The following is a 72,089-nucleotide window of genomic DNA, read 5'->3' on the forward strand; positions in this document are numbered from 1 at the left end:
TGTGTGTGTGTGTGTGTGTGTGTGTGTGTGTGTGTGTGTGTGTGTGTGTGTGTGTGTGTGTGTGTGTGTGTGTGTGTGTATTGGACTAGGAGGGGGGTCTTAAGGATGGTGGCTTGATTGACAAGTCTCATCAGGGGCAGCTTCATGCCCCCCCCACCACTAATTAGAGCTCATCAAGGTCCCCAATTGAATGTCGTTAATAAATAATGGATCCCCGCCGTAATTCCACATAATCTTGATATTAGAAAGTCAAAGGTGTATGCATTATTAATGGGGCCAAATTTGAATTTAATAACTGTTCAGGCGAATCCTACACCGAGGAGGAATTCATTTATGTTAATATGGCTTTATTATTAATGGAGCAGCCGTTTTCTAAAATGTTAACTGACTGGGGCACTCTAGAGGCAGTTGGCAAGATTGACGACCCTTCCATCGGGGGGTTGCTTATTTATTTATTCTACCTGTAGAACCTCGGCACAGATCATTGTGTCAATCATTTCCTCGTAAAGTCATTAGCCGCAATCTGAGTGGCACAATTAAGTCTGCCATGTGTGCGATGACAATCGTACATCGTTAGCCCTGTAATGGCATGCGTTACTCAGCCTACTTGTAAACAAACAGAGATGATTACAGGGAAATGCCATCTTCCAGTGTGTGCTAATCAATATATAATATCTGAGGTTTAAGAGGGATTTAAGTTTATAGTTGGGTATGCATTAAGACATTCACAATGTTATGAGTTAATAAAATGTATCTCCATGCATTTGGTAAAGCATCTCTCCACATGTCGCTGTTGTATAGCAGACCTGTTATCTCTCATATGTCAGAGGCTTGGTGTGGCTCCCTGATTTAAATTTGCCCTCTTTCCAGCTCAGTGGGAGCCTGGTCTTGACTTCTGAGACAATTTGGGGTAGGCATCTGAGAACCAAAAGTGACAGACTAGTTAATATGTTCTCTTATACTATTTGCATAATGTCCATGGTGCATCGCCAGAGCTGTTCTGCTCCACTTCCTGCTGGTAAATATATCTGGCAGCAGTTCTGAAACACACTTGTCGCTGGAACTGCCTTACAGATTCTACGCTGCCTGAGACACATCCAGCAATATCATGGAAAACACAGCTTCAAAATATTTGTTTACAATTTGATTTTGGAAACAGGTTCCACACTAATCAAGGGTGGAGGCTGTTCTGTTCTCATTCCTATAACATGTTTTTATGGTCCTGTCCAAAATATAAGAACAGGAAGGAGCAAGGAAGACAATGCTATATATGACAGCAGGGGTCCACAACCCTTTTTTTGGCACATTCCCTCAGGGCCTGAAACACCTCTCCTGAAACACTTCTCCCTGCCTTTATCATACTATTTCTACTGCATTTGGTGGCAGAAGAGGGATGCAATTTATTTTCTTTCCCCATATATTGTTTTAATGAGACTGAACTGTGCGCATCACAGGCACATGATATAACCATTTAACATATTTTTGGTCAAATTTAGCCCGGGATCACACCAAACAAGGTTTTCAAAAAGCCAGCTTCTTTATTTCCATTATTCAATGGTGTAAATATGTGACTTCGGTCTTGAGCCCACATTATGTCTTGGGACCACTTTATCCTTCTAAAAGCAATCTCATGCTGTAGTTGCAACCCAGGCTGTTGGACTAATCAACTGCCATACGAGGGCTTCTCACACTGTTAACTATTTGACTGTTGCTGAACAACGGTTGTTTTTTGTGTTAATTAACACTTGCTATCGGAGCAATAATTGACATACACCCCCCCCTCAATTTCTCTCATCCGTCTCCTCTTCTTTCATTCCCTCCTGATTACTCTTTGTGTGCCCCGTTGGTTTCTCTCTTCCTCTCAGCGGAAGTACCTCATCATTTACCAGGCTTTCCGGGAGGGTGGAAGGTATAGTGTTTGTGTGTGTGGTGGGGTTGGTGAGGGTCTGACAGGCATGCCCTGGCTGTGTGAAAAGCCTTTAACCAACTTCCTGACATCCCAGTTGATATATTGACAGCAATTGTCACTTGCCGCAGCTTTGCTTGGTAGTACTGAGCAGCACCAAGCCAAGGAGGCTGCCTGTCACGCTTCGATTCCCTGTAGCAGGACCTCAGTAGCCGGGGAAAATCACACAACATCCTGGCCAGGTGGCTTTGACAGCGTGGAGGATTCCTCACCCTGCACTGACAAGGGTTGCATCCCAACTGCATCCCTATTTCACATATAGTGCACTACGTTTGACCAGAGCCCTATGGGCCCTGAGCAAAAGTAGTGCAATATAAAGGGAAAAGGGTGCCATTTGGAACGCTGACAAGGACTTCTCCGGGCATTACACCCACCCACCTCTGAAGACAGACAGAAGCAACAACCAACCAACTAGGTGTGACATTGGATCAAATCTGTACTGCAGAAGATATGGACTATATACCTAAAGACCAACTTTAGCTCCCTGAATCAATTCATAGGCTTTAGCTCAGCAGGCTAACATTCTTGTGGCGGTGAGGAGACCTGGGGGGGAGGGTATGTGAATTTCACTCGCAAAATGTTTCTCCACAGGAAATTGCTTCCTTTGGTGTTCACATTTCCTCATGGCACCCTTTCAATTCATGACCAAAGCCCCCCACAAGAAGAACATGCAAGAGGTTGAAAATGTCAAATGTCCCCCTGTCTTGTCTCCCCTTCCAATTACATTGGCTTCTCACATCTCCTTTTCTCCTCGCAACCTCTGCTCTTTCGTCCTCTCCTCAAAGAGGGGTGGGGAGCTGTGCCAGCAATGTCACGGTTGGAGAAAGCTTATCCAGGACAGAGTAGTCTGTGGATAGAGTCAGTCACAGTCGACAGACCCTTCATTGCTATTGCCATTTACCGGGGCCTATTTCCAATTCATCATCAAGGGGCTTCAACTCTTCAAGCTTGATGACTCAAAAAAATGTGTGGGGACAAAGTGGCTAATTTTGTAATTGACTGTGTGTCTGAAGGGAGAAGAGCTTTTAACATTGGGTGATTGAGACATGGAAGTGAGTGATGAGGGATGGAAAAAATCTGGTTGGAATCTGTCACTCCTGATCCACACATATAGTTCTATTGCTTTGTGTTTTGACGTACATACATACTGTATGTTCGGTCATTGAAAATGTACTTTTATCCAAAGTGACTTATTAACGTAGGTTTGTAGTACATGAGCTTTATGCTGATAACTAAAGAAAAACAAATCCAAGACATGCTTTGGGAGGAGAAGTTGGAATTCAAAGAGATACTTTTCTCAGCTGTTCCCCACTCAGGGAGAAAAGAGATGGAGAAAATGTGTGAAAATTAGATAGAAAAAGACGAGAGAGCAAGGGTTTTTCTCTCCTCATTAAATGAGAGGCGTACTGCAAGATTGTAGTAAGTTGTCTGCATCATATTAGGCTTGGCAACATGCGTTGTGCGTATGGCAATGTATTGTTGTGAAATGGCATTCTGTGGGTTGGTGTATTGGATATTGTGAGTGGATTGATCTCTGTTGACAGTACATGGATACATACATACACATGATGTGGGCCAGCATGCTGTGAAACACTTATTCAGATTCAAAAGCCACACATGTGTGCGTACAGAGAATCTCTCTCTCTCTCTCTCTCTCTCTCTCTCTCTCTCTCTCTCTCTCTCTCCCTCTCTCAGTTATGGAATTCCCAGCCTGCCCCTCTGCCTAGCCCTGCACCGCCCTGATAACGCTGTTCGCCTCTTGTCTCTCCTCTCTCCTCTCTTCTTCTTTCCATGCCCTCAGGCTGGTGCCCCAGTTGCCGGCCGGCCCCCACAGCCAACCCACCCAGGATTCTTATCTCCCGTCCAGCCACGGCCCTATCTCTGCCTTGGTGCTGGACAAGGAGCTCTGGTCACTCCATATGCTCCACACACATGCTAATGAGCGTGCTACCAGAGACAGACCCCTAGGCAGCTATGGAGGCGGCTAGCACTGCATACACAACAATTAAGTTTGGCTGGTAGGGAGTCAGGGAGAGGGACTGTCCACCCACAGCTTGTGCCTATTATGACTCCCAATACCTATTTGTATTTTCACTGTGTTTCTATTACCCTACCTGTTCATGTCTGCTACATAGGGCCGTTCCTTATGTGGCAGATCATTTCAACTCTCCTCGTAACTGAGATGTATTTTCTTTTGATGCTATTATGATGTGGTTGTTTCTTATGGTGTGTGTGTGTGTGTGTGTGTGTGTGTGTGTGTGTGTGTGTGTGTGTGTGTGTGTGTGTGTGTGTGTGTGTGTGTGTGTGTGTGTGTGTGTGTGTGTGTGTGTGTGTGTGTGTGTGTGTGTGTGTGTGTGTGTGTGTGTGTGTGCACGCGTGCGCGCGTTTGTGCATATGTGCACAGGGTTCTTCCCTTCTTTCTTCTAAAATACATGGCCTCGCAAATCCCTGCAGGATCTCCTCTAAACAACTAAACAAGCTGGACTTGGAGGCTGTTTTATTACGAAGGCAAGAGGAGAGGATAGATGGCTCCACCATTGGCCCCTAACAGACAAATAAATACACAAAAAAAGAAATGAGCAGCCTTTCAAAGAAACCATTCATTCTTTCTCCAACTGCCTCGTCTCAGGCCGAGAGAGGCAGATTAATGTTATCACTTTAATAAAATAATAAAATGTGAATGAACATAATATCTAGGCCTCCCTCTGTGAAATGGCCTCCTAGAGTACAGAAACAGATGGCGGGTGCTTTAGCAAACGAATCCCCACCTCCTGTTAGAAAGCCATTCAAATCACAACCCCCACTATGTCCACAGCCATTTTCCACAGAGGAATAATAGGTATAGGGATATCACCTGGTTTTTCATCCACCCTTAACTTTCAATCACGTCAAAATAATTTCACAAATGCAAAATACACAAAATACCACTGTTTTAACCTGTTTTAATACAGTGGTCTCTCAGAGGAAAATCTTGTTTTCAACCAAAATCTGTTTAAAGATGTCTGGGGAAGGGGGGAATGGCCTTTACACTGGATTTTACTCACACACTTTCTGCTCAGGAAATTGCTTCCTTTGGTGTTCGCATTTCCGCACAGCACCCTTTTAAGTCATAACCAAAGACCCCCGCAAGAAGAACACACCAGAGGTCGAAAATGTCAAATGAAACCCTGTCTTGTTTCCCCATCCAATTCCATGGAGATGTCTTCAGATGTTTCCAGGGTAACATTCCTTGTGTAGTTCAAAGACAGTGTTGGGTGAGTGGAACAAAAACCAAGAAATGGATGTTGCCGTTTATTCAAACATTTTGCATAGTCCCTGAAATAAACCATGAACGATTGGCCTAGCTGTTTCATTGTAATGGTACTGTTGTTTACCAAGGCAGCCAAACAGCATGCTATCTACAATTACTGACGGTAAGTACACTGAGGGAACCGTAACAACCACATCATATCAACATTGTAAGGGAATACATCTCATGATGGATGCTCAACCAACCAACAACGTGATTCAGGAAAAGATCTGAAAGTGGAGGACAACAAAGCTTTGTGCCAAAAGTGAATCAAACTCAAGGTGATATCTACGTGAAAGCCATTGCTACAATTTACTCAGTATATAGGCCTATAGCTCTCCAGCTTATGAACATTGCTTTTTGACAGCGATGATTCAGTCAACCTGTATGCACATCACAGTCCTTGAAATGTGCCTGAACAGAAAGTTATATGTCTGAATATACAATACAGGGATTATAAATCAGTTCATGCCAGTCTATTACAAAGACAACGGGTCAATGTCATGACAAACTGTCACCTTCTACATGTAGCCATTTAAAAAGGTTTGAAATGGACTTTAGTTAGCAGGAACACACTCTACATGGTAGTTATGGCTGCTACAGCTTTGTAGGAGGATTGTTGAGAGCTGCTTTACAATCTCTCCTCTTTTCGCCTTTCATTATGCTGTCTGTTTTGTCGCTACTTTGGACTTTCTTGTGACCCTCTTTCTCTCTTTTGATTGAATAAGCAGAATGAAGTGTCTAGTGCAATCGACCAGGGCCCATCTCCTGTACTTAACTTATTGACAATGTTAGGACAATGTACAGCTTTCTAACGTATGGACTCAGACAGTAGCGTTGTCTCGCTCTCTCTCTCTCTGTGTGTGTGTGTGTGTGTGTGTGTGTGTGGTGTGTGTGTCTGTGTGTGTGTGTGTGTGTGTGTGTGTGTGTGTGTGTGTGTGTGTGTGTGTGTGTGTGTGTGTGTGTGTGTGTGTGTGTGTGTGTGTGTGTGTGTGTGTGTGTGTGTGTGTGTGTGTGTGCGCGCGCACGTTTGTGCATATGTGCAACAGCCCTACAGCCCTATACTTCAGAGGGGAAAGCAGAAATAATACACATCACCACCTGAATTAGATGTTTATGACAAAGCGCAGCCACAGCAACAGAGTGAGAAACCTGAATCCCCCCATGCCACTCAGACATACAGCCGTCAGATTATATTCCACTTGGCTCATAGTTCTTTCCCTCCCCCCGCACACACACACTTCCTCTCTGCTCCGCAGTGAGATGGCGGAAGCCATAGCTCAACGTTCTCCTAACAAAAGAGGTGACAGTGTGCGGGAACTGAAAAGGGTATTAGAAATGGTAAAAAAGGAGAGGAAGAGACTGTGTGCACGGTAACCTTTTTCAAATGCTGATTCAGTGTTCATTATTAATGCTTTCATACATGTGCAGAGCCAGGTTGTCAGAGTCGCGATCCAATATATATTAATAGTAAATGTACCAAATATATGACAATAGAACAACACTCCCACCTTTTTCATTGTTAATAATATACATTTTCCCATATTATTGATAAATAATGTCAAGCTGACTGGTTTGAGACCACAAATTCAACCAACTCCGCTAAATAGCGCTGATAATAATTCTATATTGAAAATACGGAGACTGAAGAAAAATTGTTATATATATATATATATCATTTTTATTTCAATTTGATTTGAACTCAGATACATTCAAAATCGCATCGGGGTGCTGTGTTGAAGCCACCGTGCCTTCATCTTAGCACTCCTACACCATTGTAAAAAATATAGAAATAGAGTTATATAAACATTAAGAACACCTTAATATTGACTCTATCAATTTGTCAGGTCATGGACTCTACAGGGTGTCGAAAGCATTCCACAGGGATGCTGGTCCATGTTGACTCCAATGCTTCCCACAGTTGTGTCAAATTGGTTGGGTGTCATTTGGGTGGTTCTTGATACACACGGCAAACTGTTGAATATGAAAAACCCAGCAGCCTTACTCTCTTAACACAAACTGGTGCAAATGGTACCTACTACCATACCGTGCTCAAAGGCACTTAAAGCTTTGGTCTTGCCCAATCACCCTCTGAATGACACACATACACAATCCATGTCTCAATTGTCTCAAGGCTTAAAACTCCTTCTTTACACTGATTAAAGTGGATCTGACAAGTGACATCAATAAGGGATCATAGCTTTTACCTGGACTCACCTGGACAGTCTATGTCATTGAAAGAGCAGGTTTTCCTAATGTTTTGTACACACAGTGTATGTCTCCATATCTATGTGGTACCCTAAATTATATTATATGAGCTAAACATATGAATGCAAATATATTCCTTAAAGTATATATTTTTGAAATGACTAATATTGCTGTCCACGGCACAACAAACAAATATTTAAATACATGCAATGTTGTCCTTGAAACATTTAATTGAAGTACAGTAGAATTCCATTAATTCCTGTGGAGGACTGCTCCTACTGGGGAGTGCCAAAATGTCCGACCGGGGGCTTCAAAGCCTCTCAATGGCCAATACATAGCATACGCAATCCAGGGTTTATATACATCATTGATTGAATCCCTAAACTGAGCTAGGCTTGTGTGGTACAGACAAAGACTGCTTCTCAAATGGCACCCTATTTCCATAGGACTCTGGCCAAAAGTAGTGCACTATATAGGGATTAAGGTACCATTTGGGATGTATTCTGACAGACAGACAGGCAATATGAGAAAGACTGGTCTTCCAGCCACCTGGCATTTAGTGCAAGCTATCTCATCACAGCCCATTCTAATGCTAATGAACTTAAAGATCAACCAAGTGGATGGAAGAGAGAGAGAGAGAGTGTGTGTGTGTGTGTGTGTGTGTGTGTGTGTGTGTGTGTGTGTGTGTGTGTGTGTGTGTGTGTGTGTGTGTGTGTGTGTGTGTGTGTGTGTGTGTGTGTGTGTGTGTGTGTGTGTGTGTGTGTGTGTGTGTGTGTGCGTGTGTGTGTGTGTGTGTGTGCGCGCCCATACATCCAGTACACGTGCACTTGCTAAAACTCTCCTATTCAGATGCACCAATAATACTGTACAATGCAGTTCATTCACTCTGAAAGGCACACGCAAATGCTAACATCTGAATATTCTAATCTGTCTCTGTTTGTCCATTTATCTACGGATGTGTTTCTGTCTGTCTGTCTGTCTGTCTGTCTGTCTGTCTGTCTGTCTGTCTGTCTGTCTGTCTGTCTGTCTGTCTGTCTGTCTGTCTGTCTGTCTGTCTGTCTGTCTGTCTGTCTGTCTGTCTGTCTATCAATATACCCATCTACTATCAGTTCTTGTTTTACATTTTTTCTTTCTAGTCATGCTGTACTCTGTGACCAGGGCTTGTTTCTTTCTAATCATGCTGTACTCTGTGTCCACCGTGGCCCCAGGGGTTGAGTTACACAGTAGTACAACACTTGCCTCTAGGATTCCCTCAAGGATGCATGCTTTGGAAAGCCACACTAAAGCCTCTAGAATTAGCTATTCAGGTAGAGAGAATAGGGAGGGACAGTCAGAGGAGCTGATAGCATTTCAATGCGGTGGAGACAAACACTGTAAATACTGGTACTACACAATGATGGATGATATTTAATCATTTTCTGTTGGGGGACTGCATGTGAAGAAGCCTCCACCTCTGCTGTCCTCTAGGCCCTATAACCCACCTGCACATAAACCTGTCTTGTTTGTCTTTATGTTAATATGGGGGTTTCTCTTGTAACACATGGCATTTGTCAGTCATGGGATTCCACTATTGTTTGAGTGACGATGTGCCGATTCTTGGAGTTGCTCACACACACCTCATACACGGAGTGTGTGCGTATGTGTGTCTTGAAGCAACTCCCCCCATAGATTGCAAGTGTGCTGCGGGTGAGCTGCTCTGCTACACAATAACCAATACCTTTCCCACTCATCCTCTACCCTTGGACCAACAATCAAGAAGAGAATCAGGTGGCGGTGCATCCTCACACTCTCTCCAAACCACCGTCTTCTCCCTCCTAAAGCAATTAGAGGCAGTGTGGGGTCAGGGACCCTCAGACACCAACATGGCTGCCATCAAGCCTGGTGGGGCACAGCCGCCTGACAGCCAGGTCACGCCCTCTCAGTGTCACAGCCACTCTACGACAGTTGCAGGGTTAAAGCCCCTGACCTCGTGATAGCCCCTGACCTCTCCCTGGAATTGATCTGTTGTGGTGAAATGGGATTTGGAATGGCATGAGCCGGACACCCAGATAGAGACTGCATCCCAAATGGCACCCTATTTCCCACATAGTGCACTGACCAGAGCCCTATGGGCCCCCTATGGGCCCTGGTCAAACGTAGCGCACTTTATAGGAAAGAGGGTGATATTTGGAACACACACTCAGATAGCTCTTCCTCCCACTTTAATTTTAAGAAGATGTCTGTTGTGACTGACGAGGAGCCCCTCTAGGAGTTGTTTTAAACCTTGTTGTAAGACCGGTGAAACGCAAATCAAAACAGAGCCATAATACCAGAAATAAGGCTGTTTTTCCCACTTGCGAGGACTAAGAGATAAATAAATCGGATTAATTTGGGGATTTGTTAATCGCCTCAAAAAGATAGTTAGTCTGGGTCTGGTCTGCCTCCTCCTCTGTGTATTTTAGTTTCCTGCTGCACTTGGGTGCGCGTGGGTCTGTGTGGGTGCATCTGTGTACACTGAGTGTACACAACATTATGAACAACTCCTAATATTGAGTTGCCGGAACTTCAACGTTCCGGTTACTAGTCCAATGCTCTAACCACTAGGCTACCCTGCCGCCCCATAAACATAAACCAGTGTGCATGGCACCTACTACCATATCCCGTTCAAAGGCATTTAAATATTTTTTCTTGCTCATTCACCCTCTGAATGGTACACATACACAATCCATGTCTCAATTGTCTCAAGGTTTAAAAATCATTATTTAACCCCTTTGTTGCAATCTTCTCCCCTTCATCTACACTGATTGAAGTGGATGTAATAAAAGATCATAAGGGATAATAACTTTCACCTGGTCAGTCTATGTCACGGAAAGAGAAGGTGTTCCTAATGTCTTGTACACTCAGTGTTTGTCTCCATATCTATGTGTGTCTCTGTGTGTGCGTGTGCATGCCTCCACGTGCATGTGTGTGTGTGTGTGTGTGTGTGTGTGTGTCTGTGTTCATTTGTGGGAAGGCTGTGTTTTCAGGCTAGCTCGTCTGTCATGGAGAGATGGTGCTCTGGTGGGACTCGGCATGAAAAGAGACACCCACCCGTGTCAAGTGTCAGAGCACTGATTTCTCCCTAGTGCAGCCCAAGTAACCTCCATATATCTCCAGGAAACAAAAGCAATGATAAACTGATGGCACAAATAAATGGTTCAATCAAACAAGCAGTGCAGTAGTAACTGTACATATCATAAGGATATACTTGTATTCTACATTATGATGGGTAATGAAAGGACTAAAGCTTGGTGTATGTTTTGCACTGAGGATGAATATGTACTGTTGGTTCAGCATTGTCTCTACAACCCTCTGCCATTAGCTGTGTTTGTTTTTCACTCTACTCCCCAAAAACAAGTCAAAGACCCTGGGAAACAAAGACCTCCAATTATTTAATAAATATTTTCTTATTTGTAGAAGGATCTTTGTTTCCTTATGCTTGCTGTGTCATTGTTTTCCCACACATGCAGGGATAACAGCGTATTCCCCCCTCTTACCCCACAAATATTTAGCATTAGCCTAAAAGTTAAAGAGGACATTCCTACGTCGGCCCTCCAAACTTTCCGAGCATTTAGTCATGCCTGTGCCCTTTCATCTTTTGTCTCCGCTCTTCCCCCTAAATTTCGGGGAAGTGATATATAGCCTCAGTGACTCAAGGCTCTGGAAGATGTAGAACATTGTCCCAGATGAGGGAGAGGTGAGAAAATGTATTACTATGCAGAATAGGTCGTATCGGAACGCCACTCCTCTTTATGACCAGCCCATGCAGATTATGAATCTATTGTTTTTGCCCTGCAAGGATTTTATTCACCTTTAGTTTATTTTCCTTTCCTCAACCCGTTACAGGGCTGAGCCGGAATTGGAATCGCCATGCAGGCAGGAAGCAATCTTTCAAGGGTAAAAAGGTAATACACAGAGATACTGTATCTTGAAAAAGGATAAATACTCTTGTCAATAAATGGTTCGTATCTTGACTACAAATGGTGGACATAATTGTCGATTGAGTTCAATATATATTGCAGCTAACTGACGATTCGTCCCATTATGACTCTGTATACTAGTCTTTTTGATAGCTAACCAAGGACCGCTACTCATACAATGGGCACAGTGGTCATTACAGTCGTTCAGTGCCATGGACAGCGACACTTCACTGCACATATTGGCCATAGCGGAGTCTGCCTTCAGCACCATGGACAGCAGCTGCAATGTTCTAGCTTGCAATACAGTCAGTTGAACCACACAGTCCTGTGTAAATAATAGAAAGGAGAGGATGTGGTACTTGGAATTTAAAAAATGTTGTGTGAATTCCCCACAGCTGCCAGACAAATTGGTTCATATCAAAATCCTCAGGTTAATTTACTATTTGACTATAACCTACAGTAGGCTAAATCCACTTCATGCAGTCATGTAGGCTTATACAATATACTTACTACAGGTAGCCTAATTTACGCACGTAGGAAGGTCTGCTTTGTGTTGTTCGTTCGTTTCAAGGCCTGTATGGGAGCTATGGGGAATGAGACTATCTAAAACCTCCTGTGGTGGTTGAGATTTTCTCAGCAAGTCGTTTGCATTTTAAATTGCCCCTCAGTGGAATTGCCAGGGCCCTATTGTCATATTTGACTGTCCCTACCGGTATGAAATAACTACAATCATGTGGAGGCAAAGACACATTGTTCAGTAAATTGCCTGTTAATTGCGGGTTATTATTATCAGTCCGATGGGTTCACTCAGTGGAAGCGTTTCACTCAGGGCGACACGCGGTGCATTGAAAACATTTCAGAGCAGCCGTGCAAGTAGGTGAGGAGAGAGAGACAGTCGAGGGACAATACTGGCAACATACCTTCCATAATCATCGCGATACTACCCCACTCAACATAATGACAATGATTTGTGCTCTCCCATTTCGCCCTTGTATTAAAAAAATATTGCTGAAGGCAAGTCAGGCATGTATGAGCGTGAGGCAGGGAGGGCCGCTGCTTGGCGAGCAGACAGCGGTGTCATGCCAAAAAAAGCCAACTACCTCCCTCGCTCCCTCCGCCGAGTCCAGGCTATGCCTGCGGTGAGTGTGGGATGACGCTGGGCCGAGAGCGCGGGAGGTGAAAGAGTCACGGAGTGTTTCGCCTTTGTTTTTATTGGTTGGCAAATGTTTAGGCGGAGCGTCCATGTATGATAGCCAGATATTGAAAACAAATCGGGCGTCATACTCATTGGACTGTGTGTATAGATGGGCCTATTAGGCCATCTCATTGAACTCCGTTGGTTTTAATTGGAGGATATTGAAATACAAAGAGAAGTAACACTCACATTTTATCAAATTAACTTTAGCCTACTGTATTGCACATCCATTTATTTCGGCCTGAAAGACCAGCTGACAATATTTGCACCATGGACATGCAGTGACTCATACAATGGACACAATGGGCATTGTAACCTGTTGGTACCAATGGACAGTAACAGTTCAATGCACGTATAGGTCTAGCGGAGTCTGCTTTCAGCACCATGGACAGCAGCTGTACTACTCTACCTTGCAGTGAGAAGAGAGGGCACAATATTTTGTCAACGAAAGAAAAGTGGAGGTAAGAACTTGAAATCTAAAGAACGTTGTGAATCTCTCACAGACAGCTGTACATTAGCAAATCTAAAAATCTCTTATCAAATTCCTCTGATCAAGTGTGAATAATTAAAGCAACAGCCACATGCAGATCAGTCAATAGGCTACATCAATGTTTTTCAACTTCAGCCCTCCAGTACCCCCAACAGCACACCTTTCTGTTTTAGCCAGGGACAAACTCACCTGATTCAAACTGTCAAGGGCTTGATGACTGGTTGACTAGTTGAATCAGGTGTGGTTGACTGGAGTTACAACAAGCATGTCTACTGTTGGGGGTACTGGATGACTGCAGTTGGGAACCAATGGGCTACATGAAGGTGGGAAGAAAGGATGTGTTTAAAAGTACATTATTTGAAGAGTGCCAGATTATCTTCCTCTAATAGTCTGCTTCCCAAATTGCACTTTATTCCCTATATAGTGCACTACTTTTGACCAGGGCCCATAAGGGCAGACATAGAAACAGACAGCATGCCTCCATCCATCCACCTATTGGTTTTCCGTTTGTTGCTGTTTACGGCTGTACTTGTGCATGTGTTGCAATTGAACTAGTGACAGTCTCTTTTCCTCTCACCTCACTGATCAAACACACAACATAGACCTGTGGGAGCAGCCTACCTGTTTGCAGTTGACAGCTGTGTGTCACGTGGAAATAGAGTTGCCATGTGTGCCATGGTTTGTTAGCGTGTGGGCTGTCAGTGTGAAATGCACATGGGGTTGGGCAACAGCGTATTTTTACGTCACATCCTAGCATTCTAGTTTATCTATACCAGAGGTATTCAATTCTTACTCTACGGGGTGTGGAGCCTGCTAGTTTTATGTTCTACCTGATAATTAATTAACCCATCTGGTGTTCAAGGTCTAAATCAGTCCCTGGTTAGAGGGGAACAATGAACAAGCAATAGTACTGGCTTCTATGTCCAGAGTTGAATTTGAGGGGTTTATACCATCAGATTTGCACCTGTGAATGGATCCCAGTGCTGTTTCGTATATTGTAGTCTACCCTTACACTCTCTCTACCCTCTCTCTTCCCTCTCTAGTTGCTGCTCCCTCCGACGTGCCCGTCTACGCCGCTCGGCGGTGCTCACAGACTTCCTTCTCTTCGAATGACATCTACATCAGAATCTGAACGGAATAGATGCCTGCTTGAACTATAGGCTACACGATACTGTGCGACACTGCTTTGTGTGACACATCCTAACGTTCCCTGAAATATATTTTAGCTGCGGATGTTGCTTTTTAACTAGGCTCGACGATTTCAGCACCAGGCGCTGTCCACCTACCGGCTATTCAAGCAGTTCAAGCTCCTTCAAAAGTTCAATACTCTCCGAATTGTTCTACTACACTTTAATGGCCTTTTCACACCAAATGAAAATAGTTTTCAATTAAAATCCCTGGCCTTTTGGAGTGGGCCTATATTTTGAAGGGGAAATATGGTAGACATATATTTTATAGCATATTATTATTATTATTATTATTAGGCCTATTATTTCGCTGCGGACGTGGCGTGATTTGCACATGATAGACTATTGCACAAAGAGCCATACAGATTACTGTCACTATTTTCTTTTTTTATAGACCCCGTTCCCCTTGGATCGTACCATTCGGCTTTCTAAACGGGAAGGGGGGGATAAAACGCTGTTTAACACAAACATCGAATCCTAGTGGTTCCCCTCGTTCTATACCTCCCCGCATTCATTGTAGCCCTTGAGCTGGCCCCGTCCGTTTAAACCGAGAACACCCATACCAACTTCTCAATGCAAAAATTAAAAGGGAACCTAGAAGCAGGGACTAGGGGAACGAAAGGAGGTGTAAATAGAATACGAAAGCTCTTGGTCTCTCTCTCTCCCCACTCTCTCCTCTCTTTTAGTAAATGAATGGATTAATGATTAATTAGCACATAAATAGGCTACACGGAATCACGCCTCCACCGGGACAAGAAAGCCTGCTCCAAGCTTTTGATATTCGTTTTAGCCCAATGAAACATATGTATATTTATTCATGTACATATTTGCATTGGTAGGACTACAAGCAGGACCAGCAAGGCTTTTTAGACTTTTTTTTTAAATCAATAGGCTACTTCGTTCGGAAGCTTCTATACAACGGCCACCAAGATTGCGCTGCTGCTACCGCCGCTGTTATCACAACTCATTGCCGGTCCGAAGATGGCAACTTTAACAAATGGACAGGTGGACGGCACAAACGGGCTAGTGAACGGATTAAGCCACAGCCACAGTTCAGCGGGCTGCGGGGGCACCATCCCCATGAAGGACCACGACGCCATTAAACTGTTCATCGGGCAAATACCGCGCAACCTGGACGAGAAGGACCTCAGGCCGCTCTTCGAGGAGTTCGGCAAGATCTACGAGCTCACGGTGCTCAAGGACCGCTTTACGGGCATGCACAAAGGTGGGTTGCGCCTACCAGTCCCCGAGAGAGCGGAATCCCCATCTTCACGCTCTTTTCTCTGCGGCTCCCGTCGCGGCTGCCTGTCACTAATGTCTTTCCATTTCCAAAGCGTTTTGGATTTGATGGTCGGTGGTTGCGTAATATTACTTGCGTTTACAGTAGTTTTTAGTGTGACATTTACTATTGTAGCTTACTCTCGACAGGTCCATTTCTATAGTCTTGATTCCTTGGTCAATATTTAGCCATTTCAACTAACATATCCTCAAATCTCTAGTTCTGAGATATCCAGGCACATCGTGCTGTCAAGCATCACGACCTAATAGGCTATTGTGTAACAATATTGAGAGCAAGTCACAGTTTATCTTTTAACTTTGGAAGTTTAGGCTATGGTGTTAAGAGTAAGTCACATATTTAGTTATTGTGCATTCATTCACAAGTGTATAATCTCTACGCTTGAAAGTTCACCGGAGGAGTCCGGAGGAGCCCATGGCTTCCTGCCCACGGCACCATCTTGCACTCTGTTGCGCGTTATGCCAAGTTGCTTGTAACAGGAGGAGAGGGAGGGAGGAAAAATGTGTTAGTGTGTGTGCTTGCGCGTGCGCGCGATCGTGCGTGATTGGGTACATGCTTTTTACTGTATTATTCTCTGAGAAAATGTAACCAATACTTTCTTAGATTTTACATAATGCATTCTACAGTATACATTACACATTACCTGTGGTCCACCCACCTTACCTACAATATGTAATTGAGGTTATTCGCTAGTCTTGTGCATACGTTTTGTGGTTTTAGAAAGTAAAAAGGATGTCAGGGAACTCTTTGAATATGGCGTAAAGACAGGTGTTTGAACAACCAGCTGATTTATAGAGTGATAACTGTGTGTATCTATGTGTGTGTGTGTGTGTGTGTGTGTGTGTGTGTGTGTGTGTGTGTGTGTGTGTCTGTGTGTGTGTGTCTGTTTGCGTGTGTGCCTTAATCTCTCAGCTGTTTAATATTTACATATACCTGTAGCCTTGATGATGGTGTATCAAGAGTCTAGTGTTTTGCATTACACAGTGAGACCTAGTCAACCCTTTGGTGTTACGGTAATTTTACACAATGCTGAATACCTGTTGTGTGATGCAATGAACTGTCACATCTTCAATGTAATGCTAACGATCGGTCACATGCCTTGGTGTAAGGGTAATGGCCAGCCATATACCTTGGTGTAAGGGTAATGACCAATGTTATGGACGTTGATTTCAGACTCTTTAGAGGGGTAGCCAGTGGTTAGCTATTCCCTATTTGCTCAGGGCATCAGAATCTTAATGAAGTCACTAATTGATCTGCTACACCTGGAGGGCATTTTCAGGCTCCATGGGTCACTACATATGTGGACGTTAAAGTACAGACAGAACGTTTCAGTTTTCCTATCCTCAACCTCTCCCATCCCGTTACCAACATGACGTTTTGCATGTGTCGATAAATAATGATGATATAGAAATAAAGCAGGAGGAAGGGAGGAGGAGATTGCCAGGGATGGGGGAACCAAAGAGATGAGAGGGAAGTGGGAGGAGGAGGGGGAAGAGGAAGGAGGGGTATCTTTTATTAATAGCCCAGCTGTAGTAACGACTCCCTGTCCGACGGTTAATCACGTACGGCCCGTGAACTATGGGAGGCCATGCCGGCTGATTCTAGGAACTGTCTCCTTAGGGCGATATATTGCCTGGCATCACAGGCCAGGCCCCCACTTTTATTAGTGCACCCCCCTTCGTAGCACCGCTCTCATATTATAACTAGCTGGATGCAGTAGCTCTCTCGCTGGCTAGCTGGTTGGCTATAGACAGTGTGTGTGTGTATACACCTCTTCTCCCAGCCAGCCCAATATCCCCACACCTTCCCACAAGCAGAGGATTTTTGTTGAATGTTGAGTTTAAAAAAAAGTTATTGTAAAGTTATGTCTGAATGTTTTAATGTAAGTAAATAATATTTTTGGTAACTTGTTACTTACAGCCAACAGGTATAGTGCTTTGTTACTTGTTATAAGCATGTATAATGTGTTATTAGAAACCTTAAAATGTATATATATATTTTTATTATTTTTACCCCCAATTTCGTGGTATCCAATTATTAGTAGTTACTGTGTTGTCTCATCGCTATGACCCCAGGGCTCAGGCTTGAAACCAGAATCTTTGGTGGCACTGTGATGCAGTGCCTTAGACCACTGCGCCACCTGGGAATAGATATAGATATGAAGGTGTTATGCCATAAGGGGTCATGTCCAATCATAACCTCTCATGCCAAATAACCACTGTCATGACAGAGGCAGCGGTTTGTGTTATGACTGTAGTGGTCTACACCATGGACAGCATTCTCGTTATGTTGGTGTCATAGCATGGTTGACTAAATGTCATTGTGAAACAACACTATCATATACATGCCAAAATGGCACTGTCAAATAAAGTGTTACGATTGTGGAATTTGATGCTACGATTTTGAGACCGACTGAAAAGCCTAGTCAGGATCATTATGAGATGATAGTAAGACATTATAACTGGTTCATACCTGCTTACAACAAGTCTGGCATGCATTATAACTGCATCATAATGCTTTATACCTGTCGGCCTACAGTAAAGTGTTGCCAGTATTTTGAATATATCTATAAGCTGGCAAAATGTGTACGGCATCATTTTTTGACTATTGTACAAAATATAGTCCCAAAGCTCAAAGTCAAACAAGGGCAATGTTGCCCTATAAACAACTTTAGGGTTGAAGAAAGTTATTGCCTTTTCATTGGAATTAATACTGCAATAAAAGTGCACAACACTAGGGTCTTAGAACATTTGCAGCCTTTTGACACTTATTGGAATGCTCTGAGCTGATTGATGGCTTGGCTCCTAAGGTTATTTGCCTAAATCTCAGACTCCAGCCCTCCAGCCACAGCAAAACGTGTTCACTCCATTTTATTTTTATTTTCTCTCCATCTTCTGTTTCCTCCTTTTCTTCTTTCAGTTATATGTAACTTCTCATCGAAATACTCCTCCACCTCTCTCTTTCCTCCACATACTTTATTGACACCTTTACGCCGTTCCCTGATTCTCCCTCTTCTCCTCCTCCTTTCCTCCAAACCCCATTTCCCTCTTTATTTCCCTGGTTCACAACAACCCTCAATTCATTTAGTGTGAATATATAGATGCACCTATAGATGCTATTAATATTCTACAATGTTATAGCAACATGTGACGCCACAATAATTGTTAGACAAACTCCTAGCTAGTATTTTCATTGTTGCAAACGCCTCGGATACTACTAACTATACTATTGCAATTACCATCCAAATAATGACCCCTTGTATCACTAGTAATCTAGTCTTTAGGTTGCCATCCCCTTGAAAGGGAGGGAGCTTGTAGAGGAGGCTGGGGTGGGAAGGGAACGGGCACAGGCACAGAGGCGACAGCACTAGCCCTACATTCTCCCAATGATTTTATTTCACTCCCTTCTGCGACTGGGCTGTGCTAATAGAGGCCATTTATAACCATCACCGGCTGCCGTCGTGCATGCTGAGACGGACGTCGGCACAAAGAGGGGCCGTTTCGCAATTTTTTTGCAATGCAGTATGGGAGGGAGGGTGGGGAGAGATATGGCAGCACACTATGAACCAGGTGACCTAACTAGAATACACCCATGTACAGTAATACACCTTAGGTCAGTGGGTCAATCCTAACATGTATGACTGTCAAGTGTCAACAATGTATGTATCGTGTATCAGTTGCTTTCAAATCAAATCAAACTGTATTTGTCACATGCGCCGAATACAGCAAGTGTAGACTTTACCGTGAAATGCTTACTTACAAGCCCTTAACCAACAGTGCAGTTTGGTGTAATAACAATGTAATATGCATGTAGTAACGGAGTAATTACATGTATTGTTACATTCACTGAAAATGTTCTCCCTTAGAGTTAGAGTTGCTTTGAGTTCCTCTGCTTCGGGTTTTCCTAGGAGTCCTTTGAAAGTGAGAGAAACCCTAGTATACTGATATCTTGGGGTGTTTTTTGAGGAATTCAAGTGAAAGATCGAAAGAGGCTCCCGTTGGGCTCTCTGCCCTCACCTTATTTTGTCCTAGATAATCAAATCAAAATTCATTTGTCACATGCGCCGAATACAACAGGTGTAGACCTTACCGTGAAATGCTTACTTACAAGCCTTTAATCAACAATGTAGTTCAAGAAAGAGTTAAGAAAAAAATGACCAAATAAGCTAAGGAAAAAAATAATAAAAAGTAACACAAGAAAAGAACAATAACGAGGCTATATACAGGGGGTACCGGTACCGAGTCAATGTGCAGGGGTACAGGTTAGTCGAGGTCATTTGTACATGTAGGTAGGGGTAAAGTGACTATGCATAGATATTAAACAGCGAATAGCTGGATGGCAAGTGGTGTAGATACATTGTCAAGATCCCCTAAATTAGGGTGACTAGACATCCCCAATTTCTTGGGTCAGTCCCAGATTTTGGTGACCTGTACCCGGCTAGAGCTGTCCCTGAAAATGTCCCTGATTAGCCCTCAGAAATAAAAAGCAACACTGATGTTAAATTGAGGATAATATTTCAATAATCAAATGTTGTATCCAATCAGATTTGCATGTAAAAAATTATCTTTATCCCTGTACCAAACTCATTTGCTGCAGTGGTTTTGCCGCCGACCTTTTATGAGAAGATTTGATCAGTGTTATATTGTAACCACCGCATGAACAACCATGCCCATGGGCAAAAAGTGCTGGCAACAGCATAGTCTACCAAACTTGGGTGATTCTAAAATTACTAGATAGGCTAAGATTACGAAAACTGTGGAGGGGTCATCTATTTCTGTGTTATAATTAATACAAGTATTTGAAAGGACTTTATATAGCAAAGGTAGTTATTTAAATGTATTCACAGTTAGTAAGCTACCATTCCTACACTCTTTTGCTTAAGAGAGGACAGTTAAACATCTGTAACTATACTGCCCTAAAAAGCAAAAAGGCAGTAACTGCTCAAAGTGTGGAACTGAGAAAAATGGCTTTTATTTACCTTGGTTTCACAGTAACTTTATGCAGTTACTGCTAACATGACCCCCATTTTCTCCAAAACACAATACAATAGAGGCAGGATACTTGTCCACATGATTAAGCATGTATTTAATGTAGCAAAAATAACATTAACTCATTTTTGACCAAATGAGCAGTTACTGCCTTTTTGCTTGGTAGGGCAGTATAGTGGATCGAGAGGGTGATATACTGTACAGGGTGTTGATGAGCAGTTTAATCTGGGTCTGGGTAACTGGCCTTTACAGTTCTAGACCTGTGGCTTACTTTATTGGATTACAGGTATCCACCTAGTGACCCTTCTTCTTAGAGAAGCAATGGAAATCTTCATTAACTATTTCTACATTTCTTCTATCATTCAAAATCCATAAAACCTGGACCCTGACTGCTTTGAAAACTAGCTGAAACTGGGAACATTGTCAATGGACAGAATGTCTGAATGTACTGCAGTATCGTAAAGGTAATATCCTGTGGGACTCAGTGAAGGTGTTTTTCTGCCGGGCTGTGTTAATGCACCACGCGTTCCGGACGCAGGATTTCACTCACGTTGCATCATCCCCTTTGTGGGCTCATTTTTCTCCTCACGTCGTTGATTTGGGATGTGTGTGTGTACCCCTCCTTCCCTCTCATCCTCTGCCCAGAATTCTCTACTCAGCTCCAATCGGAATGCATACTTAGACATCACATCGTGCCCTGTTTCTATGACGACGTGCCGTGATCAATATTGAGCGTTTTGTTGAGGAAAAGAGGCAACATATGTCACCGATAAGGTCATGTCTCGCAAAAGTCCTCCCCCCAGGTCACCCACCCTACATCTAAAAACATCTGAGACGCAAGACAATAAATATAGGGAGGAGAACGAGAGACGTGTACGTAGATACGTCAACTCTCATTTGTCAGCGTGGACAGTTGTCAAGGCACCTCGGCTGCTATTGATGATTATGATTGGCCGGGATAGTCAGAAGGGGCCGGCCATTAGCCCAGAGGGCCAGTTACTCACAGTGGGCGATGGCCATGTAGGAAGGAGGGGGATGGATGGAGGGAGGGAGGAGGGAAACAGTGAGGGGGTGGAAGACTAAGGGATCAGCATTCTAACTGCTGGTAGAGTCATGACGGTTGTCAGGGGGGGAAGAGAACTCTCCTGAACTAAGATGTGACTCCACCCTTCATATTATGGAAGTAATTGGAAAAGTATTTGCCAGCACTTTGCAACTTGTATATGCACGCACGCACAACAAACAAATACACACACACACACACACGTTTGTTTTCTATCCTTTTGGGGACCAAACAATTGATTCCCATTCAAAATCCTATTTTCCCTAACCCCTAACCCCTAACTCCTAACGCTTAATCTTAACCCTAACCTTAACCCTAGCTGAATGCACTGTATAACTAATTGTATACATAACTACATAATAGACCTCTGTGTTACTTGCTATTGTTGAATAATCTCAGGTCTAATCAAGTAAAGGATGTATCCATATAAGAATAGTGTGTTAATAGTCCTGATGCTTACTGGTGGTGCGATGCAAGCAAGCTTGTAGGCTAGGCCTTGTACAGCCTAGCTTGACACCAAGCACTTTTTTTCTGAACTATACTTTTTTTCTTGAACTATTTACTACTCTTTTTAGAAAACAAACAACTACTTCTTATTAGTAACAAATAATGCTCGGCTCTTTTCAAACAATGGGCCTTCAGCCTAATTCAAGATGGTAAATGCTAAGTGGGATGATTGGGATGACCCAACTCTGACATCACCCCATTGAGTCTGCCAATTCAAGATGGCACCTGTGGGTTGGACACGCCTCTAACCACACCCATACCTGTAGCCTTAAAGGCATAATGCTTGATAAGTAATTATACTGCATATACAAAATTCAAAATCTGAAGCACACTTGGTCAGCCTTAAAACTCTACTCAGCTTAGCCTTTTGTATTCCCTAAAAGAGGCTAAAGAAATTGCCCAAAGTCCAACCTCCTTTCTCATATTAAAATTATATTTTTAGTTTTTTGCTATTGCCATGTCATTGCTATGGCGATTTTGAGTGGCTGAAAGCTTCTTGTAGCGCTGTTTTGGAGGGTTAAATAGATTCTATTTTCAAGGCTGTTGCATCATCTACAGTTGAAGTCGGATGTTCACATACACAGCCAAATACATTTTAACTCAGTTTTTCACAATTCCTGACATTTAATCCTAGTAAAAATTCAGTGTCTTAAGTCAGTTAGGATCTCCACTTTATTTTAAGAATGCGAAATGTCAGAATAATAGTAGAGAATGATTTATTTCAGTTTTTATTTCTTTCATCACATTCCCAGTGGGTCAAAAGGTTACATACACTCAATTAGTATTTGGTAGCATTGCCTTTAAATTGTTTAACTTGGTTCAAATATTTCGGGTAGCCTTCCAAGAGCTTCCCACAATAAGTTGGGTGAATTTTGGCCAATTCCTCCTGATAGAGCTGGTGTAACTGAGTCAGGTTTGTAGGACTCCTTGCTCGCACACGCTTTTTCAGTTCTGCCCACAAATTTTCTATGGGATTGAGGTCAGTGCGTTGCGATGGCCACTCCAATACCTTGAATTCGTTGTCCTTAAAACTTCTTAGGGCTAGTCGTCCCGCCAGCGGGGACACCTGTCGACAACTTCCGGTGAAATTGGAGGGCGCGCAATTAAAATAAAAAATCATAAAGATTATGGATATTAAACATTTAGGTACATACAAGTGTCTTATATCAGTTAAAAACTTACATTCTTGTTAACACCCTCTTAGAACCACCCATCCCGGATCCGGTATATTTGTCATCAGCAACGCTGAATAGCATAGCGCAACAGTCAAGTAACATTACTAGAAAATATTCATATTCATCAAATCACAAGTGAAATATAGCGAAACACAGCTTAGCCTTTTGTTAATCACCCTGTCGTCTCAGATTCTGAAATTATGCTTTACAGCGAAAGCAACACAAGTGTTTGTGTAAGTTTATCGATAGCAAAACAAAACAATAAGTACACCTAGTATCAGGTCACGAAAATCAGAAAAGCAATCAAATTAATCTTTTACCTTTGATGATCTTCGGATGTTTTCACTCACGAGACTCCAAGTTAGACAACAAATGTTCCTTTTGTTCCATAAAGATATTTTTTATATCCAAATACCTCCGTTAGTTTGGTGCGTTATGCCCAGGAATCCACCGGAAAGAGCAGTCAAGACAACGCAGACAAAAATTCCAAATTATATCCATAATGTACACAGAACCATGTCAAACGTTTTTTATAATCAATCCTCAAGGTGTTTTTCAAATATCTATTCGATAATATATCAACCGGGACAGTTGGCTTTTCACTAGGACCGGGAGTAACAATGGCCGCGCACAACTCACTCTGAGAGCCTCCACCTGTCCACATACGCAATGTGGTCGTTCACGCTCATTCTTCAAAATAAAAGCCTGAAACTATGTCTAAAGGCTGTTGACACCTTAGGGAAGCCATAGAAAAGGAATCTGGTTGATATCCCTTTCAATGGGCAATAGGGATGCATAGGAACACAGGGGTTTCAAAATAAGAGTCACTTCCTGATTGGATTTTTCTCAGGCTTTCGCCTGCAATATCAGTTCTGTTATACTCACAGACAATATTTTTACAGTTTTGGAAACTTTAGAGTGTTCTCTATCCTAAGCTGTCAATTATATGCATATTCTAGCATCTGCTCCTGGGAAATAGGCCATTTACTTTGGGAATGTTATTTTTCCAAACATAAAAATAGTGCCCCCTAACTTCAAGAGGTTAATCTAACTGTGCTGTCCGATTTACAATAGGCTTCACAGCGAAAGCATGCCATGCGATTGTTTGAGGACGGCGCCCCACATCAACATATTTTTCCACCGGCACAGGCTTCATAAAATCACAAATACCTATTAAATATTATATATAATCTTCCTAGCTGGGTCCCAGCTACAACATGTAGTGTTGTTTTGTTATATAAAATCCTTCTTTATATCCCAAAAAGTCTGTTTAGTTGGCGCCATCGATTTCAGTAATCCACTTGTTCAACATGTAGAGAAAGGAATCCAAAAAGCTACCGCTAAACTTTATTAAAGCAAGTCAAAATACACTTCTGTTTAATCCTCAGATACACTAAAATGTAATTAAACTGTAATATTTCATGTGGAAAGAAGTATGTTCAATAGAATTAGAATATTAGCAGGTGCGCGTCCTCTTCGTTGCGCTCGCACAGACTGATTTCCAACTCTGAGTCCCAGTACTAAAACTCATAATTATTCCTCGTTTTGGAAGAAACAAGCCTGAAACCTTGAACAACGACTGTTGACATCTAGTGGAAGCCATAGGAATTGCAATCTGGGAGCTGGATTCTCATATGCCCCTATACTTTCTATTGTAAGAGCATGGGCTCTCAAACTTTTTTTATCCTACCATATCTATTGTGTTATAGTCTCATACATTATTTTTAACATTTCTACAAACTTCAAAGTGTTTTCTATCCAATACTACCAATTATATGCATATCCTGGATTCTGGGCCTGAGTAACAGGCAGTTTACTATGGGCACATCAGTCAGGCGGAAATTGAGAAAAAAGGCTGAAGCCTGAAGAAGTTTTAAGCCATTTTGCCACAACTTTGGAAGTATGCTTGGGGTCATTGTGCATTTGGAAGACTGATGTCTTGAGATGTTGCTTCAATATATCCACAGAATTTTCCTCCCTCATGATTCCATCTATTTTGTGAAGTGACCAGTCCCTCCTGCAGTGAAGCACCCCCAGAACATGTTGCTGCCACCCCCGTGCTTCACGGTTGGGATAGTGTTCTTCGGCTTGCAAGTCCCCCCCTTTTTCCTCCAAACAAAACGATGGTCACCATGGCCAAACAGTTCTATTTTTGTTTCATCAGACCAGATGAAACTAGGACATTTCTCCAAAAAGTACAATCTTTGTCCCCATGTGCAGTTGCAAACCGTAGTCGGGCTTTTCTATGGCAGTGGCTTCTTCCTTGCTGAGCAGCCTTTTAGGTTATGTCGATATAGGACTTGTTTTACTATGGATATAGATAATTTTGTACCTGTTTCCTCCAACATCTTCACAAGGTCCTTTGCTGTTGTCTGGGTTTGATACGGGTCTCCTTCCTGAGCGGTATGATGGCTCCGTGGTTGTTGGCTCTATTGTTTGTACAGATGAATGTGGTACCTTCAGGCAATTGGAAATTGCTCCCAAGGATGAACCAGACTTGTGGAGGTCTACAGTTTTCTTCTGAGGTCTTGGATGATTTCTTTAAATTTTCCCATGATGTCAAGCAAAGAGGCACTGAGTTTGAAGGTAGGCCTTGAAATACATCCACAGGTACACCTCCAATTGACTCAAATGATGTCAATTAGCCTATCAGAAGCTTCTAAAGCCATGACATCCTATTCTGGACAAATTACTTGTGTCATGCAGAAAGTAGATGTCCTCACCGACTTGCCAAAACTATAGTTTGTTAATTAGAAATTTGTGGAGTGGTTGGAAAACTAGTTTTAATGACTCCATCCTAAGTATATGTAAACTTCCGACTTCAACTGTACGTGTTATTGTGGTCCATGTTTCACGAGGCTGACGCTTGGGGTCTGTTCGATCCTTCTACTTGTTTCCCTGCTGTTTCAGATATAACCTCTGTTCCAGAGTGAGAGAATGCAATGCTTTCAAAATGTGGAAACCTTCTGTTGTTCACACAGTTTTTATTACCCCTCTTTATTTGATTTGACAGAGATATCTTCCTCTTAAAATGCTAGTTCTCAAATATCCTGCTATCGCTATCGCTCCATCTGAACAGTATGGTGTGTGTGTGTGTGTGTGTGTGTGTGTGTGTGTGTGTGTGTGTGTGTGTGTGTGTGTGTGTGTGTGTGTGTGTGCGTGTGCGTGCATGCGTGCGTGCGTATGTGCATGTGTTTATGTGTGTGGTGCCCCATGCAGAAATCAAACCAAACCAAGCCAATGGAACAACCACAATTCTTCCCCATCCCCAACTTTCTCTCTCCTACAGGACCAGTTAAATGTTTAGTATGGCTAAAGCCTTGGAACATTCTGACTTGGTTATATTCCACTGTAGGTTTGATGCACACGTCCACTGACATTTAGAAGTTTGACTTCTTAGAGATCAATGGAACATATAGGTCAGGCTGGGAACAGCAGCAAATTCAACCCAGGACTCAAAAGGTCTCCTGAATGAGATTTGTATCGATATTGTTGTGCTGCATACTTTGTACCATAATGATAGTGAATTACTACAACCCTCTCTACTGTTTGTTAGGTTATAGTGCAGGCAATCTCTCTGACATGACATGCATTGCTATAGCACATATCTGCACTGTGTACGTGTAATTATAAGCTTTGGCAATATGTACACTGTTACGTCATAGAGAACACAAGCTATATAATTATAGAGTAAGTTCCTTTGTCTATAGGTCAGCTGTTTGTATGCGGTGCATTCGGGAAGTATTCAGACCCCTTTACTTTTTCCACATTTTGTTATGTTACAGCCTTAGTCTAAAATCGATTCAACTGTTTCTTTTTTCCTCATCAATCTTCAAACAATACCCCATAATGACAAAGCAAAAACAAGTCTTTAGAAATGTTCACAAATGTATTACAAATAAAAAACAAAAACAGGCTGCCACAACCCAGTCTGAGGTCTTGAGCACTCTGGAGCAGGTTTTCATCAAACATCCCCACAGCATAATGCTGTCACCACAATTTTTCCCCGTAGGGATGGTGCCAAGTTTCCTTCAGACGTGACGCTTGGCATTCATACCAAAGAGTTGTTTCTCATGGTCTGAGAGTCTTTAGGTGCCTTTTGGCAAACTCCAAGCGGGCTGTCATGTGCCTTTTACTGAGGAGTGGCTTCTATGTGGCCACTCTACCATAAAGGCCTGATTGGTGGAGTGCTGCAGAGATGGTTGTCCTTCTGGAAGTTTCTCCCATTTCCACAGATGAACTCTGGAGCTTTGTCAGAGTGACCATCAGGTTCTTGGTCACCTCCCTGACCAAGGCCCTTCTCCCCCGATTTCTCAGTTTGGTCAGGTCGTCCAGCTCTAGGAACAGTGTTGGTGGTTCCAAACTTCTTCCATTTAAGAATGATGGAGGCCGCTGTGTTGTTAGGGACCTTCAATGCTGCAGACCGTTTTTGGTACCCTTCCTCTATGCCTATGCCTCAACACAATCCTGTCTTTGAGCATTACAGACAATTCCTTCAACCTCATGGCTTGGTTTTTGCTCTGACATGCACTGTCAACTCTGGGACCTTATATAGACAGGTGTGTGCCTTTCCAAATCTTGTCCAATCAATTTAATTTACCACATGTGAACTCCAATCAAGTTGTAGAAACATCTCAACGACGATCAATGGAAACAGGATGCAGTTCAGCTCAATTTAAAGTCTCATAGCAAAGGGTCAGAATATTTACAGTTGAAGTCGGAAGTTTACATAGACTTAGGTTGGAGTCATTGCAACTCGTTTTTCAACCACTCCACACATTTCTTGTTAACAAACTACAATTTTGGCAAGTCGGTTAGGACATCTACTTTGTGCATGACACAAGTCATTTTTTGTTTACAGACAGATTATTTCACTTATAATTCACTGTGTCACAATTCCAGTGGGTCAGAAGTTTACATATGCTAAGTTGACTGTGCCTTTAAACAGCTTGGAAAATTCCAGAAAATTATATCACGGCTTTAGAAGCTTCTGATAGGCTAATTGACATCATTTGAGTCAATTGGAGGTGTACCTGTGGATGTATTTCAATGCCTACCTTCAAACTTAGCCTATTTTCTTGACATCATGGGAAAATCAAAAGAAATCATCCAAGACCTCAGAAAAAAACTGTAGACCTCCACAAGTCTGGTTCGTCCTTGGGAGCAATTTCCAAATGCCTGAAGGTACCAGGTTCATCTGTACAAACAATAGTATGCAAGTATAAACCCAATGGGACCACGGAGATGTCATACCGCTGAGGAAGGAGATGCGTTCTGTCTCCTAGAGATGTACGTACTTTGGTGCGAAAAGCACAAATCAATCTCAGAACAACAGCAAAGGACCTTGTGAAGATGCTGGAGGAAACAGGTACAAAAGTATATATGTCCACAGTAAAACGAGTCCTATATCGACATAACCTGAAAGGCCGCTCAGCAAGGAAGAAGCAACTGCTCCAAAACCGCCATAAAAACCCCAGACTACGGTTTGCATCTGCACATAGGAACAAATATCGTACTTTTTGGAGAAATGTCCCCTGGTCTGATGAAACAAAAATAGAACTGTGTGGCCTTATTGACTATCATTATGTTTGGAGGGAAAAGGGGGAGGCTTGCAAGCCGAAGAACACCATCCGAACCGTGACGCACGGGGGGGGGGCAGCATCATGTTGTGGGGGTTCTTTGCTGCAGGAGACACTGATGCACTTCACAAAATAGATGGCATTATGAGGAAACAAATGTATGTGGATATATTGAAGCAAGACATCATTCAGGAAGTTAAAGCTTGGTCGCAAATGGGTCTTACAAATGGACAATGACTGCAAGTATACTTCCAAAGTTGTGGCAAAATGGCTTAAGGACAACAAAGTCAAGGTATTGGAATTGCCATCACAAAGCCCTGACCTCAATCCTATCTAAACATTTGTGGGCAGAACTGAAAAAGCATGTGTGTACAAGGAGGCCTACAAACCTGACTCAGTTACGCCAGCTCTGTCAGGAGGAATGGGCCAACATTCAACCAACATATTGTGGGAAGCTTGTGGAAGGCTACCCAAAACGTTTGACCCAAGTTAAACAATTTAAAGGCAGTGCTACCAAATACTAATTGAGTGTATGTTAACTTCTGACCCACTGGGAATGTGATGAAAGAAAGAAAAGCTGACATAAATAATTATCTCTACTATTATTCTGACATTTCACATTCTTAAAGTAAAGTGGTTATTCTAACTGACCTAAGACAGGGACTTTTTACTCGGATTAAATGTCAAGAATTGTGGAAACACTGAGTTTAAATGTATTTGTCTAAGGTGTATTTAAACTCCCGACTTCAACTGTATGTAAATAAAGTATTTCTGTTTTTTATTTTTAATACATTTGCAGAAATTTCTATAAACCTGTTTTCGCTTTGTCATTATGAGGTATTGTGTGTAGATTTAGGAAAAACATTCATAATATCAATTTCAGAATAAAGCTGTAACGTAACATAATGTGGAAAAAGTCAAGGACTCTGAATACTTTCTGAATGCACTGTGCTGTGTCTCTATACTATAGCTATATTACTAATACATGTAAACATTGACAGATTGTTATTAGTAAGATTGTGGTGCAAGCAGAGAGTGTGTGTGTGTGTGAGTGTGTGTGTGTGTGTGTGTGTGTGTGTGTGTGTGTGTGTGTGTGTGTGTGTGTGTGTGTGTGTGTGTGTGTGTGTGTGTGTGTGCGTGCCTCTCCATGCTGTCTTGAGGTTTAGGTGGCTGAATGTTATCAAATGGCAGGAATAGGAGTAGTAAGGAAGTTTACTCACATCCAGAAGAGAGCCAAGAAGGCCTGAAATGTGTACTCGAATCAGACAAAGACTTGATATGATGGCATTAGGCACAATATCATGATTGTTCACTGTTTAATATACATGTCGGTGTGTGTCTTTTGGATCATATATACTTTTTTTGTAATAGCATATTCTGTATCTTGAAACTTTAAAGATCAATGTGGGAACATGAAATAGATTAAATAAAAATAAAAAATCAGGATACACTTCAAGATGTTTTCAAGGAAACCTGTGGGATGCATTACTTCATATCCAATAGAAGCAATATTAGGGCAAGAACAGAAGATAAATCAAGCTAAAGTAAATCAAAGCATCCATTAAATTAGCATACATTTGTTCAATATCATGAATAATGAGCTAAATAAAGGTCTTATAAGCATGTGTGACAAGAAACAGGTACACAAGTATAAATCAAAATAGATAAAAGCTTTTAGTGGATACAAAATATCTAGTTAAGATCAACATTGTAACAAGGAACATAGGCCTAGCTAGTGTACCCATTGGTTTCTGATCCTAGAACTAGAGAGAGTGTTGATCTCCTGTTGATCCAGAACTAGTGACAGTGTACCTCTCTGCTGTTGATGCTAGAACTAGCAACAGTGTACCTCTTTGCTGTTGATCCTAGAACTTGCTACAGTGTACCTGCTGTTGATCCTAGAACTAGCTACAGGGTACCTGCTGTTGATCCTAGAACTAGTTACAGTGTACCTGCTGTTGATCCTAGAACTTGCTACAGTGTACCTGCTGTTGATCCTAGAACTAGCTACAGGGTACCTGCTGTTGATCCTTGAACTAGCTACAGGGTACCTGCGGTTGATTCTATAACTAGCTGTAATGTAGTTGTCTGCTGTTGATCCTATGAAGCAGAAGCCAAAGACTGTTGATCCTAGAACTAGCTACCTCTCTGCTGTTGATCCTATGGAGCAGAAGCCAAAGACTAAAGAGGCAAAGCTTGTGTCATTATGTGAGGAAAGATATGCATTTATCCCTCTCGGAATTAACGTGTTATACCCATAACCGAGACTGGGGGAGTCTTTGCTTCAACTAGACTTCCTCTCCATCTCATTTCATTTCTATTTCATGCACCCAATAAAAAATGTACCAAGTTGACTTGTAAAAGGGAGGTCGGGAAGGGGTTAAGGCTTTTGGAATGATCTCCTTAATTATTCAAGGCAAAGTTTGATTCAGAAAATGGAGGATGATGAATAAGTCATGGGGAAGTTTTCGAGGTTTCGGTGGCAGTTTGGGGGTAAGGGTAAGAGTTGGTACGACTAATGTCAAGTCTCAATCAAATTTATGATAGATGGAATACTAACTTCAGATATGCTTTTGGAAGGGGCAGGGTGGAGACTGAAAGAAATGAAGAGTGCATTAAGAGAGAGGTAAAGAGAGTGAAGCAGAGTGATAGAGGCAGAGAGAGAGAAAGAGAGAAACAGAGAGAGAGGCAGAGGGACTCCCAAAGACAGATGTCCCCCTCCCTGCAAGTAGATGACTCCTGGCTCCGTTCCACGGCAGGCTCTGACCCCTCTGTCCTTTGCTGTAATTTATAGGTTGCGTTTTGCAAGATTTAAGCACTAATCTGTGGCAATCACTGCCCTGGAAGGAAAATGACCTTCCTGCAATGGGAGCAGAATTCAGCCTCGCTGCTTGAAGCCGCCCCCAGGGGTGAATAAACAAGCGCTCACCGATGTAGGCAGCCATTTTTTACAACGTGTTAATGTTGTTGTTGTGCCTATAATAGTACCTGCTGTTTTTCTCTGCTACACTTCATGGAAACTGCTTTCAGTTGGTTATCTCCTAGATAAGTGGATATTTGACCCACATAAGAAAACATATGTTTAGGCACAAGTGTCAATATATATTAGGGGTTATTAGGGTTAAGGTTAGGTTGAGGAACAAGGGTGAGGTTAAGGTTAAGGTTAGATATAGTTCCATTGGTTTTAAGGTAAGATTTAAGTTAAGGGAAAGGCATGAAGGTTAGCATACTGCTGTCCGCCTCCATTAATTTCCTGCCTCTTAAATATACAGTGCCTTGCGAAAGTATTCGGCCCCCTTGAACTTTGCGACCTTTTGCCACATTTCAGGCTTCAAACATAAAGATATAAAACTGTATTTTTTTGTGAAGAATCAACAACAAGTGGGACACAATCATGAAGTGGAACGACATTTATTGGATATTTCAAACTTTTTTAACAAATCAAAACTGAAAAATTGGGCGTGCAAAATTATTCAGCCCCCTTAAGTTAATACTTTGTAGCGCCACCTTTTGCTGCGATTACAGCTGTAAGTCGCTTGGGGTATGTCTCTATCAGTTTTGCACATCGAGAGACTGAATTTTTTTCCCATTCCTCCTTGCAAAACAGCTCGAGCTCAGTGAGGTTGGATGGAGAGCATTTGTGAACAGCAGTTTTCAGTTCTTTCCACAGATTCTCGATTGGATTCAGGTCTGGACATTGACTTGGCCATTCTAACACCTGGATATGTTTATTTTTGAACCATTCCATTGTAGATTTTGCTTTATGTTTTGGATCATTGTCTTGTTGGAAGACAAATCTCCGTCCCAGTCGCAGGTCTTTTGCAGACTCCATCAGGTTTTCTTCCAGAATGGTCCTGTATTTGGCTCCATCCATCTTCCCATCAATTTTAACCATCTTCCCTGTCCCTGCTGAAGAAAAGCAGGCCCAAACCATGATGCTGCCACCACCATGTTTGACAGTGGGGATGATGTGTTCAGGGTGATGAGCTGTGTTGCTTTTACGCCAAACATAACGTTTTGCATTGTTGCCAAAAAGTTCAATTTTGGTTTCATCTGACCAGAGCACCTTCTTCCACATGTTTGGTGTGTCTCCCAGGTGGCTTGTGGCAAACTTTAAACAACACTTTTTATGGATATCTTTAAGAAATGGCTTTCTTCTTGCCACTCTTCCATAAAGGCCAGATTTGTGCAATATATGACTGATTGTTGTCCTATGGACAGAGTCTCCCACCTCAGCTGTAGATCTCTGCAGTTCATCCAGAGTGATCATGGGCCTATTGGCTGCATCTCTGATCAGTCTTCTCCTTGTATGAGCTGAAAGTTTAGAGGGATGGCCAGGTCTTGGTAGATTTGCAGTGGTCTGATACTCCTTCCATTTCAATATTATCGCTTGCACAGTGCTCCTTGGGATGTTTAAATCTTGGGAAATCATTTTGTATCCAAATCCGGCTTTAAACTTCTTCACAACAGTATCTCGGACCTGCCTGGTGTGTTCCTTGTTCTTCATGATGCTCTCTGCGCTTTTAACGGACCTCTGAGACTATCACAGTGCAGGTGCATTTATACAGAGACTTGATTACACACAGGTGGATTGTATTTATCATCATTAGTCATTTAGGTCAACATTGGATCATTCAGAGATCCTCACTGAACTTCTGGAGAGAGTTTGCTGCACTGAAAGTAAAGGGGCTGAATAATTTTGCACGCCCAATTTTTCAGTTTTTGATTTGTTAAAAAAGTTTGAAATATCCAATAAATGTCGTTCCACTTCATGATTGTGTCCCACTTGTTGTTGATTCTTCACAAAAAAATACAGTTTTATATCTTTATGTTTGAAGCCTGAAATGTGGCAAAAGGTCGCAAAGTTCAAGGGGGCCGAATACTTTCACAAGGCACTGTATACTGCCTTTTTAGCAGTAAACAATTATTTACGCGGTGGAATGTTTATTTTGAAGATAATGTATGCTGTAGTTCAGAATATATACATGATATGTGTACATGAATTAATGCATCAATGCCACAAATGCTGCATGATATCAATATTACGATTTGTGGCCTCTGCCCCAATATAGATCTCTCTGTGTGTGTGTGTGTGTGTGTGTGTGTGTGTGTGTGTGTGTGTGTGTGTGTGTGTGTGTGTGTGTGTGTGTGTGTGTGTGTGTGTGTGTGTGTGTGTGTGTGTGTGTGTGTGTGTGTGTGTGTGTGTGTCTGTCTAATACAGTAGACTACTTGGCTCAGCGGCCAGTGGGCTCAACTGGATCTCTGCTTGGCCATTCAGCACATAACTCAACGAACAAGTCAGCCCAGGAATGATTTGGAAAGAAACCCTTCAGCAAATTATTTCATGGCTTCTGAGATCTCTCGCTAGCACCACTTGTAGGTTTCTAGACTCTAAGAAATAATTTACATTAAAGGACACAATGGTCCCTCCGGACAGGGCATAGTCCTACTAATTCTGGACAGGGGTTGCCAGTTACCACCGTGTACTGGTCTGACTGAGACCTGCTGGCGATGCTTAGGATAAAAATGGCAAAATGGACCTCCATTTGCATCAAAGTGAAATAAGTTTCTAGATGTGATATTACGTTGCACGATAACATTACATTAAACGTGACCTATGGGCATGTCATGCTGTACATGTACGTTAATGTTCTATGGTGCAGCAAGGATCAGACACCTACTAGCCAGTGCTTTGATCATCTAACCAATCAATTTTGCAGAGTTCCATTCTTCCACCCACATTTTCCTCCAATGCGAAATGTAAAAACTCTGTGATTCCAATCTGCATTTCAATGTCCCAATTTGTCCAAGAGGGAGTTGCAGCCTTCTAAGTGAGCTGGATAAAAGCATCTGCCAAATGGCTAAATATTTATAATTATCTGCAGCTCAAGAGCCGATAAAAGGACTGAAAATCGACTGCCTGTGCCAGCGGCCTCATTAGTCAGACGACAACAGAATGTCTCTCCACCGAGGCAGGGAGGGAGGATAACCCAAGTATCTTTGGCTAGCAGACTTGGGCAGAACATTTTTGTATTTTGTAGTTTATTTGTAAATTCCAACATTTCAAATCCTCGAGATATTCAAATATAGTTTATATAGTTTCAACTAAAAGGCAACTATTTTCTTTGATATTCAAATACAGGTCTCAGAAGAACAAATAATATTTGAAAGCTGTCAAGGGAAACGGTGACTACTTTGAAGAATTTTAAATATAAATACATTTAGATTTAACACTTTTTTTGGTTACTACATAATTCCATATGTGTTAGTTCATAGTTGAGATGTCTTCACTATTATTCTACAATGAAGAAAATAGTAAAAATAAAGAGAAATCCTGGAACCAGTAGGCGTCCAAACTTTTGACTGTTTCTGTATATCCACCTCACTCTCAGAGAAATAGTTAGTTCTGCTTGGTTTTACACAGTCAAAATGTGACAAATAGCCCCCCAAAAATTATGATACATTTGTGACATTAATATTTAAAAAATGTGGCCTCCCGGGTGGCGCAGTACTGCAGTGCCAGCTCTGCCATCAGAGACCCTGGGTTCGCGCCCAGGCTCTGTTGTAACCGGCCGTGACCGGGAGGTCCGTTGGGCGACGCACAATTGGCCTAGTGTTGTCCGGGTTAGGGAGGGCTTGGTCAGTAGGGAAGTCCTTGTCTAATCGCACACCAGCGACTCCTGTGGCGGGCCAGGCGCAGTGCGTGCTAACCAAGGTTGCCAGGCGCACGGTGTTTCCTCCGACACATTGGTGCGGCTGGCTTCCGGGTTGGATGCGCGCTGTGTTAAGAAGCAGTGCGGCTAGGTTGGGTTGTGTATCGGAGGGCGCATAACTTTCAACCTTCGTCTCTCCCGAGCCCGTACGGGAGTTGTAGCGATGAGACAAGATAGTAGCTACTACAACAATTGGACACTATGAAATTGGGGAGAAAAAGGGGTAAAATTAAAAAAATACATATATATATTTTAAAAATGTAATCTAAAATTAATCAGTGCAGTAATATGAGATCTGTATGTAAAACATTTACATTTGACATTTTAGTAATTTAGCAGAATCTCTTATCCTGAGAGACAGTTAGTGCCTTCATAGTAAGATAGCTTGGTGAGACAACCACATGTCAGATTTACAGGACACAAAACTTGAGCTAAACAATGGATACATATCATTTTGCAACAACACCCACTTTAATACACTTTAAAAATCAATGAATAAAATCTGACAACAGTAATATTTTACACACATACATGGTATCCATAAGCAATCAATTCAGATGAAAATACTCTAATCTGAAAAATGTATGTACAGTATATCACAAAAGTGAGTACACCCTTCACATTTTTGCAAATATTTGAGTATATCTTTTCATGTGACAACACTGAAGAAATGACACTTTGCTACGATGTAAAGTAGTGAGTGTACAGCTTGTATATCAGTGTAAATTTGCTGTCCCCTCAAAATAACTCAACACACAGCCATTAATGTTTAAACCTCTGGCAACAAAAGTGAGTACACCCCTAAGTGAAAATGTCCAAATTGGGCCCAAAGTGTCAATATTTTGTGTGGCCACCATCATTTTCCAGCACTGCCTTAACCCTCTTGGGCATGGAGTTCACCAGAACTTCACACAGGTTGCCACTGGAGTCCTCTTCCACTCCTCCATGACGACATCACGGAGCTGGTGGATGTTAGAGACCTTGCACTCCTCCACCTTCCGTTTGAAGATGCCCCACAGATGCTCAATAGGGTTTAGGTTTGGAGACATGCTTGGCCAGTCCATCACCTTTACCCTCAGCTTCTTTAGCAAGGCAGTGGTCGTCTTGGAGGTGTGTTTGGGGTCGTTATCATGTTGGAATACTGCCCTGCGGCCCAGTCTCCGAAGGGAGGGGATCATGCTCTGCTTCAGTATGTCACAGTACATGTTGGCATTCATGGTTCCCTCAATGAACTGTAGCTCCCCAGTGCCGGCAGCACTCATGCAGCCCCAGACCATGACACTCCCACCACCATGCTTGACTGAGGCAAGACACACTTGTCTTTGTACTCCTCACCTGGTTGCCGCACACATGCTTGACACCATCCTGAACCAAATAAGTTTATCTCATCAGACCACAGGACATGGTTCCAATAATCCATGTCCTTAGTCTGCTTGTCTTCAGGAAACTGTTTGCGGGCTTTCTTGTTCATCATCTTTTGAAGAGGCTTCCTTCTGGGACGACAGCCATGCAGACCAATTTGATGCAGTGTACGGCGTATGGTCTGAGCACTGACATGCTGACCCCCCCACCCCTTCAACCTCTGCAGCAATGCTGGCAGCACTCATATGTCTATTTCCCAAAGACAACCTCTGGATATGACGCTGAGCACGTGCACTCAACTTCTTTGGTCGACCATGGCGAGGCCTGTTCTGAGTGGAACCTGTCCAGTTAAACCGCTGTATGGTCTTGGCCACCGTGCTGCAGCTTAGTTTCAGGGTCTTGGCAATCTTCTTATAGCCCAGGCCATCTTTATGTAGAGCAACAATTATTTTTTAAAGATCCTCAGAGAGTTCTTTGCCATGAGGTGCCATGTTGAACTTCCAGTGACCAATCAATATGAGGGAATGTGAGAGCGATGACACCAAATTTAACACACCTGCTCCCCATTCACACATGAGACCTTGTAACACTAACGAGTCACATGACACCGGGGAGGGAAAATGGCAAATTGGGCCCAATTTGGACATTTTCACTTAGGGGTGTACTCACTTTTGTTGCCAGCGGTTTAGACATTAATGGCTGTGTGTTGAGTTATTTTGAGGGGACAGCAAATTTACACTGTTATACAAGCTGTACACTCACTACTTTACATTGTAGCAAAGTGTCATTTCTTCAGTGTTGTCACATGAAAAGATGTACTCAAATATTTACTCAAATGTGAGGGGTGTACTCACTTTTGTGATATACTGTATATAGCATTTTGGAATTAGACTAGATAGATTGGAATAGTATAGTAAGTGGTTTGTGCTGTTTTCATTCTATTTCTATTTTCAACAAGTAGTTCCAGATACAGCCCTGCCACTTGTTGAAGGCAAACAATAGTCTCAGAAAAGTAGTCACTTCCTGAGATCTGTATTCAAAAATAAGTGGTTTAATTAGTTGCTTTCTCAGATCTGTATTCTAATAGTATACAAAAATAGTTACTTTCTGAGATCTGTATAAAAATAGTTTTGAAAAGTATTCACTTCCTGGTATCTGAATTCAAATATTTTTTAAATGTAGTCCTTTTTTGGGGGATCTTTAAATAATTGTTGTTACCTCCAAAGTAACTATTTGTTCCCCTGAAAAAATTGTTATTTCCACAAAGCCTAGTTAAAACTCACAGCTAGGCAGTTAAAAAACAAGTTAGAAAGACTTTTTCTCAAACCACACCGCTTTGTATTTAGAATGATAAAAGCTGCTTAATGTGCAAATGATAATATGCTAATGTGGGATGATACCGTATGATTATGTGTTTATGAAGGAATGGTGGAATGACTCAGTGCTGTGTTTGTTGATCTTATTCATTGACATAAGACAGAGGAGGGATAACTAACTGTTGTGTGTTTGCATGGTGCATATGTAAATATGAAAATCCCTGTGTGTCTTTCATGTGCCCTTCCTTTAATGATTGGTACTCCATGTTAGCCTTGCAAACATCTTAATTGTGTTAAATGGAGGAAAAAAAGGGGCCAGATTAATTAAAAGCCATTAATGAAGGATTGTGTGGGGGAGGCTGCTATTCCCCGGATGGTGCTTTTGTTCACTTTGGCAAAGCGGGGGAGAGAGAGAACGGCTTCACCTTGAAACTGAAAGCACACCATGAAACAGGGTCATTGTGCCTCTTCCAAAAAAAAAAGCTTTTCTCTCTCCGTCTCTCGCTCTCTCTCTGGAAAGAATCACACACACATAAGCACAAGCACAAGCACACACACAAACACACTCCTCTGTGCTGCTGTCTCACTGCCACTCCCAATCCCTTTCTTTCTCAGTCTGCCCCCTTGTCTCCCTTTCTTTCTCAGTCTGCCCCCTTGTCTCCCTTTCTTTCTCAGTCTGCCCCCTTGTCTCCCTTTCTTTCTGTCTGCCCCCTTGTCTCCCTTTCTTTCTCAGTCTGCCCCCTTGTCTCCCTTTCTTTCTCAGTCTGCCCCCTTGTCTCCCTTTCTTTCTCAATCTGCCCCCTTGTCTCCCTTTCTTTCTCAGTCTGCCCCCTTGTCTCCCTTTCTCTCACTCTTTCAATCTCTCACCTCACTGTATCGCTTGTTTTTCTGTCTTTCTCTCCCCCCCCACTCTCCGTCTGAACGTCAGATAAGCTCACTGAGGGAGACATTAGAGAACTCTCCATCTGTGTATAAATAGTTTAGGATGAATTATTGAGGGACCTGGGGTTGCTAATAATCCCACAGGACCCATCTGACAATGACACGGAAGATGGAGGGAAAACAATTACGCAGGGTTTCTTTTTCGCAGGAATTGGATTGGAGTGGTGGAGGGAGGAAGGAAGGAGTGCAGGAGTAAGGTGGGGCCTCCGGTTGTAGAACGGGATCCCCTCGCGGGTCCAACATCTTCGCTAATAAAGCAAATTAACTCTCCAGAATCAATTGGCCCAGGAGTAGCGTCATTTTCTTCCCGGGACGCAACAGGAAGTGTAATGATCCATGTTCCCTCTCCACCCCCCCGAGTCCTCCCCAAGTCGCCCCTGTTTGGAATGTCCTCTCGTCTTGTCTCCCCTGTGGAGGACGGGATAGGACAAGACGTGCCGTCTCTCTGCCGAGGCGAAATAAGAGGGCAGGAAAGCAGGAACGAGAGGAGAGAGGAGAGAGGAGAGAGGAGAGGAATATTAATGGTTGTGTTTAGGGTTGTAAGTGGTGTAATGGGAGGGCAGACCAACCCCTGTGTGTCAGACTCAGACCCCTGCTCCTGTTTTTGACAAATTACTATTTTTTTGTTGTTTTCTTCTCGATTGTTAATGTGAAAGAACTGTGAGATGGAAAGGATTACGCTACAAAATTAGGTTGAAATATTACTGAAATATTTATCTGCACAAAGCACAAGTCCAATTGCCTGGGGAGCAACAACCTGCAAACGTAGTAAACGAGGGGCCAATGAAGGGACAAGGTTAAATGGATTAACTTCATTATTAATTAATGAACATTAATAAAATAACGTGTAATTAACTTAGCCTATGTCTTTGTGAAGGTAATTTACTGTTTTAGAATTAGTAGACTGCACTATTTAAAATAATCACACACGTATTTACGAAACAATGACAGTGGGGAATAGGTATGAATGAGAGAATAATATAAACTACTGACTAGTGACATTGAGAACTCATCAAAGTGTGCCTGTATGCATGTGTGTATGTATACAGTATACAGTATATGCTGGTATGTGTCTGTTTCTGCTTTAACTTGTGCATGTGTGTGTGGGAGTGGGAGAGTGTGTGTGTGTGTGTGTGTGTGTGTGTGTGTGTGTGTGTGTGTGTGTGTGTGTGTGTGTGTGTGTGTGTGTGTGTGTGTGTGTGTGTGTGTGTGTGTGTGTGTGTGTGGTCCACATCCCTCTCGGGAGCGAGGGGACGACGGCAACAACACTGTTCTAATGATGCATTTTCTACTCCATTGATTCAGTGGCTCTGCTCTCCAGTAAATCCTTCACATGCAACACATTAGAGCCAGCCCTTTTTCCTCCTTTGCCAATCGATTAACTAGAGCTTAGGCTGCACCCCAAATGGCATTCTATTCCCAAATAGTACACTACTTTTGACCAGTGCCGATATCGTCCTACGGCATAGGGTGCCATTTTGGATGCAGGCTTGGAGTTGGCCCACTCGGGAAGCAGCATGCAGTGAGAGATGTGGTGCACTTATTGACCTCCGCTATCCACACACAGTGACATGCTGTTTCAATGTTCCTTTTTGTTAGTCTATGCCTTTTATAGGTTTTGACCTGACCAAGATCCAAACTGGGATCAAAATGTCATGAATGCATGCCGTCACTTTTAGAATGTAGGCATTCAAAATGATCATTCATTAGTCTCTGAAACAGCTGCTGAATTATTAAGGCTTATTTTACGGAACAAAAAAAACGGACATTTCTCTGCACAGTAATTGAAGATTTTATATTTGCGTACTCTGCTCCGAGCTCATATAGCATTTTTAACTCATGAAGGGTTTACTGCAGCCAAATACATATTTTAAGATGATATGGGGGTGGACATTGACTGTGTCTTGATAGTATAAGATACTTCCCTTTCCTTATATTGTTTCCTCAAAGCAAAGATCTGAAAGTGTTATAAGGAAACTAAGGAAATAAGGAAATATCAAGTCCATTCACCAGCCAGTGTCATTGAAAGAAAGGGGACTAATAGCAAGATGTTGAATAATATATGGGCCCTTGTACACACTGAGCCAAGGGATTGCTGATCTGCATTAAAGGGATACATGTCAAGAAATGATTTGGTTGGTTTGTTAGCCTTCCAACAAGTGACTGTGTTGCTATTGCATATGCATTATAGAATAACATGGTCCATTCATTCATTTGCAATGAAGTATTTTGCTATAAATATTGGTGTTGCAAAGGCTTTAGTAGTACAACACACAGAGAAGTGAGGCCTCATATAACAGTAATCTAGTCAGGTTATTATGTCATAAAATCAATCTATAAACTGAAGTGAAGACGTATTTTGTGTATGGAGCAAAGGTTGTCCTTGGTCGTGCGTTTGAGGTCCAGATAGATGCTAACTGTCACGACTTCTGCCGAAGTCGGTTCCTCTCCTTGTTCGGGCGGTGTTCGGCGGTCGACGTTGCCGGTCTTCTAGCCATTATAGATCTATTTTTCATGTTCCATTTGTTTTGTCTGGATGTCGCACTCACCTGGTTTCAATTCCCTAATTACATGTTGTATATGTTCCCTCTGTTTCCCCCATGTCCTTGTCGGGAATTGTTTATTGTAAGTACGTGTGCTTTATGTACTGGTGCGATACGGGTTTTGTGCCCAAGTGTTTTGTTATTTTTGTATACCGGTAATTATGTACATTAAACGGATCCGGCTATTTACCAAGTTCTGCTCTCCTGCGTTTGACTTCATGCCTCCACCCCTGGACATGAACAAAACAGAGATGAGAGATCTGGAGATTTCTATTGACTGGCTGAATAAAGTTTCAGGGCAATGATTTTCTTTCAGAGTTCCTTATGTGCAAGGGTGTATAGAGTCATTTCATGCAATTGACTCTTAACCTCTTACCTCTACCTGGGACGCTTGCGCTACGCTAAATGCTAATAGTATTAGTTAAAACTCAAAAGTTCATTAAAATACACATGCAGGGTATCAAATTAAAGCTACACTCGTTGTGAATCCAGGCAACAAGTCAGATTTTTAAAATGCTTTTCGGCGACAGCATGAGAAGCTATTATCTGATAGCATGCACCAATACACTACAACAGAAAAGCACAGCAGGGGACGTAAACAAAATAATTAGCATTTCGGCGTTACACAAACCGCACAATAAAATAGAAAACAGTCATTACCTTTCACCATCTTCTTTGTTGGCACTCCTAGATGTCCCATAAACACTATTGGGTCTTTATTTCGATTAAATCGGGCCATATAAAGCCAAGATATCGTTATATGTAGACTGTGTGATAAACGAAAAAAACAGCGATTTCACAACGTAACGTCATTTTTTAAAATTCAAAAAGTAGACGATAAACTTTCACAAAACACTTCGAAATACGTTTGTAATGCTACTTTAGGTATTAGTAAACGTTAATAAGCGATAAAAATCATCCGTAGGCGATGTAGATATCATTAGCTGTCGTCTTGGAAAAAATTTCAGGAGAGAGCTCTTCCGGAATGATCTGGGCGGAGACCGGAGGTAAGCGGTGCCCCTCTTTCGGTTCAACCAAGAATCAAAGATGATTAAATTCACAAGATACTCGACAACATGGGGATGCTGTGGGAGTTGAATGCTCGGTCTTATCTAATTCGGCTCACTGTTAACAATTGCTGGAAGTGGCGCAAGGATATTTATTTCCATTTTCTGTGATCAGGTTTTCCTGCGCTTTCCGATGTAACGCACGTTATGTAATAGCCACAGTCGTGATTTAACCAGTTTTAAAAACGTCTGAGGGTTTCCTATACACACATTCTAACCATATGAACGTACTATATTCCTGGCATGAGTAGCAGGGCGCTGAAATGTTGCGCGATTTTTAACAAAATGTTCAAAAAAGTAGAGGGTCGACTGAAGAGGTTAAGGCTCTATCTGAAATGGTCTAATAGTTTAAAGAGCATTGAGAAACACAAAGTGGAAAACAGCTACAACTTTTTATTTCCCGTTTCGTGATTCTAGAATAAATGGACAAAATATCATTTGGACGAAAACATTGGAATGAGAACTAATGGTAACACTTATTAGTAGATGGAGCCGTAATTGACAAAAGCATGAATGATAATAGCAAGTCTCATGATCTCACATCTTTTAAATCATAATTATGACTGGGTAAAAGTAGACTCTATGACAGAGGGACCGGCTTAATTGATGCCAGTAAATCTTCAGTTTGACATCTCTTGTGACAAAAGAGAAGAGAGTTTGGCCACTTGGCAGTAAACATTATTACCACGACAGCTGTTTCTCAAACAATCACTCGTAAGATGATGACAAAGCACGTAATTGGAAGAGTAGTGGTGTCTTTCCAACCTGTCTTTTGTACTTTTTAGACCTTGTGTCTTTCAAACCCTGTTTCCATTTTACTCCCTTCTGTCTTTCTCTTTTTCTTTCTTTCTCTCTCGGTGGGTGTGTCCCCCTTTAGGGTGTCTGCAGTGGTTGAGATAAGAACCAGAACGCCGCAGCCCGTCTGGTGTTCAACCTTCCCAAGTTCTCTCACGTCACCACGCTCCTCCGCTCTCTCCACTGGCTTCCAGTTGAAGCTCGCATCCGCTACAAGACCATGGTGCTTGCCTACGGAGCTGTGAGGGGAACGGCACCTCAGTACCTCCAGGCTCTGATCAGGCCCTACACCCAAACAAGGGCACTGCGTTCATCCACCTCTGGCCTGCTCGCCTCCCTACCACTGAGGAAGTACAGTTCCCGCTCAGCCCAGTCAAAACTGTTCGCTGCTCTGGCCCCCCAATGGTGGAACAAACTCCCTCACGACGCCAGGACAGCGGAGTCAATCACCACCTTCCGGAGACACCTGAAACCCCACCTCTTTAAGGAATACCTAGGATAGGATAAAGTAATCCTTCTCACCCCCCCTTAAAAGATTTAGATGCACTATTGTAAAGTGGCTGCTCCACTGGATGTCATAAGGTGAATGCACCAATTTGTAAGTCGCTCTGGATAAGAGCGTCTGCTAAATGACTTAAATAAGAGGCGAGTGTAGGACACAGGGGAATGGTGTTCACAGAAGCTAGGTGATCTTATCTTCGCTCCCTCGCTCTCTCTACCTTTATCTACCTCTCTCTCATCCCCCTCTTCATCTATACTCTCTCTTTCGCTTAGCCTCTTTCCCTTCACCGCTTTCTTCTCCCTTCTCTACCCCTGCTTTCTCCTGTTCCTTTAAATGCTCTTATCTCTACCTCTCTCACTCTCTCTCTTATTTTCTCTCTAATTCAACATCTCTGTCCTTCCCCTCTGCACTGTTGTTGATTTGAATTTGAGGCGTTGTGAAACAATGTAAGGCAACAAATTATGACTGCCTATCAATTTCTAGTACCAGTATGTCATGTGCGGACAAGATACCCCCATGGCTATTCAACTCGATGGATTCCCCATTCACCGAGCAGAGAGGACATTGGATTCAGGAAAATCGAGAGGGGGAGGGATATGCCTCTCCATCAACAGCAAATGGTGTGCTGACTCTAGCAGAGTGGAAGTCTTAACCCATTGTTCAGCCGTCTTGGAATACCTGATGGTCAAACGCCGACCCTTCTACCTCCCACATAGAGTTTTCAGCTGTTATCGTGACTGCTGTATATATTCTACCTCAGGACAAAAAAAACAGCAAGGTGGCACTTAACAAACTGTATTAGGCTATAAACACGCAGGAAATGATGCACCCGGAGGCTGCTAATCTGCTTGTTGGGGATTTTAATTCCACGTCGTTAAGACACTTTATGCCCAACTTCCATCAACATGTCTCTTTTGGCACCAGGGCGAATTAATAACATTGTTACTCTATCCTTAAGCAAGTGTACAAGGCCCTCCCTCGTCCCCTTCAGCAAATCCGATCATGAGTCTATACTCCTGCTTCCTGTCTACAAGCAAAAGCTCAAACAGGAAGTACCCGTGATGCGCTCCTTAGAGAAATGGTCCTCCGAATCGGAGGCTGTGCTGCTTTGTTAGCGCGGATTGTAATATGTTCCGGGACTCCGGCGATAGCATCGACGAGCTAACCACCTCCGTCACCGGCTTCATTAGGAAATGCATCACCGTCATTGTCCCTACAGTGAAGGTTTTCCGCTTCCCCAATCAAACGCCCTGGATTAATACCGAGATTGGCGTTAAATTAAAGGACAGGGCTACCGCACACGGGGCAATCGCAGCCCAAAAAGGGTCAATGCAGATTGTCCTGATAGCTATTGGCTAACTATTTAACTAACTATTTAGCAGTCTTATACCTTTGGAGTACAAGCGTTCAGGGTCCTGTTGGTTCCATGCTTGGTGCATCGGTACAGCATGCCGTGTGGTAGCAGAGAGAACAGTCTATGACTTAGGTGGCTGGAGTTTTTTTTTTGTCAAAGACTCCTGGCAGGTATATTCACGGTCATTTTCAACCTCTCCTTGTCCCAGCCTGTAATCCCCACGTCTCAATCTGACCACCATCATTCCTGTTCCCAAAAACTCTAAGGCTACCTGCAAAAATGACTAACGCCCTGTTCTGAAAGGCTGGTTATGGCACATATTAACTTCATCATCCAAGACACTCTAGATCCCCTCCATTTTGCATACCGCCCCAACAGATTGATAGACGACGCAATCTCAATTTCACTCCACACTTCCCTCAACCACCTAGATAAGAGGAATGCCTTTGTGAGAACGCTGTTCATTGACTACAGCTCAGCGTTCAACACCATTGTCCCCTCCAAGCTCGTCACCAAGCTTAGGACCCTGGGACTGATCACCTGTCTTTGTAACTGGATCCTGGATTTGCTGACACGACGGTGGTAGGCCTGATCACCGGCAATGATAAGACAGCCTATGGGGAGGAGGTCAGTGACCTGGCAGTGTGGTGCAACAGGACAACAACCTCTCCCTCAGCATCAGTAAGACCACGGAGCTGTTCAGGGACTACAGAGAATGGGGGGGCATGCCTGTATCCACATCAACTGGGCTGTAGGGGAGTGGGTCGAGAGCTTCAAGTTCCTCGGTGTCCAAATCACTAAGGACTTAAAAGGGTCCACACACAAGCACATAGTCAACTTACTCAGGAGGTTGAAAAGATTTGGCATTGGCCATCAAATCCTCAAAAGGCTATACACCATCTGCTGATTGACGCTTTAGGGCTGCTGTCTGTCTGTCTGTCTGTCTGTCTGTCTGTCTGTCTGTCTGTCTGTCTGTCTGTCTGTCTGTCTGTGTGTGTGTGTGTGTGTGTGTGTGTGTGTGTGTGTGTGTGTGTGTGTGTGTGGCTGAATCAACACAATTGGGTGTATGAAAATCGCGCAGATTTGTGCCTCTCATTTTGAGAGGCTGCTTGGGCTGCTGTGTAACCCTAACCCTTTCAGACACTTGCTTGAAATAATGGGCCTGCAGCCTAATTCCAACCATACCCATACAGCAGCCCTAAAGCGTCAATCAGCATGTGTCTCCCCGCCCCTGTTTTGTTAAAAAGCTGAGGAATGGCAGGTAGCCTAGTGGATAAGAGTGTTTAGCCAATAACTGAAAGGTCGCTAGTTTGAATCCCTGAGCCAACTAGCTGAAAAATCTGTCAATGTGCCTTTGAGAAAGGTACTTAACCCCAATTACTCCTGTAAGTTTCTCTGGATAAGGGTGGCTGCTAAATGTAAAAATGGATGGGGTTGGAGAAATGTAACCACTCTTAAATTCATAGACAGAGCTATTGATGCAAGGACTAACCATCTAATATTTAACCAAGGCCCATAGTAATGTACTTAATAGGGAATATGATGCTATTTGGGATGCAAGCAAGATTTTAGGGGTTTATGAGTAGGGATGTTACTTGAATGTTTGCATAACGTTTTCAAATGTCCTCTGAACATGGTTCCATGGTTTCTTGTGTTATGTATACATTTGTACATAGAGGGTCTCCATAATAACATTTACAGTCAAAAGTTGGACAGTTCTAAATAAGATTCCCCTTAGTTGACATAGCTGATACTATGTCAGCCTTATGACAGCACTACATAGGCTTTCTGTCAAGGGGGCCTGTGTGAGTGACATGTTTCCGAGGTATCTCCTCGTTTGCCTGAGTCCCTGGCATTCCTCTGGCAGCCCCCTCACGTCAGCCAGGTGCTAAGGAAACAAGGGATTGTGGGAACATATAGAGCGGAGAGAGAGGCTGTCAGGGAAATGTCTGCCTTGTCACAGCAAAGTGAGGACTGACACACACCGATGGACGACTGGATAACCGCAGACTTAGACTGGCAGGGAGAGAGAAGGAGAGCCACATCAGATTTGACATGTTATGGAAGAAAGTAGCTACTGTAGCTAGATTAGCTTTCACACGTTTCCAAATCTCTGCTACATAAGAAGTGGCAATAGGGAAAGTAAATAGTTCTGCATATATACTGTAGAGTAAGTAGTTTTTGTAAGCAAAACTAAACGGTTGTCTTTAAAGCAAGAACACACAGATCTGTGCACACAGAGATATAATTATTTAGCTGCAGGCTTGCTGTGTGTGTGTGTGTGTGTGTGTGTGTGTGTGTGTGTGTGTGTGTGTGTGTGTGTGTGTGTGTGTGTGTGTGTGTGTGTGTGTGTGTGTGTGTGTGTGTGTGTGTGTGTGTGTGTGTGTGTGTGTGGAGCTATCTCTCACTCTCTCTCTCTTCCTCTCATACTCAGGGGACGGATGTTTGTTTTGTTTTTGGCTTTTCTCTGTGATGGTTTTGAGTGGTCTCCTCCTCCAGTTGCTGTCTCAGTGTTTGTCCCAGTATGCTAACATTTCTTTACCATCTCTCTGCCCTCTCTGTCCTCTCTCTCAGGCTGTGCCTTCCTTACCTACTGTACCAGAGAGTCGGCCCTGAAAGCTCAGAATGCCCTCCACGAGCAGAAGACCCTGCCAGGGGTAAGATACCACCACAGTGTAATAGTCTTCGTACCCTATTCCCTATATAGTGTACTACTTCTGACCATAGCTAGTGCACTAAATTGGGAAGAGGGTGCCCATTTGCTCTATGTACTGTATGTCCCCTCAAACACCTTATCATGCAGCCAGGAGAATATATGGTAAACTAATGGTAAAATAATTATGTTTATAGACACAATATCATTCTCATCATCACTCAATGCCTAGGTTTACCTCCACTGTATTCACATCCTACCATACCTTTGTCTGTACATTATGCCTTGAATCTATTCTACCGTGCTCAGAAACCTGCTGCTTTTACTCTCTGTTCCGAACGTACTAGACAACCAGTACTTATAGCCTTTAAACGTACCCTTATCCTACTCCTCCTCTGCTCCTCTGGTGATGTAGAGGTTAATCCAGGCCCTGCAGCGCCTAGCTCCACTCCCATTTCCCAGGCGCTCTCATTTGTTGACTTCTGTAACCACTGTTAACATTAGAAGCCTCCTCCCTAAGTTTGTTTTATTCACTGCTTTAGCACACTCTGCCAACCCGGATGTCCGAACCGTGTCTGAATCCTGGTTTAGGAAGAACAAAACCCTGAAATGTCCATCCCTAACTAGAACATTTTCAGACAAAATAGAATTTCCAAAGGGGGCGGAGTTGCAATCTACTGCAGAGATAGCCTGCAGATAACTGTCTTTAATATCCAGGTCTGTACCCCCAAAATTTGAGCTTCTACTTTTAAAAATCCACCTCTCCAGAAACAAGTCTCTCCTCGTACCTACTTGCTATAGACCACCTTCTGCCCCTGCTGTGCCCTGGACACCATATGTGAATTGATTGCCCCCCATCTGTCTTCAGAGCTCATGCTGTTAGGTGACCTAAACTGGGACATGCTTAATACCCCGGCCATCCTACAATCTAAGCTTGATGCCCTCAATCTCACGCAAATGATCAATGAACCCACCAGGTACAATCTCAAATCCGTAAACACGGGCACCCTCATAGATATCATGCTAACCAACCTGCCCTCCAAATACACCTCTACTGTCTTCAACCAGGATCTCAGCGATCACTGCCTCATTGCCTGCATCTGTAATGGGTCTGCGGTCAAGCGACCACCCCTCATCACTGTCAAACGCTCCCTAAAACACTTCCGCGAGCAGGCCTTTCAAATCAACCTGGCCCGGGAATCCTGGAAGGATATTGACCTGATTCTATCAGTAGAGGATGCCTGGTTATTCTTTAAAAGTGCTTCCCTCATCATCTTAAATAAGAATGCCCCATTCAAAATACACAGGCAGTTAGGAAAGCAAAGGCTAGCTTTTTCAAAAAGAAATGTGCATCCTGTAGCACAAACTCCAAAATGTTTTGGGACACTGTAAAGACCATAGAAAAGAAGAGCACCTCCTCCCAGCTGCCCACTACACTGAGGCTAGGAAACACTGTCACCCCTGATTAATACACGATAATTGAGAATTTCAATAAGCATATTTCTACAGCTGGCCATGCTTTCCACCTGGCTACCCCGGTCAACAGCTCTGCACCCCCCGCAGCAACTTGCCCAAGCCTCCCCCATTTCTCCTTCACCCAAATCCAGATAGCTGATGTTCTGAAAGAGCTACAAAATCTGAACCCCTATAAATCAGCTGGGCTAGACAATCTGGACCCTCTCTTTCTAAAATTATCCGTCAAAATTGTTGCAACCCCTATTACAAGCCTGTTTAACCTCTCTTTCATATCATCTGAGATCCCCAAAGATTGGAAAGCTGCCGCAGTCATCCCCCTCTTCAAAGGGGGAGATACTCTAGACCCAAACTGCTACATACCTATTTCTATCCTACCCTGCCTTTCTAAGGTCTTCGAAAGCCAAGTTAACAAACAGATCATCGACCATTTTGAAACCCACCGTACCTTCTCCGGTATGCAATCTGGTTTCCCGAGCTAGTCATGGGTGCACCTCAGCCACGCTCAAGGTCCTAAACAATATCATAAACGTCATCGATAAGAGACAATACTGTGCAGCTGTATTCATCGACCTGGCCAAGGCTTTCGACACTGTCAATCACCACATTCTTATCGGCAGACTCATCAGCCTTGGTGTCTCAAATGACTGCCTCGCCTGGTTCACCAACTACTTCTCTGACAGAGTTCAGTGTTTCAAATCAGAGGGCCTGTCTCTATGGGGGTGCTACAGGGTTCAATTCTCAGGCCAACTCTTTTCTCTGTATACATCAATGATGTTGCTCTTTCTGCTGGTGATTCTCTGATCCACCTCTACGCAGACGACACCATTCTGTATACTTCTGGCCCTTCTTTGGACACTGTGTTAACAACCCTCCAGATGAGCTTCAATGCCATACAACTCTCCTTCCGTGGCCTCCAACTGCTCTTAAATGCAAGTAAAAGTAAATGCATGCTCTTCAACCGATCGCTGCCCACACCTGCCCGCCCGCCCAGCATCACTACTCTGGATGGTTCTGACTTAAAATATGTGGACAACTACAAATTCCTAGGTGTCTGGTTAGACTGTAAACTCTCCTTCCAGACTCACATTAAGCATCTCCAATCCAAAATTAAATCTAGAACTTGCTTCCTATTTCACAACAAAGCATCCTTCACTCATGCTGCCAAACATACCCTCGTAAAACTGACTATACTACCGATCCTTGACTTCGGCGATGTCATTTACAAAATAGCCTCCAACACAGAATGCAGTCTATCACAATGCCATCCATTTTGTCAGCAAAGTCCCATATACTACCCACCACTGCGACCTGTATGCTCTCGTTGGCTGGCCCTCGCTTTAAATTCTTTGCCAAATCCACTGGCTCAAGGTCATCTAAAAGTCTTTGCTAGGTAAAGCACCGCCTTATCTCAGGTCACTGGTCACCATAGCAGCACCCACACGTAGCATGCGCTCCAGAAGGTACCGTTGAAGTCAGTAGTTTACATACACCTTAGCCAAATACATTTAAACTCAATTTTTCACAATTCCTGATATTTAATCCTAGTAGAAATTCCCTGTCTTAGACCAGTTAGGATCACCACTTTATTTTAAGAATGTGAAATGTCAGAATAATAATAGAGAGAATGATTTATTTCAGCTTTTATTTCTTTCATCACATTCCCAATGAGTCAGAAGTTTACATACACTCAATTAGTATTTGGTAGCATTGCCTTTATATTGTTTAACTTGAGTCAAACATTTTGATAACTTTCCACAACCTTCCCACAATAATTTGGGTGAATTTTTGGTCCATTCCTCCTGACAGAGCTGGTGTAACTGAGTCAGGTTTGTAGGCCTCCTTGCTCGCACACGCCTTTTCAATTCTGCACACAAATGTTCTATAGGATTGAGGTCAGGGCTTTCTGATGGCCACTCCAATACATTAGCTTTGTTGTCCTTAAGCCAAGTATGCTTGGGGTCATTGTCCATTTGGAAGATCCTTTTGCAACCAAGTTTTAACTTCCTGACTGATGTCTTGAGATGTTGCTTCAATATATCCACATAATGTTCCTGCCTCATGATTCCATCTATTTTGTGAAGTGCACCAGACCCTCCTGCAGCAAAGCACTCCCACAACATGATGCTGCCACCCCCATGCTTCACGGTTGGGATGGTGTTCTTTGGCTTGCAAGCCTCCCCCTTTTTCCTCCAAACATAACGATGGTCATTATGGCCAAACAGTTCTATTTTTGTTTCATCAGACCAGAGGACATTTTCCAAAAAGTATAATCTTTGTCCCCATGTGCAGTTGCAAATCGTAGTCTGGCTTTTTTATGGCGGTTTTGGAGCTGTGGCTTCTTCCTTGCTGCGTGGCCTGTCAGATTATGTCGCTATAGGACTCGTTTTTCTGTGGATATATATACCTTTGTACCTGTTTCCTCCAGCATCTTCACAAAGTCCTTTGCTGTTGTCTGGGATTGATTTGCTCTTTTCGCACCAAAGTACGTTCATCTCTAGGAGACAGAACGCGTCTCCTTCCTGAGCGGTATGACGGCTGCGTGGTCCCATGGTGTTTATACTTGCCTACTATTGTTTGTACAGATGAATGTGGTACCTTCAGGCATTGGACATTGTGCCCAAGGATGAACCAGACTTGTGGAGGTCTACAATTCTTTTTCTGAGGTCTTGGCTGATTTCCTACGATTTTCCCACGATGTCAAGCAAAGAGGCACTGAGTTTGAAGGTAGGCCTTGAAATACATCCACAGGTACACCTCCAATTGACTCAAATGATGTCAATTAGCCTATCAGAAGCTTCTAAAGCCATGACATCATTTTCTGGAATTTCCAAGCTGTTTAAAGGCACAGTAAACTTAGTGTATGTAAACTTCTGATCCACTTGAATTGTGCTACAGTGAATTATAAGTGAAATAATCTGTCTGTAAACAATTGTTGGAAAAATAACCTGTGTCATGCACAAAGTAGATATCCTAACTGACTTGCCAAAACTATAGTTTGTTAACAAGACATTTGTGGAGTTTTAATGACTCCAACCTAAGTGTATGTAAACTTCCGACTTCAACTGTATATTTCACTGGTCACCCCCAAAGCCAATTCCTCCTTTGGCCCCCTTTCCTTCCAGTTCTCTGCTGCCAATGACTGAAACGAACTGCAAAAAATCACTGAAGCTGTAGACTCATATCTCCCTCAATAACCTTAAGCACCAGCTCGCAGAGCAGCTCACAGATCACTGCACATGTACATAGCCCATCTGTAAATATCCCATCCAACTGCCTCATCCCCATACTGTTATTTATTTATTTTGCTCCTTTGCACCCCAGTATCTCTACTTGCACATTCATCTTCTGCGCATCTATTACTCCAGTGTTTAATTGCTATATTGTAATTATCTCTCCACTATGGCCTATTTATTGCATTACCTCCCTTATCCTACCTCATTTGCACACACTGTATATAGACTTTTTCTATTGTATTATTGACTCTATTTATTTTACTCCATGTGTAACTCTGTTTTTGTTTTGTTGTTTGTGTCGCACTGCTTTGCTTTATCTTGGCCAGGTCGCAGTTGTAAATGAGAACTTGTTGTCAACTAGCCTACCAGGTTAAATAAAGGTGAAATAAAATGTAAAAACAATTAAAACAATATCAAATGACAAACCAATTCGACACCCATGCAGCTCGCCACCACACGTTTATTCTCAAATGTACTACACATTTGTATTTATTTCCTAACTTTCTGTTGACATACTGTATACACTACCACACATGCCCACACATGCCCTTTTTCACGTTTGTTCGCTTTCTTTCTCCCCCTCACCTCCCCTTTTCATTCTCCCTCTGACAGTCACACTAACCCACAAGAAGAAACCACACAGCATCACATCAGAGCCGGCCTATTTATAGCTGATGTGTGTGTGTGCATGCATGCATGTGCACGCGCGTGTCTGCGTGCATGCGTGCGTACGTGTGTGTTGATTTGCCGGAGTTTTGATGCGTCTCTGTCAGGGCTCGCTCGGTTGGGTCTGTTTTTTAATGACGCCTCCAGGGAGGTTGACAGTCGCCGTGTTGAGCAGAAAGCCTTTGATGTGAATGATTATGACATCATAGACGTGCAGTGGGGAAGAGAGGAGGCGTGTGCTGCCTCTGCCGCTGTGGATCCCTCACTCTTTCTCTTATTTCATCCGCCCTTCCCTTCTTCCCACAGAGCAGGAATGGCATAGTCACACACAAAAAAATAAGAGAGATTAAATATTTGTCTTGAACGAGAAGGGGATTTTACATTCACATGGAATGTGTTTGCGTTGGAAGTTTTTGTCTTACTGAGTGTTGTACGTGGTACGGCATCTATGTTAGCAATAAAGTGCCCTTTTTCATGTAGCGATCCATTTTGAAAGCTTTAGCGACTAGACGAGACCAGCCCCCGTAGCGTTTGTCAAATAAATGTAACTGAAGTCACTACCCATCACCATCATTTAATAAGAAATGCTAATTAGTCAATCCCTGATCGGATCCGCCGATGATTGCTCAGATTTGTCGACTCATTGTGAATGTTAAGTAAACAGTTATAATTGTCTGGGACAGTCCTAGTATGAGCAGCCAATCTTAAAGAAGCAGACGAGTCTGGGAGATGCATTCTATGAAGCCTTATAGAGGTAAAGACGGCAAAACGCATCAAATTAGTTCATTAGGGAAAGAACAGGGACTTGGCAGAGAGATGAGAAAGGCAGTGGGACATTTTATATGCTGTGTAATCTGCATTTGCTTCTTTTCTTTTTACCCAACTATCCCTCTCATCAATCTATACACAATAACCCATAATGACAAGGCAAAAACAGTGATTATATATTTTTTTGCAAATGTATAAAAAAAGATATATAAAAATCCCTTTTACATAAGTTTTCAGACCCTCTACTGAATACTTTCTTGAAGCACCCTTGGCAGCAATTACAGCCTCAAGTCTTCTTGGGTATGACGCTACAAACCGGGCACACCTGTATTTGGGGAGTTTCTCACATTATTCTCTGCAGATTCTCTCAAGCTCTGTCAGGTTGGATAGGGAGTGTCGCTGCACAGCTATTTTCATGTCTCTCCAGAGATGTTTGATTGGGTTCATGTTTGGGCTCTGGTTGGGCCACTCAAGGACATTCAGAAACTTGTCCCGAAGCCACTCCTGCGTTGTCTTGGCTGTGTACTTAGGGTCGTTGTCCTGTTGGAATGTGAACTGTCGCCCCCCAGTCTCAGGTCCTGAGCACTCTGGAGCAGGTTTTAATCAAAGATCTCTCTGTACTTTGCTCCGTTCATCTTACCCTCCATCTGGACTAGTTTCCCAGTCCATGCCGCTGAAAAACATCCCCACAGCATGATGCTGTCAGCACCATGCTTCACCGTAGCGATGGTGCGAGGTTTCCTCCAGACGTGATGCTTGGCATTCAGGCCAAAGAGTTCTTGGTTTCATCAGACCAGATAATCTTGTTTCTCATGGTCTAAAGAGTCCTTTAGTTGCCTTTTGGCAAACTCCAAGGGCTGTCATGTGCCTTTTACTGAGGAGTGGCTTCCGTCTGGCCACTCTACCATAAACACTTGATTGGTGGAGTGCTGCAGAGATGGTTTTCCTTCTGGAAGGTTCTCCCATCTCCACAAAGGAACTCTGGAGCTTTGTCAGAGTGACCATCGGGTTCTTGGTCACCTCCCTGACCAAGGAACTTCTCCCCCGATTGCTCAGTTTGGCCGGGCCACCAGCTCTAGGAAGAGTCTTGGTGGTTCCAAACGTCTTCCATTCAAGAATGATGAAGGCCACTGTGTTTTGGGAACATTCAATGCTACAGAAATGTTTGGGTCCCTTCCCCAGATCTGTGCCTCGACACAATCCTGTCTCGGAGCTCTATGAACAATTCCTTCGACCTCATGGCTTGGTTTTCGTGCTTACATGCACGGTCAACTATGGGAACTTATAAGGTGTGTTTCTCTCCAAATCATGTGAAATCAATTGAATTTACCACCGGTGGACTCCAATCAAGTTGTAGAAACCTCTCAAGGATGATCAGTGGAAACAGGATGCACCTGAGCTCTGAATACCTCTGTAAATAAGGTATTTCTGTTTTGTATTTTTTTTTTTTATGTGCAAAAATGTCTATAAACCTGTTTTCAGTTTTTCATTATGAGGTATTGTGTATAGATTGATAACAGAAAAAAAAATCTTCAATCGATTTTAGAATAAGGCTGTAATGTAACAAACTGTGGAAAAAGTCAAGGGGTCTGAATACTTTCCAAATACAGGGATACTCAAATCTGGAGCTTGAGTCCATTTCCACTTCATTCTCGCCCTTTAGTCAGGGTTTGATTTAGACCCAGTGCACCAGGTGAATGCAGTTACCTACCAGGCAACAAAACAAGTCAAACTGTGCTTGATTGGAGTATCTCTGACCTATTATTACAAGTGATAGTTCAACTTTTGGAAGTTTGACCTTATTTTCGACTTCCTAGCATGTTGACGTTTAGCTGGATATCTAGCAATGTCCAGAATTTCCTGGCTAGCTTTTTTTGGAGTTAGTGGTGCATTCAACATTTTATTTGTTATTTATTAACCCTTATTTTACCAGGTAAGTTGACTGAGAACACATTCCAACAACCTGGGGAATAGTTACAAGGGAGAGGAAGGGGATGAATGAGCCAATTGTATGTTAGGGATGATAAGGTGGCCATGATGGTATGAGGGCCAGATAGGTAATTTGGTAATACAGTCCTTTGTGTGGAGTCAGCTAAACTACTAGTATGTATTTTCGTAGGATAAGATACTTCTTTGTTTTTATGTATCATAATCACCGTTGAAGTGACTGATTACTGATTGACATTGATTAGACTGTGTACTTGTGTATCACCACAGGTTTTCACAGCTGCTGGCACATTATCAGGTTCCCACCTTTTACAAAGAAGAACTTATGCGGAGGTCAAACCAATGTCAGACATAAACTAAACATAAGAAATGTTGCATTAGATTATTTATTCAAAGTGTGCGTCTATGAAATAATTCACCGGGGAAGTTTAAGAGAGTGTAAATGACCTGTATAAAACGGGACCTGTCCCAATGTGTGCCTCTGGACGACATATTTATGATCCCCTCTCACGTTTCAGACTCATACAACAGCATGATGCATCAGAAAGCCTTTATTGATTTTGGCACAGGGCCTCCCTAGCAGGGAGGGGGGGGGCATGATCAGCCTGTACCTTGTTTGTAAACACCCACACACAAATACTCTCTCACACTCATAAACACACATACACAAATACACACGTGTAAAGCCGTGAGCATTCAAACATGCACAGACAGACAGACAGACAGACAGACAGACAGACAGACAGACAGACAGACAGACACACAGACACACAGACACACAGACACACAGACACACAGACACACAAACACACACAAAAATCCGGTACCGATTGACTCATACTGTAATAGTTCAAACAGGGAGCCAGATGAAAATATTTAGAAGCTCGTGAATCAATGTGTCATTTCAGAGCCTGTTCAAATACACACACACCCTTCTGCCATCCCTCTTTCCCTCTCTCCCTTACACCGGTTCAACACAGGGACAAAAATAACTGAGGGAAAGGAAAGGAAAGGAAAGGAGAGATGGGTGATGGAGGAAGAGATGGAGAGAGAGAGAGGCGTCTCAGTACCACTGATTTTGTGTCTGTTTCTTTTTTCCTGAGGAGAGATAATGCCGGGTCCAGAAATCTATAGCATTGATTGGCTGCTCGACCCAGTTTCATGGCAGCTTTCTCAATAAGTCGCCTCATTGGTCAATAACTGCCTGGCTCTGTGGGTGAGGCAGGGGTTCGGTTCTGTGAGTGTGGGTGTTGGGAGAGAAGGGGGGTTAAGAGGGCGGGCCCGTCTGCACAAAGACCATGGATGCATCGCAAATGGCACCCTATTCCATATAATGTATACTTTTAATCAGAGTCCATAGGTATAGCTTCAATAGAGGACATACACACACACACCTCTGGAATATGTAACACCTTTAATTCCAATAATCCCAATGTAGAAATTTTGCCCATAGCCATAATATGTTTTATCTGGGGGAGCAGAATGACAACATGGGGAGTGGAGGTGGAACAGTATCAGCCATGCCGTGGCTCGGGCAGCTTTTAATAATTGATGGTGTCCGAGGCCCCGGATTGAGGAGTAATTGCATTACAGGTCACTTCTCAATAGCAATTTGTGAAAGTTGTGGTGATGTGTGCCGGGTGGCGATCAATAGGGGCTGTCCAGGGATGTAGACACACCAGCACTCTCTCTCTCTCTCGCTCTCTCTCTCTGTCTGTGTCTGTGTCTTTTCTCTCTCTCTCTCTCTCTCTCTCTCTCTCTCTCTCTACTGTACTGTACTTTACTGTACTGTGCTTTACCATACTGTACTTTAACCTACTCTATTGTACTCTACTGTGCACTACACTGTACTTTACTGTACTGGGCTCTGTACTGTACTCGAGTTTACTCTACTTGAGTTTCTTATAATTGAAGAAATGGCCCATGGACTCTTGTTCTAGTGGTCTTGGTCTTGAGACCACTCAAGACCACATAAATTATGTCTTGAACTTGTCATGGTCTCAAATCACTGTGTCTGGGTCTGGATCTTGGAACCAGTGTCCTGGTATAAATATTGGTCTTGGCTCTTGAATATTAGTCTTTGGTTTGCAAACCATCATGGGTGGAAAGAGTACTGCATTTTCCTACTCAAGTAGAAGTACTGTTACTTTAATGACATTTTACTCAAGGCGAAGTAAAACTACTGGTGTAAACAATTACTCAAGTAAAAGTAAAAAGTCGCAGACTAAAAGTAACTTAGTTCCTTTTAAAATAAAAACAATGACCTTATAGCTAAGGGCCATTTGACCAAGAAGGAGAGTGATGTGAGTGCTGCATCAGATGACCTGGCCTGCACATTCACCTGAATTCAACCCAATTGAGATGGATTGGGTTGAGTTGGACCGCAGAGTGAAGGAAAAGCAGCCAACACGTTCTCAGCATATGTGGGAACTCCTTCAAGACTGTTGGAAAATCATTACTCATGAAGCTGGTTGAGAGAATGCCAAGAGTGTGCAAAGCTGTCATCAAGGCAAAGGGTGGATACTTTGAAGAATCTAAAAATAAAATATATACTTTCTTGTTTACTACATGATTCCATATGAGTTATTTCATAGTTGCGATGTCTTCACTATTATTCAACAATGTAGGAAATAGTAAAAATAAAGATAAACTTTTCACTGGTACTGTATATAAAAAACTATGGATCTGTCAATCCTATTAATATTTTATAATACATTTAACGTTTATAGCAATTAAAATGTTTTGATGAATTATAGGCAATACAAAATAAAGTACATAAGCAACAAATCACCCATTCAAGGTGATTTTCCTCACTCACTCCATCTTTGAATCCGTCACAAACTCCCTCTTTCCTTAATTACTTACTCACTCACCCATACAAGGCCAAATGGTGAGTGCCGGGGCACACTGAATATTCCTAAAGGATTTGGTGTCAAATTACCTCTGGAGGCAACAACAGAACATCATGGAAATAAAGATGTATGAGCAAACCCCCCTGAAAAAGAGAAAGTGCTACAGATGTTGCATTAGAATGACAAACTATATATTGGCTACAAATAGAGAGTAAATGTTTATAAAAATATATATAATAATCAAATACATTAACCGACTGTTCCTAGTTAGGATTCAATTGGAGCTGCCATCTTAGAGCAACTGTCACACCCTGACCATAGAGAGCCCCGGGGTTCTCTATGGAATTGTAGGTCAGGGTGTGACTAGTGGGGTGTTCTAGTTTTCCTATTTCTACGTTTGTTTTGTTGTATGGTTCCCAATTAGAGGCAGCTGATAGTCATTGTCTCTAATTGGGGATCATACTTAAAGTTCTTCATTGTTCCCACCTTGGTTGTGGGATATTGTATGTGCTTGTTGTACTATGTAAGTCACATTTCGGTGCTTGTTTATTGTTTTTGAGAAGTTTCACTTAATTAAAGGATGTGGAACTCAAATCACGCCTTGATCCGTCTCTCATAACAACCGTGACAGAATATCCCTCCAATCATGGACCAAGCAGCATGCCATGGAGGAGAAGGTGAGTTGGACCTGGGAGGAGATGAGGAGTGGATGCGAGACCCTTCCTTGGCGGGACTCGCATAAAGATCAGGAAGGACAGCGATGACGCCGGGGGCTGCGGCCACAGAAACCAAGATTTTTTGGGGGGTGGGGCACATGGGGTGGTCGACTGAGCAGCGGGGAGTGCCAGAGCCTGTTTGGGAGTCGGTGGAGGAATTTGATGAAAGATACCGGAGAGAGGTGGTAGCGAAGAGAATGCTGCAGCGCAGGCGTGCTGAAGAGCATGACACCAGTCTGGGGCCATCAGCACCGGTTTCACGCATCTGGCCTCCAGTGCGCCTCCCCAGTCCGGTACGTCCTGTGCCGGTTCCTCGCACTCGCCCTGAAGAGCGGGTCATCAGTCCAGTGCCATCTGTGCCAGCTCCCCGCACTCGCCCAGAAGAGCCAGAGACCGTCAGGGAGGCGATGGAGAAGTTGGGAGAGAGAGAGAGGAGAGAGATGTTGGTCAGGTGTGTTCTGCACAACATTCGACCTGAAGAGTCAGCAGTCTGGTGAAACCTGTGCCAGCTCCACGCATCTGGCCTCCATTGCTCCTCCCCAGTCCGGTACGTCCTGTGCCAGCTCCCCACACCCGCCCTGAAGTGTGTGTCACCAGTCCGGTGCCACCTGTGCCGGCTCCACGCTCCAGGCCTCCACAACGACTAAACAACGATAACTTCTCGCAAACCGTCTGTGCCCTCATGATCTTCTATAGACCATTTTCTGTGTTTGCAAACATTGCCGCAAGAGGGCGATGCGCGCAAGATGGTGGCAGAACCAGGGGGAGTTCTTATAGAATGGCAGCAAAAAATGAGTGCATTTCACACAACTTTTGCATTAAAATTGGATTTTAAGGCTCGTATGAATGTCCTGCTTAATATAATGTTGGTGTTGTCATTGCAAATCAACTGCATTATACTTAAAAAACACCAACTTCAATCAGTAAAATGTCTCTCTGGCTAGCTTTTGCTAGAGCCTACAGTGGCAAGAAAATGTATGCGGTCATAAAATTTGATCGGATCTTCATCTAGGTCACAACAATAGGCAAACAGTCTGCTTAAACTAATAACACACAAACAATTATACTCATTCATGTCTTCATTTAACCTGTTAAGGAAGTTGAGAATTCAAGCAGCTTTTCGCAGCTTTTTGTTAAAAATCGCGCAACATTTCAGAGCCCTGCTATTCATGCCAGGAATATAGTATATGCATATGATTAGTATGTGTGGATAGAAAACACTCAGACGTTTCTAAAACTGTTTAAATCATGGCTGTGACTTTACAGTGCCTACAGCTTCCACACGATGTCTAGAGTCTTGTCATTTGATTCAGCTTTGATTCTTGGTCGAACCGATTCAAGGGAACTCATTCCCTCCAGTCGGAGACTGGAGGGAATGTAATGAATTATAAGTTTTATCGCTTATTAACGTGTACTAATACCTAAAGTTGCATTAGAACAGTATTTCAAAGTGTTTTGTGAAAGTTTATCATCGACTTTTTGAATTTTAAAAAATGACGTTACGTTATGAAACGCTATTTTTTTCCGTTTATCACACAGTATTCTTAGATCGATATCTAGGCTATATATGGACCGATTTAATCGAAAAAAGACCCTAAATTATGTTTATGGGACATCTAGGAGTGCCAAGAAAGAAGCTCGTCAAAGGTAATGAATGTTTTATATTTTATTTCAGCGTTTTGGTTTGCGACGGCTAACGCAAAATCTGTCGTGTTAGGTGACGTTGCATTATTTTGAGGGTGCATGGTATCAGATAATAGCTTCTCATGCTTTCGCCGAAAAGCATTTTACAAATCTGACTTGGTGGATAGATTCACAACGAGTGTAGCTTTAATTCAGTATATTGTATGTCAATTTTAATGAAAGTTTGAGGTTTATCAACCTCTATGGGTGGCGCTCTTGAGCATTTCCGCTGATTGTGGTTCCCACCTCGGTACCACGTCCTTAATTAACACACCGTGTAAACATTAACATTGCAGGGTAGAAAAAGTATGTGAACCCATGGATTTAATAACTGGTTGACCCTCCTTTGGCAGCAATAACCTCAACCAAACATTTTCTGTAGTTGAGGATCAGATCTGCACAACGGTCAGGATGAATTCTGGACCATTCCTCTTTACAAAACTGTTTCAGTTCAGCAATATTCTTGGGACTGCTCTCTTGAGGTCATGCCACAGCATTTCAATCGGGTTGAGGTCCTATTTTTCTTTTGTTGAAGCCATTCTGTTGTTGATTTACTTCTGTTTTTTGGGTCGGTGTCCTGTTACATCATCCAACTTCTGTTGAGCTTCAACTGGCGGACATATAGCCTTACATTCTCCTGAAAAATGTCTTGATAAACCTGGGAATGAATTTTTTGGTTGTTAATAGCAAGCTGTCCAGGCCCTGAGGCAGCAAGGCAGCCGCAAACCATGATGCTCCCTCCACCATACTTTACAGTTATGATGAGGTTTTGATGTTGCTGTGCTGTGCCTTTTTCTCCACACATAGTGTTGTGTGTTCCTTCCAAACAACTCAATTGTAGTTTCATCTGCCCACAGAATATTTAGCCAGTAGTGCTGGGGAACATCCAGATGCACTTTTGCAAACTTCAGACATGCAGCAATGTTTTTTGTTGTTGACAGCAGTGGCTTCTTCTGTGGTGTCCTCCCATGAACACCATTATTGTTTAGTGTTTTACATATCGTAGACTTTTTAACAGAGATGTTAGCATGTTCCAGAGATTTCTGTAAGTCTTTACCTGACACTCTAGGATTCTTAACCTCATTGAGCATTCCGCGCTGTGCTCTTGCAGTCATCTTTGCAGGATGGCCACTCCTAGGGAGAGTAGCAACAGTGCTGAACTTTCTCCATTTTATAGACAATTTGTCTTACTGTGGACTGATAAACATCAAGGCTTTTAGACGGCACCCCAGTACCGTTACTTGCACACTCATCTTCTGCACATCTATCACCCCAGTGTTTAATTTGCCATACTGTAATAATTTCACCACTATGGCCTATTTATTGCCTCACCCCCCTTATCCTACCTCATTTGCACACACTGTATATATACTTTCTCTATTGTGTTATTGACTGTATGTTTGTTTATTCCATGTGTAGCTCTGTGTTTGTCACACTGCTTTGCTTTATCTTGGCCAGGTCGCAGTTGTAAATGAGAACTTGTTCTCAACTAGCCTACCTGGTTAAATAAAGGTGAAATAAATAAAATAAAATAAAAAAACAAGTCATGGCAAAATGGGTAGAATTGCAAGGAATTATTTTTTCTCTCTGCCCTATGGCAAAATTATTAGAAATGCAGGAAATCAACTTTAAAACGTAACTGTTTCTCTCCACCGTCAAGAGGCGGGAAGGGTGCACTAAAATATTTTGCTAGTGAGGTGGGAGGGACCCTCAACCAAACCTTGCTTGGGGCCCCCAAAAGGCTAGAGCTGGCCCTGGACTGAGGGGTATGACTACTAATGTATATTAGATACAGTATTTCTGAATTTCATTTCAATAAATGTGCTACAAATTCTAAAAACATGTTTTCACTTTGTCATTATGAGGTATTGTGTGTAGATGAGTGAGAAATATATTTATTACATTTTTAATTCAGGCTGGAAACTATTCAGACTCCTTGACTTGTTTTCTTGTTATGTTACAGCCTTATTCTAAAATTGATTCAATTGTTTTTTCCCTTCATAAAGCGACAAGCAAAAATGAGTTTTCTTTTTCAAATTTATACAAAATAAAAACAGAAATATCACATTTACATAAGTATTTAGACCCTTTATTGTTGAAACACCTTTGGCAGCGATTACAGCCTTGAGTCTTCTTGGGTATGATGCTACAAGCTTTTGTACCCTTCTTCTCTGCAGATCATCTCAAGATCTGTCAGGTTGGATGAAGAGCATTGCTGAAAGTTATTTCCAGGTCTTTCCAGAGATGTTTGATTGGGTTCAAGTCCAGGCTCTGGCTAGGCCACTCAAGGACATTCATAGATTTGTCCCGAAGCCACTCCTGCGTTGTCTTGGCTGTGTGCTTAGGGACATTGTCCTGTTGGAAGGTGAACCTTCACCCCAGTCTGAGATCTTGAGTGCTCTGTAGTGGGTTTTCATCAAGGACCTTTCTGTACTTTGCTCCGTTCATCTTTGCCTTAATCCTGACTACGTAGTCAGTCCCTGCCGTTGAAAAACATCCCCACAGCATTATGCTGCCACTACCGTGCTTAACCATATGGATGGTGCCAGGTCTCCTCCTGACGTGACTCTTGGTTTCATCAGACCAGAGAATCTTGTTTCTCATGGTCTGAGAGTCTTTAGGTGCCTTTTGTTAAACTCCAAGCGGGATGTCATGTGCCTTTTACTGAGGAGAGGCTTCTGTCTGGCCACTATACCATATAGGCCTGTTTTTGGAAGTGCTGCAAAGATGGTTGTCTTTCTGGAAGGTTCTCCCATCTCCACAGAGGAACTCTGGAACTCTGGAGCTCTGGCAGAGTGACCATTGGGTTCTTGGTCACCTCCCTGACCAAGGCCCTTCTCCCTGATTGCTCAGTTTTGCTTGGCGGCCAGCTGTAGGAAGAGTCTTGGTGATTGAAGTCTTCCATTTAAGAATGATGGAGGCCACTGTGTTCTTGGACCTTGAATGCTGCAGAATTATACCATTCCCTAGATCTATTTGTCAACACAATCCTATCTTCGAGCTTTACGGACAATTCCTTCGACCTCATGGCTTGCTTTTTGCTCTGACATGCACTGTTAACTGTGGGACCTGATATAGACAGGTGTGTGTGCCCTTCCAAATAATTTCCAATCAATTGTATTTACCACAGGTGGACTCCAATCAAGTTGTTGAAACCTCTCATGGATGATCAATGGAAACAGAATGCACCTGACCTCAATTTCGAGTCTCATAGCAAAGTGTTTGAATACTTACAGTATGTAAATAAGGTATTTGTTTTGTTTTTTTCCACATTGGCAAACATTTCTAATAACCTGTTTTCACGTTGTCGTTATGGAGTATTGTGTGTAGATTTTTGAGTAAATTTTTTTTAATCAATTTTCGAATAAGATGGTAACGTAACAAAATCTGGAAAAAGTCAAGGGTTCTGAATACTTTCCCTTTACTTTTTACAAAACAATTGTGTTACAAAGTGGGTTTAAAATTGATTTAATTGTCATTTTTGGTCAACGATCTACACAAAATACTCTAATGTAAGTGGAAAAACAATTCTAACAGTTATGAAAAATAGAACACTAATATATCTTGATTAGATAAGTATTCACCCTCCTGAGACAATACATGTTAGAAACACCTTTGGCAGCGATTACAGCTATGAATATATTGGGGGTCAGTTTATAAGAGTGTTGCACCATGATTGTACAATATTTGGCCATTATTATTTTTTGGAGTGGCAGGTAGCCTAGTGGTTAGAGCATTGGACTAGTAACCAAAAGGTTGCAAGATCAAATCCCCGGGCTGACAAGGTTCAAATCTGTTGTTCTGCCTCTGAACAAGGCAGTTAACCCACTGTTCCTAGGTTGTCATTGAAAATAAGAATTTGTTCTTAACTGACTTGCCTATTTAAATAAAGGTGAAAAAGCTCATTTAAAATCAAAACTTTAACAAAGCCACTCAGATAAATTTAATGTAATCTTGATAAGCAACTCCAGTGTAGATTTGGCCTTGTGTTTTAGGTTATTGTCCTGCTGAAAAGTGAATTTATCTCCCAGTGTCTGTTGGAAAGAAGACTGAAACAGGTATTCCTCTAGGATTTTGCCTGTGCTTAGCTCCATTCCGTTTATTTTTATCTTTAAAAAACTCCCTAGTTCTTGGCAATGACGAGCATACCCAGAACATGATGCAGCCACCACCATGCTTGAAAATTTGAAGAGTGGTACTTAAAATGATGTGTTGTGTTAATTTGCCCCCAATATAACGCTTTGTATTCAGGATGTAAAATTAATTAATTTGACATATTTTTAGCAGTATTACTTACCTGCCTTATTACAAACAGGATGCATGTTTTGAACGGTTTTAAAATCACCTTTGGCTTCCTAACTCAGTTTCCTTCCTCTCTGACACCTGTATCTTTGTAGTGACTGGGTGTATTGATACACCATCCAAAGCCTAATTAATAACTTTTACACATCTACCAATCCGTGCCCTTCTTTGAAAGGCATTGTGGTTGAATCTGTGCTTGAAAATCACTACTAGATTGTGGGACCTTACAGAAAATTGTATATATGGGGTAGAGAGATGGGGTAGTCATAAAAAACATTTTTTTAACCAATATTATTTAACACAGAATGAGTCCATGCAACTTATTATGTGATTTGTTAAGCTAATTTCTACTCCTGAATGTATTTAGTCTTGCCAAAAAATAGGAGTTAAATACTTATTGACTCAAGACACTTCAGATTTTCATTTTTTATTAATTAAATTTTTTTCTACAAACAAAATTCCATTTTGACATAATGGAGTATTGTGTGTAGATCAGTTATACAAAATCAAAATGTAATACATTTTAAAACCAGGCAGTAACACAACAAAATGTGAAAAAAGTAATGGTCTGTGAATACTTTCTGAAGGCACTGTGCTGGCCCAGGCGCTGGTCATACGTAGTGCAGTATAGGGAATAATGTGCCATTTGAGGCACACTCAATGTGGTGCTAGTTCAACACAACTGGCCATTCATTTAAATATTGTTTTGTTTTTTCACAAAACACAACTGATAATACGATGAAGATCTTTAACTTAGGACAGTGGGATATCTACTATACTAGCTACTATACTATACTACACTAGTTACTATTCTATAGTTTATGCACGCATGCCAGTATGTTGCTTTCGATGAAAGTGTCTGTTAAATGGGATATATTTAAGCAATAAGGCCCGGGGAGGTGTGGTATATGGCCAACGCGAAGTGCCTGGACACAGCCCTTAGTCGTGGTATATTGGCCATATATCACAAACCCCCGAGGAGCCTTATTGCTATTATAAACTGGGTACCAGTGTAATTAGAGCAGTAAAACTAAATGTTTTGTCATAGCCATGGTATACATTATGATATAACACGGCTTTCAGCCAATCAGAATTCAGGGCTCAAACCACCCAGTTTATAATATATTATCATATTACTATACTACTGATCTCTCAATGTGTTGCTCTGATACTCTCGAGGCCTGTTATGACATGGGAATTACAAGGTAACTCAGGTTCTCATTCTGCCCTCTCTGAGTGCCCCAATTTCACATCTCCCATGGGTGAAGGTAAACTGTAATAGATGGTTTACTTTGCCCTCTCTCTGGTGAAAATGCATTTTTTTTCTCTTGGTGCATTTACTACATTCTCTTTCTCTCTCTCTTTGGCTCTTCTGTGTCACACCATACAATTGCTTTTTTTCGGACTCTCTTTTTCATTGCCTTAGCGAAAGCGATTGATGTCGCCCCTCTCTCTTGCCCTATTGCTCTTTCTTTTTCTGTCTCTCTCTACAGTAGCTCTCTTTTGTCCTCCCCCTATTTATCACACACTATCGCTGTTTCATCATTGTTCTCTTTCTCTCCTGTTGCATCTGTCTCTCTCTCTCCCCCTCCCTCAATCTCTCAATTTCAATTTAAGGAGCTTTATTGGCATGGGAAACATATGTTTACATTGCCAAAGCAAGTGAAGTTGATAATAAACAAAAGTGAAATAAACAATAACATTTTTACAATAAACATTACACTTACAACAGTTCCAAAAGAATAAAGACACTATACATATTATGTATATAGTGTTGTAACGATGTGCAAAAAAGTTAAAGTACAAAAGGGAAAATAAATAAACATTAATATGGGTTGTATTTACAATGGTGTTTGTTCTTCACTGGTTGCCCTCTTCTTGTGGCAACAGGTCACAAATCTTGCTGCTGTGATTGCACACTGTGGTATTTCACCTAATAGATATGGGAGTTTATCAAAATTGGATTTGCTTTCGATTTATTTGTGGGTCTGTGTAATCTGAGGGAAATATGTGTTTCTAATATGGTCATACATCTGACAGGAGGTTAGGAAATGCATCTCAGTTTCCATCTCATTTTGTTGGGCAGTGTGCACATAGCATTTCTTCTCTTGAGAGGTCTGTCAACAACAGCCTTTCTCAATAGCAAGGCTATGCTCACTGAGCCAGTACATAGACAAAGCTTTCCTTAATTGTGAGTCAGTTACAGTGTCCAGGTATTCTGGCACCGTGTACTCTCTGTTTACGGCCAAATAGCATTCTAGTTTGCTCAGTTTTTTTGTTAATTCTTTCCAATGTGTCAAGTAATTATCTGTTTGTTTTCTCATAATTTCGTTGAGTCTAATTGTTTTGCTGTCCTGGAGCTCTGTTGGTTATGTTTGTGTTTGTGAACAGAGCTACAGGACCAGCTTGCTTAGGGGACTCTTCTCCAGGTTCATCTCTCCATAGGTGATGACTTTGTTATGGAAGGTTTTGGGAATTGCTTCCTTTTAGGTGGTTGACGAATTTAATGGATCTTTTCTGGATTTTGGTAATTAGCGGGTATCGGCCTAATTCTGCTCTACATGCATTATTTGGTGTTTTACGTTGTACACAGAGGATATTTTTGCGGAATTCTGCATGCAGTCTCAATTTAGTGTTTGTCCCATTTTGTGAATTTTTAGTTGGTGTGCGGACCCCAGACCTTACAATCATAAAGGGAAAAGGGTTCTATAACTGATTCAAGTATTTTTAGCCAGATCCTAATTGGTATGTCAAATTTTATGTTCCTTTTGATGGCATAGATGGCCCTTCTTGCCTGGTCTCTCAGATCATTCACAGCTTTGTGGAAGTTACTTGTGGCTATGATGTTTAGGCTGAGGTATGTGCTCTAGGTCAATGGTGTCTAGATGGAATTTGTATTTGTGGTCCAGGCAACTGGACCTTTTTTGGAAGGTCCAGAATCTGTGCAGCAGATCTAGGTGCTGCTGTAGGCCCTCTTTGGTTGGGGACAGAAGCACCAGATCAGAAAGCAGTAGACATCAGATTCTAGTAGGGTGAGGACGGGTGCTGCTGAATGTTATAGTGCCCTCACCAATTCACTGATATATATGTTGAAGAGGGTGGGGCTTAAGCTGCATCCCTGTCTCATCCCACAGCCATGTGGAAAGAAATGTGTGATTTTGTGCCAATTTTAACCAAACACTTGTTTGTGTACATGGATTTTATAACATTGTATGTTTTTCCCCAACACCACTTTCCATCAATTTGTATATCAGACCCTCATGCCAAATTGAGTCAAACGCTTTTTTGAAATCAACAAAGCATGAGAAGACTTTTCCTTTGTTTTGGTTTGTGTGTTTGTCAATTAGGGTGTGCAAGGTGACTATGTGGTCTGTCGAATTGTAATTCTTGACATTTGCTCAGCACATTGTTTTCACTGAGGAAATGTACAAGTCTGCTGATAATGACAATGCAGAGGATTTTCCAAAGGTTGCTGTTGACGCATATTCCATGGTAGTTATTGGAGTCAAATTTGTCTAAAATTCCATGGATTGGGGTGATCAGTCCTTGGTTTCAAATATTAGGGAAGATGCCAGAGATAAGAAGGATGATAGAGTTAAAGTATAGCCAGTTGCAATTTGTTGTCTGTATATTTGATCATTTCATTGAGGATACCATCAACACCGCAGGCCTTTTTGGATTGGTGCGTTTGTATTTTGTCTTGTAGTTCATTCAATGTAATTGGATAATCCAGTGGGTTCTGGTGGTCTTTAATAGTTTATTCTAAGATTTGTATTTGATCATGTATATGTTTTTGCTGTTCTTTGTTATAAGGCCAAAAAAGATTGGAGAAGTGGTTTATCCATACATATCTGTTTTGGATAGACAACTCTTTGTATTTGTTTAGTGTGTTCCAATTTTCCTAGAAGTGGTTAGATTCTATGGATTCTTCAATTACATTTAGCTGATTTCTGACCTGCTGTTCCTTCTTTTTCCTTTTTTCCTTTTCTTTTTTTTTTCATAGTGTATTTCTGTATTGTTTTAGTGATTCACCATAATGTAGGCTCAGGTTTTCTGGGTCTCTGTTTTTGGTTGGATAGGTTTCTCAATTTCTTTCTTAGGTTTGTCACGTTCTGACCTTAGTTCCTTTGTTTTGTCTTTGTTTTAGTATGGTCAGGGTGTGAGTTGGGGTGGGCAGTCTGTTTGTGTTTCTTCTAGGTTTTTGAGTTTGGCCTGGTATGGTTCTCAATCAGAGGCAGGTGTCGTTAGTTGTCTCTGATTGAGAATCATACTTAGGTAGTCTTTTTCCACCTGTGTGGTGGGTGTTTATTTTCTGTTTTGTGGTATTCAATAGATAGGACTGTTTCGTTTGTTCGTTCTTCCTAGTTGTCGTTTTGTTTAGTGTTCAGTTTTGATTATATTAAAAATCATGAACACTTACCACGCTGCACCTTGGTCCTCACCTTATTCCACCGACGACGGCCGTTACAAGGTTTTTGCATTCTTTATCAAACCATTTGTCATTGTTGTTAATTTTCTTAGGTTGTCTACTTGACATTTTTAGATTTGATAAGGAAGCTGAGAGGTCAAATATACGGTTTAGGTTTTCTACTGCCAAGTTTACACCTTCACTATTAAATTGAAAGACTTTGTCTAGGAAGTTGTCTAAAAGGGATTGAGTTTGTTGCCTAATAGTTTTTTGATAGGTTTCCAAACTACTTTCCTTCCATCTATAGCATTTCTTAATATTATTCAGTTCCTTTGGCTTTGATGCCTCGTGATTGAGTATTGCTCTGTTCAAGTAGACTGTGATTTGATAGGGGTGTCAGTGGGCTGACTGTGCACGCTCTGAGAGACTCTGGGTTGAGGTCAGTGATAAAGTAGTCTACAGTACTACTGCCAAAAGATGAGCTACAGGTGTACCTACCATAGGAGTCCCCTCAAGGCCTACCATTGACTATGTGCATACCCAGCATGCAACAGAGCTGCAGGAGCCGTGACCCGTTTTTGTTGGTTATGTTGTCGTAGTTGTGCCTAGGGGGACATATGGGGGGGAGAAGCTGTCACCTCCATGTAGGTGTTTGTCCCCCTGTGCGCTGAGGGTGTCAGGTTCTTGTCCAGTTCTGGCATTTAGGTTGCCACAGACTAGTACATGTCCCTGAGCCTGGAAAATAATGATTTCCCCCTCTAGGATGGAGAAGCTGTCTTCCTTTAAAGTATGGGGATTCTGGTGGGGGGATATAGGCAGCACACAGGTGGACATTTTTCTCTGTTGAGATAATTTCTTTTTGAATTTCTATCCAAATATAAATTGTTCCTGTTTTGATTAATTTAATAGAATGAGTTAGGTCTGCTCTATCAAATTAGCATACCCCCTGAGTCCCTTCCCTGTTTCACACATGGTAGTTTGGTGGACGGGACTACCATCTCTCTGTAACCTAGAGGGCAACCAGTCAGTCCATCTCCTCGATAAACATGTTTCTTGTAGCATGACAATGTCTGTATTTCTGATTTCGTTGGTGCAGGTCCAGGTTCCTGCTCTTTAGGGCCAAAGGCAGATGACATCAGGCCTTGGATATTCCAGAGATAGTGAAGGCTTTGTGTTCCATAAAGTGTCCAATGTTAGTCATGTGGTTTGGCCTCAGACCAGAAAGTGTGAGCAGGGCCTCTCTCTTTCTCTCTCTCTCGCGCCCGATCATCCTCTTTTTAAATTCAATTCAAGGGGCTTTATTGGCATGGGAAACATATGTTAACATTGCCAAGGCAAGTGAAGTAGATAATCTACAAAAGTGAAATAAACAAGTTCCAAAAGAATAAAGACATTACAAATGTCATATTATGTATATATACAGTGTTGTAACGATGTGCAAATGGTTAAAGTACAAAAGGGAAAATAAATAAACACACTTGGGTTGTATGGGTTGTATTTACAATGGTGTTTGTTCTTCACTGGTTTCCCTTGTGGCAACAGGTCACACATCTTACTGCTGTGATGGCACTCTGTGGTATTTCATCCAGTAGATATGGGAGTTTATCAAAATTGGGTTTGTTTTCGAATTCTTTGTGGATCTGTGTAATCTGAAAGAAATATGTGTCTCTATGGTCATACATTTGGCAGGAGGTTAGGAAGTGAGCTCAGTTTCCACCTCAGGCTATGTGCACACTGCCCACAAAATATCTTCTCTTGAGATCCAGGTCTGCCTAATGCGGCTTTTCTCAATAGCAAGGCTATGTTCACTGAGTCTGTACATAGTCAAAGCTTTCCTTAAGTCTGGGTTAGTCACAGTGGTCAGTTATTCTGCCACTGTGTACTCTCTGTGTAGGGTCAAATAGCATTC

The 72,089-nt window shown here is 42.3% G+C and overlaps 1 protein-coding gene across 1 annotated transcript; it reads left to right on the forward strand.

Annotated features, from left to right (window-relative positions):
• The first annotated feature begins 14,873 nt into the window (after positions 1–14,873).
• LOC135572932 (CUGBP Elav-like family member 4) lies at positions 14,874–52,748 on the forward strand. Its single transcript, XM_065021839.1, has 3 exons — positions 14,874–15,498; positions 48,051–48,133; positions 52,728–52,748. The coding sequence occupies exons 1-3, from the start codon at positions 15,255–15,257 to the stop codon at positions 52,746–52,748; spliced, it is 348 nt and encodes a 115-aa protein (XP_064877911.1). The 5' UTR covers positions 14,874–15,254.
• Positions 52,749–72,089: the final 19,341 nt, after the last annotated feature.

Source organism: Oncorhynchus nerka, linkage group LG2 (assembly GCF_034236695.1).
Source record: "Oncorhynchus nerka isolate Pitt River linkage group LG2, Oner_Uvic_2.0, whole genome shotgun sequence".
NCBI lineage: Eukaryota > Metazoa > Chordata > Actinopteri > Salmoniformes > Salmonidae > Oncorhynchus > Oncorhynchus nerka.

What these genes read in the sequence shown, in the direction of transcription:
- LOC135572932 (XM_065021839.1), top strand. Translation starts at nt 15,255, where the DNA reads ATGGCAACTTTAACAAATGGACAGGTGGACGGCACAAACGGGCTAGTG. An exon ending in CTTTACGGGCATGCACAAAG is followed by an intron (nt 15,499 to 48,050) that starts GTGGGTTGCGCC and finishes CCTCTCTCTCAG; the next exon opens with GCTGTGCCTTCCTTACCTAC. An exon ending in AGCAGAAGACCCTGCCAGGG is followed by an intron (nt 48,134 to 52,727) that starts GTAAGATACCAC and finishes CTTTCCTTCCAG; the next exon opens with TTCTCTGCTGCCAATGACTG.